Source organism: Parasteatoda tepidariorum, chromosome 9 (genome assembly GCF_982258835.1).
Source record: "Parasteatoda tepidariorum strain Cologne lab strain chromosome 9, Ptep-v5.0, whole genome shotgun sequence".
Taxonomy (NCBI): domain Eukaryota; kingdom Metazoa; phylum Arthropoda; class Arachnida; order Araneae; family Theridiidae; genus Parasteatoda; species Parasteatoda tepidariorum.
The window spans coordinates 26,102,030-26,174,118 of NC_141763.1; the positions used below are offsets into that span (position 1 = coordinate 26,102,030).

General features: G+C 30.8%; 1 protein-coding gene and 2 non-coding genes across 3 annotated transcripts; 1 reads left to right on the forward strand and 2 right to left on the reverse strand.

Annotated features, from left to right (window-relative positions):
- Nucleotides 1–15,688: 15,688 nt before the first annotated feature.
- LOC147803425 (uncharacterized) lies at nt 15,689–19,663 on the forward strand. The gene has a single exon (XM_087151305.1). It carries the CDS (start codon nt 15,689–15,691, stop codon nt 19,661–19,663), a length of 3,975 nt encoding a protein of 1,324 aa, XP_087007431.1.
- Nucleotides 19,664–37,066: 17,403 nt separating this feature from the next.
- TRNAQ-UUG (transfer RNA glutamine (anticodon UUG)) lies at nt 37,067–37,138 on the reverse strand. Its single transcript has one exon. It is a non-coding gene; the product is annotated as a tRNA-Gln (tRNA).
- A 1,527-nt stretch (nt 37,139–38,665) lies between these two features.
- On the reverse strand, nt 38,666–38,737 carry TRNAQ-UUG (transfer RNA glutamine (anticodon UUG)). Its single transcript has one exon. It is a non-coding gene; the product is annotated as a tRNA-Gln (tRNA).
- Nucleotides 38,738–72,089: the final 33,352 nt, after the last annotated feature.

Below are 72,089 nucleotides of genomic sequence, written 5' to 3' on the forward strand. Positions count from 1 at the left end.
TACTGTAATTTACAAACTATAAAAACATAAAACACTATTTACTATACTGTACTAATTGCTCAAAAGTATAACGATTCTGCAAAAATATAATATTTCTTTTACTACGTATTGCAAATACGAAAGCATAACAATTGAATGCAAAAATAAAACAATCGTACAAAAATAAAAAATAATTTTTACTACGCTATACAAACATTGAACTATAGAAAACATAGAACATTTACTCATTTATTTACTTATTTTAATTTATTTCGGTGTAGTATGTTGAGAATGTATTGTTTGTATGCTATTTGTGTGTTTTAAAGTTTGATAAAAAGTACAAGGTAAGTCCAGGTTTATTCACTAGAGCTGGGAGCCAAATAGATATTAAAAAAAAGGTTGATTATCACAGATGATGAGATTTATAGTTTTTTCCCTAATATATAATACAAGGCTGCCCACTTTTTTCACGTTTTGGTAATTTTTTTTCTAAGTTTATGTTTTAGTGTATGATTCCTTAAATTAGATATAAAGTTATTTACCCCATCATTACATGTAAATGATTCAATTGTTCACTGGAAACGCCATTTTGTTCCATCGCTGCCTGGGTGAGGCTTGTAAAATGTTGGCAAAATTATCAAGAATTCTAAGAGTTATAGTTTTCAGTTGTCTATCATTCTATAAAATATTTTGCAAAAAGCGTAGTAGTTGGCAACCCTACTATACGTTACGTGGGAAGGGTTGCATGTTGCAGTAGATTATGCTCGATTTTTTGCACGAATTGAAATATCGACATTGTTAACAATGAAAAATACATTTAAGAAAGTTATAATTTGATTAAAATTATCTAATTAAAAATTAATTATAATTTGATAGTTCTTGCCCAAGCATTGTGCGATCGATTATATATTGATGTAGGGGGAGAGAAGAACTGAGGTAAATAAAATCATACCTGCCAACTCTTCCGGATTTTCCGGAAGATTTTATTTTCATATTTAAAGTGGTAGCAATACTCAGGTTACTCCAATTACCTTTTTGAATTATAATGATAATTATAAATGAATTTGACCACCACTACATATATATAATTACAATAAATATATCAAAGAATAACGCATGTAAGTCGGACTGTTTTACGTTTATTGCTTTACAACCACTCTGAAAATCGATTATCGGAAAGAGTGAAAGTTGGCAGGTATGTAAAATGAATATTTTTGTTATTTATCAATCAAAATGTGGAAGATTGACAAAACTGTGCACCACTTTTATATGCGGTTGCATAACTGTCAACTTGTACAACCGTTGAGAAATAATTTTTACAGTGAATATTTTTATTTCAACGTTAGCGTTTTCGCATATTAAGTCTTGAACTTTGAAGTTCCGAAATAATTTTTAAATTATCGCGACGAAACAATAATTTAAAGAAAAAAATATGTAAATATGAGATCTATTTATTTATTAAATGCTTAGAAAGCATTGATTTAATTTAAAACTATGATACATTGCGGCGATAAGAAATTCAATGACATTTTATTACGACTTTATTAATAAAAGCATTTTATGTATCACCGCAACGGATGAAGTCGAGAGTAAAACAAAAGAACTTTTGCAACTAAGCCGTCGAAATTATTTCGCCATTTTCTGATTGCTTTTTAAAATTTCATTTTGTTTATATTTAACGTGTGCGAAAGATGTGTATAACAGCAAAATACGATTAATATCATCTTTCATGTAGAAAGACTGAAACATTCCTGTTCTTGATAATATTCTATAAAGCTAATTTAAAGAATATTAGAGAACAGTTTTTTTTTTCAATTGTTACATCAAATTTTTGAACTAATCTTACATACTTTCGTGTCACTGATGCAATCGATTTATCTCTACAAGTTACAGCTATTACGGAATTTAATAATACATTCCAATCAGGATTTTTTAAAACCCTCTCGAGTGGATACTAATGTGTCCCCATTTCTCTGCTACGTAGGGAGTTGTAGAATAAAATCAATGACGCATTTCAGTTTATGATGCGATTCGTTGAGATCATGTTTCTTGTCTTAACAGTTATTGTCAAAGAAACAGACAAGTGTACATGTATATATATTAATCTATACGCTCCTTACTAACATGTGTACGTTATACACCTGCACAGGTGCAGGTATACGTTATATACCTGCACATTCAACTAAACTAAACTAAACTAAAAATATAATTTTGGGAAGAAAAAAAAATCTGTTGCTTTCCGAACGAATTCCCAGGACCATATTATGTAAGATCAAATATTTGTATAAATGAAATAAAAAATTTGTTTCTCAGTGTAATTTGTCCTGAGTTTTATTTCTTAATTAATTCTTTCTAATGTAAAAGTTCTAATATAAATTTTAATTTGTATTTGGTGATTATAAAGATTATTTTTTATAAACTTTCTGCTCCCCATGCATCAACAATGAAATATACCAATTTCAAGCTAACGATATTAAGGAATAAATCATTCTAAAAGGAATGTCGAAATTTAGATTTTTTTTTCTGTAAGTTATCGCTATTTTTTATTACTTACTATCAATCTTTAGTCTCATTAGAATTTGCATCTTAACTCCTTTTTCATGCTAATTATCAACTCTTCGAGCATTTTTTTCTTTTATTTTTTTATGAACTGTTCCAAGAATTAACTCGAAACCGAAAACAAAAGCCAGCAGACGATTCATCATCAGTAGCTACGGTCGCAGTGGCACGCGCTTTGGTTATCGTCTGCACGCGAATAGGAAAACGACCCATCATCACAGACGGAATCTAAGTTCGCGTGCGATTCGCGCGCTTTTCTTTCCAAGTCACGTGCCAAAAGTGAAAGGTGGAGAGGGGGAATTCCGATAAGATGCTGAACTGGAGGCCCAACAAGTGATGGCATCAAAATGATCAAGGAATTATTTAACATTTTTTCTTTATACAAGTATTATTTTTTCTTTTTTTTTATTATAAGGATATTGACCCAAATGCTGTTAATAAGAATTCAGAGATATACATTTTTTGGTGACTATTTGTCATATTGTGGGCCGCAGGGGGACGCATATTCATAGACGAGGGACGTGTACGGAATCGAACGGTAATGGTTAGAACAACTTTGGTAAAGTTCAATATAAGAGTCGTTTCGAATTTTGATGAAGTAATTTGGTTTAAGAAAAGCAGCTATTATTGTCAAACTAATGACGCTAAAACGTTTATAGACAGAAAGTAAAAAGGACAGCGTCATTCTCTCAGTAAAAATTAAAGATTTTTAGATAGGGCGGTTGGCAACATTTAATTAGAGCTTATGGACACAAGTCAGTTAATCACAAATTTTAATTTGAAATGTTAAAAAATTTTTAATTTGATGTTCCAAGAAATATTCAATTTATAGATAATGATGCATATGCATATTTCTTTAATAAGATAAGTTTTTAAGCAACTGCTTTAATTGAAATTATTGATTTTAAGAGCCATTCATAGATTACGTAAGCTATTTTGGGGTGTTTCTCCCCTTCCCCCTAGTCAGTAAAAGTAAGCAAATTACAAGCCTCATCCCATATTCCTGATTTTTGCTTTAACTTTTAATGTATAATATAATTCTAGGATTAAATTTAAATGAAAAACGTAACTTTGCATACAGCTAAATTCCCATTTTAGTTCATTTTATACTTTTTTGAGACTAAACTTTTTAGGAGTCTTTTGTATTTTTTTTTCTGTGAGTTCCAACTGTAAAATCCTTGAAAACAATTTAAAATTATTTTCCAATCCTTAATTAAATTTTCTTCTTTCATGCCGAATTTGAAAATTTTCCGAAAACAGTTCATTCATTACGTTTTTTTTTCTTTCATTTTTTCTTAATAATCAGGAAACTCTTGAAAATTTCCAAATTTAACGTCTTGCACAAGCATTGCTAAAGCTTTCTAGATCTTTTTTATCCTTCCTTACATTCATCCTTTCTTCCAAATGCGAAAATTTTCCGAAAATAGTTCTTTTATTAAGATTTTTTTTCCCTTGATCATTGAGAAAATCTTGAAAATTTTCGAATTTAACGTTTTACGTAAGCATTGCTCAAAATTCCACTTCTTTGTCAGCAAAAAAACAATTAAAAAAATCGTCTTTCTGTTAGGTGCTTACGTATTATTTGAACACTCCCTTGGACATATTTATTTATTGTTACAGATACATATAGATACAGATACAGGCTCTTGTGCTAATTACAAAGAACGACTAACACACCCTAATCAAATTGAAGAACAGATTAGCACGAGTTAGAGGAAGAGAGCTTATATAGACCGTGGATAAATTTTTGGGCCTTTTATATTTATGTTTATTTAGTTTATATGTGGAGAAGGCTAAAATATTTTAAAAGCAAATTTATAAATACTGGAGTTACCAAAAAAGAAAAAAAAACCTAAATTATTCCACCTTTTTATAGATAAAAAAAAATTCTTACTGAAAACCTTTTTACACTTACCTTCGTAATTGTAATATCACTTTACGAAACATTTGTGATAAAATGAGAGTCGTAAGTATGTAAATTTTTTAATTTAACATAAATAAAGATCGAAACGTTATTTATTTACCACTTTAAATAATAAAATTAACATTATATTAAATCGAGTCAATTACAATAAAATCAATTTATTAATAAACTCCGAAATTTTTTTTTTTGAAATAGAGGCATCTTCCAGTGTTTAACTACACTGGTGAATGCTGAGAACAGGAAAATAAAATATGCATTTTTTTTATTAATTTTCTTAGGCTGAAAGTGCAGGATAGTACACTGGGAAATTCTTTTTTCCTGTTGCGTATGATTTTTCGGATCTTAGATATTTTCACGCTCATGTCTGCGATCGGTTTCTTATGGCTAAAATATTTTTGAAATAAATTCATAAATCCTGGAGTTAACAAAAAAAATTTATTCCACCTCTTTATAGATAAAAATAAATTCTTACGGAAAACCTTTTAACACTTACCTTCGTAATTGTAACCTCGCTTTACAGAACATTTGTGATAAAATGAGAGTCGTAAGTATGTAAATTTTTTAATTTAACATAAATAAAGATTGAAACATTATTTATCTACCATTTTAAATAATAAAATTAATATCAATTTAAATCGATTCAATTAGGTGTAAATTAAACGTGATTTGTATTTCGGCTAATTTTCTTAAAATAGAGGCATCTTCCAGTGTTTAACTACACTGGTGAATGCTGAGAACAGGAAAAAAAGTATGCATTTTTTATTATTTTTCTTAGGCTAAAAGTGTAGGTTAGTACGCTGGGAAATTCTTTTTTCCTGTTGCGTATGTTTTTTGCGGATCTTAGGTATTTTCACGCTCATCGATCGGTTTCTTTCTTCTGACTTTCAACTTTCTTCAAACCACTCCAGTGATTGCTATACTTTTGGGGTCCTTCTCCCACTCCCCCTTATCAGTTAGAATAAGCAAATTACAAGCCTCCTCCCATATACCTGATTTTTGCTTTAACTTTTAATGTACTCAAGAAATGTAATTTAAGGATTAAATTCAAACGAAAAACGTAACTTACAGATAGCTAAATTGCCATTTTAGTTCATTTTATACTATTTTGAGTAAAAAACGTTTTAGGAATCTTTTGTATTTTTTTTTCTGTGAGTTCAAACTGTAAAAGTCTTGAAAAAAATTTTAAAATTTTCTTCCAATCCTTAATTAAATTTTCATCTTTCATATCAAATTTGAAAATTTTCCGATAGCAGTTCTTTCATCACGTTTTTTTTTCATTTCTTCTTAATAATCAGGAAAATCTTGAAAATTTCCAAATTTAACGTCTTGCATAAGCATTGCTAAAGCTTTCTAAATCTTCCTTATCCTTCTTCATATTCATCTTTTCTTCCAAATTTGAAAATTTTCCGATAGCAGTTCTTTCATTACGTTTTTTTTTTTTTTCATTTCTTCTTAATAATCAGGAAAATCTTGAAAATTTCCAAATTTAACGTCTTGCATAAGCATTGCTAAAGCTTTCTAAATCTTCTTTATCCTTCTTTATCATATTCATCTTTTCTTCCAAATTTGAAAATTTTCCGATACCAGTTCTTTCATTACGTTTTTTTTTTTTTTCATTTCTTCTTAATAATCAGGAAAATCTTGAAAATTTCCAAATTTAACGTCTTGCATAAGCATTGCTAAAGCTTTCGAATTCTTCTTTATCCTTCTTTATCATATTCATCTTTTCTTCCAAATTTGAAAATTTTCCGATAGCAGTTCTTTCATTACGTTTTTTTTTTTTTTTCATTTCTTCTTAATAATCAGGAAAATCTTGAAAATTTCCAAATTTAACGTCTTGCATAAGCATTGCTAAAGCTTTCTAAATCTTCTTTATCCTTCTTCATATTCATCTTTTCTTCCAAATTTGAAAATTTTCCGATAGCAGTTCTTTCATTACGTTTTCTTTTTCATTTCTTCATAATAATCAGGAAAATCTTGAAAATTTCCAAATTTAACGTCTTGCATAAGCATTGCTAAACCTTTCTAAATCTTCTTTATCCTTCTTCATATTCATCTTTTCTTCCAAATTTGAAAATTTTCCGATAGCAGTTCTTTCATTACGTTTTTTTTTTCATTTTTTCTTAATAATCAGAAAATCTTGAAAATTTCCAAATTTAACGTCTTGCATAAGCATTGCTAAAGCTTTCTTAATCTTTTTTATCCTTCTTCATATTCATATTTTCTTCCAAATTCGAAAATTTTCCGAAAGCAGTTCTTTCATAACGTTTTTCTTTTCCTTTTTTTTTTTTTTTTTTTTTTTTTTTTTCTTTTTTCATTTTTTCTTAATAATTAGAAAATCTTGAAAATTTCCAAACTTAACGTCTTGCATAAGCATTGCTAAAGCTTTCTAAATCTTCTTTATCCTTCTTCATATTCTTCTTTTCTTCCAAATTCCAAAGTTTTCCGAAAGCAGTTCTTTCATAACGTTTTTCTTTCCCTTTTTTTTTTTCTTTTTTCATTTTTTCTTAATATAATCAGAAAATCTTGAAATTTTCTAAATTTAACGTCTTGCATAAGCATTGCTAAAGCTTTCTTAATCTTTTTTATCCTTCCTCATATTCATATTTTCTTCCAAATTTGAAAATTTTCCGAAAGCAGTTCTTTCATAACGTTTTTCTTTTCCTTTTCCTTTTTTTTTTTTTTTTCTTTTTTCATTTTTTCTTAATAATCAGAAAATCTTGAAAATTTCCAAATTTAACGTCTTGCATAAGCATTGCTAAAGCTTTCTAAATCTTCTTTATCCTTCTTCATATTCATCTTTTCTTCCAAATATGAAAATTTTCCGATAGCAGTTCTTTCATTACGTTTTTTTTTTCATTTTTCTTAATAATCAGGAAAATATTGAAAATTTCCAAATTTAACGTCTTGCATAAACATTGCTAAAGCTTTCTTAATCTTTTTTATCCTTCCTCATATTCATATTTTCTTCCAAATTTGAAACTTTTCCGATAGCAGTTCTTTCATTACGTTTTTTTTTTCATTTCTTCTTAATAATCAGGAAAATCTTGAAAATTTCCAAATTTAACGTCTTGCATAAGCATTGCTAAAGCTTTCTAAATCTTCTTTATCCTTCTTCATATTCATCTTTTCTTCCAAATTCGAAAATTTTCCGAAAGTAGTTCTTTTATTAAGATTTTTTTTCTTGATCATTAAGGAAATCTTGAAAATTTTCAAATTTAACGTTTTATGTAAACATTGCTCAAAATTCTACTTCTTTGTCAGCAAAAAAGCAATTAAATAACCCCTCTTTCTGTTAGGTGCTCACGTATTATTTGAACAATCTCTTGGACATATTTATTTATTGTTACAGAGATGCATATACAGTACGTATAGCATACATGCCAACTTTTACACATTTGGCGTAAAAGTTTATTTTTATATTTAAAGTGGTAGTAAATATAAACTATTTTTTCTTTCAATCACTTATTTTTTAAATGATTTGGATCACCACTATTCTTAAAAATATTAAATATATAAATTACAATGCGTTACTATCAAGGTTAAGTCAAACCAAGATAAACCACATTGAGAACCTGAAACAGCATACCTGCCAACTTTTAAGCCCTTCCATTATTATTTTCTCCAGTGGTATTAAAATGGAATTAAAACTTCAATTTTAAGCAAGCAAATACGTTGTAATTGAGAAAACTTAAGTTGACGACGACGATCTGGATTTGGTGAGGTGCCTGCCCGCGTCAGCGGGCTCTTGACCTCTTCATCTGGTATAATTGGCATTGGAAAGGATAAAGGGAGGAGTACAAGGCAGTGAGCGGCTCGTAGTGCCTGCATGAGCAGCTCAAGTCATGAATAAGACAACCAGGACTTAGACTTAGACTGAGTTCTTCTTCGGAGTCCCTGTCCGCGAAGCGGACACTTCACTCCTTCATCATAAAGTAGTGCCCGTAGGCGCGTGTGGTACTGTCTTTAGCAAGAGATACAAGAGAAGTAGCAGAAGCTTTGGTTGGCGTTGGTTTATACCCTGAGCCTAGCTATAAAACTGTAAGATATTTGATCAAAAAATTGATAACTGATAGTGAGGGGGAGAAGTTAGGTTGAATGCTAGGGGTCGATACCCCCGAGTCGGCGATCACATGAAGATCCTTTCTCCTCTCTAGGGGTATCCATGAGAATAATAATGGGGGGGGGGATTTATTATCTGTAATGCTTTGAGAGGATGCAATCTGATAGTAATTGGGTTGTGTTGGGTCATATTTGGCAGTAGTTCCTTATATAAGAGTTCGTTGAAACCAACTGGATCTGGTTCCTTGGCAGTACTGAAGAATGAGATTTTCAGTTTGCTAATGTATTCACTAATAGTAGACAACCAGGATAGTAACGCATACTAATATATGTGCTTAATTTTTGTAAGAATAGTGGTGATCAATATCATTTAAACATTAAGATTATAAAAGAAAAAAATAGTATATAAATACTACCACTTTAAATATGAAAATAAAATCTTCCGGAAAATCCGGATGAGTTGGCAGGTATGAAACAGATAATGATCGCCGTGGAGATGTACAGAGGAGGAAGAAGACCCATTCAGTGCTTTAGATGCCAGGCTTTGGGCATTCACAACGAAACTGCACCAAGGAAGTCAGATGCATGAAATGTGCTGAAAGGCATTTTTCGTACCAGTGCCAAAAGCCCAGAGACACCCCGGCCCAAGTGCTGCAACTGCCAGAAAAACCATACTTCAAACTTTACTGGGTGCGAGGCATGCCTCAATAAAAGGAGATCAAATAATAGAGATTCTACTCCAACCTCCAGTGCCCATAGACTAGTTAGTCTTATTAGTGAACTCAAAGATTTGTTGAAACACCAAGAAGTACTTCAGCTGCTCACGACATTAATCCAGGGGAATACCCCATCAAACTGATGTCTTACTGCTATCAACTCATGCCTCACCACATCATGGACTTAACCTGAACTTTTAGTTCAGCACTTTTATTTACATATGACTTTTAGTTTTATGTCTACTCAGATTTGACGAATCGGTTAGTGGCCCTTCGGGCCAAATGCCGAGTTACTATGCATATCCAGCATCAAGGTTATCAACTAAAGATTTTTCAAATACAACCTATATTTTTGCTTACAAATGAAATTTTAATTCCATTTTACTACCACTGAGAAGAATCATAATGGAAGGGATCAAAAGTTGGCAGGTATGGTATAGATACAGATGCAGATACAGGCTCTTGTGCTAACTACAAAGAACGGCTAACATACCCTAATCAAATTGAAGAACAGATTAGCACGAGTTAGAGGAAAACAGTTTATATAGACCGTGGATAAATTTTTGTGCTTTTTATACTTACGCAAATTTAGTTTATATGTGGAGAAGGCTAAAATATTTTAAAAACAAATTTATAAATACTGAAGTTAACAAAAAAAGAAACCTAAATTATTCCACCTCTTTATAGATAAAAAAAAAATTCTTACGGAAAGCCTTTTTACACTTACCTTCGTAATTGTAATATCACTTTACAAAATATTGGTGATAAAATGAGAATCGTAGTTCAACATAAATAAAGATTGGAACAATATTTATCTACCACTTTAAATAATAAAATTAATATTATATTAGATCGAGTCAATTACAAAATATTATGATAAATATCTAAAAAATTTCTCTTAAAACAGAGGCGTCTTCCAGTGTTTAACTACACTGGTGAATGCTGAGAACAGGAAAAAAAAGTATGCTTTTTTAATTATTTTTCTTAGGCTAAAAGTGTAGTTGGTACACTAGGAAATTCTTTTTTCCTGTTGCGTATGATTTTTGCGGATCTTCGATATTTTCACGCTCATGTCTGCAATCGATTCCTTTCTTCAGACTTTCAACTTTCTTCAAACCACTCTAGTGATTACTATACTTTTGGGGTCCTTCTCCCACTCCCCCTTTAATTGAAATTATTTATTTTAAGGACCAATCATAGATGACATAAGCTATTTTGGGATCTTTCTCCCCTTACCCTAGGCAGTAAAAATAAGCAAATTACAAGCCTCATCCCATATTCCTGATTTTTTGCTTTAACTTTTAATGTATAATATAATTTAAGGATTAAATTCAAATGAAAAACGTAACTTTGCATACAGCTAAATTCCCATTTTAGTTCATTTTATACCATTTTGAGTCGAAAAACTTTTAGGAATCTTTTGTATTTTTTTGTAAATTCAAATTATAAAAGCCTTAAAAAAATTTCAAATTTTCTTCCCAATCTCTCCTTAAATTTTCATCTTTTATTCAAAATTTGAAAATTTTCCGAAAGCAGTTCTTTAATTACTTTTTTTTCCTTCCATCATTAAGAAATTCTTAGAAATTTGCGAATTTAACGTCTTGCGTAAGCATTGCAAAAGCCTTGTAAAAGTTTTTATTATTTTTTTTTTAATTTTTCAATATCAGTTCTCTTACTAAGTTTTTTTTGTCTTGGCCATTAAGAAAATCTTGAAAATTTAAGAATCTAACGTCTTACGTAAGCATTGCTTAAAAGTCTCATTCTTCTTTGTCCACAAAAAAGACCCTGTTTTTGCCTACGTAATATTTGAACAATTTCTTGAACATATTTATTTATTGTCACAGAGATGCATATACAGTACGTATAGATACAGATGCAGATACAGGCTCTTGTGCTAACTACAAAGAACGACTAACAAACCCTAATCAAATTGAAGAACAGATTAGCACGAGTTAGGGAAGGACATCACCCAGATGCATCTAAATTTGTGGTGGGATTTGAACCCACTACCTTTGCATTACATAATGTTGACGGAAGTGATACCAGAAAGACCCTTTGGTTAATTGGTCATCATAGTAATAGCAAAATTATCATATCTTTAAGGTGATTATGATTAGGATTACTTACCCACACGAAATTTTGCAAAACATGGCTAAGAAATAAATTTGTTCTAGTGATGAATTATAACAGTACTCTTAAAAATTATGAATTGTAGTATTTGAAGAAAGTTATTTCGGATTTTTTTCTTCCCATTTGCAAACGCATTTAGGTAGCAGAGTTTCTACGTACTATAAAAAAAGGGATTTGTAACTCAATTATTTAATTCTTAATACTTATACTGGAGAAACTTAGTATTCAACATATTAAAAAGTGTATTTATGTTTAAATGTGTTTTTCTCTGTTTAGTAAAATTTGATTTAAAGTTTTTTTTCCCTCTTCATTACATGTAATTGATTCAAAAAGTTTTTATGAAAAGGCACTTTGGTGCAATTTCCTCTCGTTTTGAAGTTTTTTACCCTCTGCTCACCGGTGCCGGCTCTACACATCAACAGTCATGGCTCTAAAATGAAAAAAATTATACCTTAATAATAAATAAACACATTAATTAAAGAATTTTAACAATTAGATTCTAAAATACTGTATTAATTACAGTGAAAATCACTCGGGAGAGACCATTCCACGTTCCACATTAAAATGGTCGTTGATGAAGGTTGGTCGTTCTTAGAGAGGTTACCTGCATGGACTTCAAAATTGTTATCAAAGGTCATGAGGTTTAGCAAAGTTAGTTTTCAGGCAGTGTCATTTCTTGGTCAGTGTCGGAAATGCCACTTCTTTTTTGCGCCATGAAAAAATAAATCCAGGAATTAAATTTAGCGTCTATAAAAATGATCAATCCTGATTTAATTAAGTGCAAAAACAAATTTACTAATTATGAATGATGAAGCTATTTTAAATAAATAAACTATTTTATATTTTGTTTAAGTTTGCTTTTAAATTTTATATCACAAAAATGAGTTAGCTTTAAAAGATGCGAAGGGGTTCGTTAGAGATGCTTGTTTTGTTCTAAAATAACTTGTTTTCCTAATTTAACTTTCAGTATCATTGATAGAATCGTCTTTAATGCAACTTTGACTGCAACATGAGGTTGCATCGTCAAAATGAACTCTCTGAATAAGAGTCACACACAAATATTTGGAATACATTTTAATATACTCATTTATTTTGATAATTTTTTATATATTTTTTTGTGATTCCTTAATTGACCTCTTACTCATTTGGTGCAGATATTTGCCCTGTCGCTGGGAGAGGCTGTAATGGTCTCTCCTAAAGGTTTTCTTCAATACAAAGTCTATGGAAAAAATTCAGTGTCTCCCAAAAGTGGTAGTAAATAGAGATGGTCTTTTCAGGACGTTTCACTGTATATTAAATAATTTAGTGTTTATATTAGTTCAAATAGCATTTTAAAGTACTCGGGGCGCAAAAGGATTAAATAATGCCAAATTATCAAAACTTCTAAAAGCTTAAGCTTTTAATTGTCTTGCACTTTGTAAAACACTTTGTGAAGAGCGTAGTAGCTGACAGCTGTGTTAATGCTATAATTTTACGAAATGCTATGATTTTACGACTATTCGCAAAGAAAGCATAATTTTAAATTGCGACGGAGCTTTCAAAAAACAGCATTAAATGTATATATCAAGTGTATAAGTGAGATCTCTTGTATACTTTCGTTACAGGTCTGAATATGTATACACATGCTCTTTAGTGCCATGCATGCTGCGCATCTTTAAAATATAGAATATTATTCTTGAGTTAAAGGGCAAATACTGAACCACTTTCTTTTAAATATTATTCCTTAGCATTGCTATAGAATGCGGCGTTTTGCTTTCGCAAGCAAAATTTTCAAGTACACCTAATACAATAGTAGACAAAAATATCGTATTATTCTACTACAGCTTTATACAAACCATCGCTAAATTTTTCTGCACTTTATACTTATGTTAATTTAGTTTATATGTGGTGATGGCTGAAATATTTTTAAAATAAATTTATAAATACTGGAGTTAACAACAACAAAAAAATAAAAACCTAAATCATTTCACCTCTTTATAGATAAAAATAAATGCTTACGAAAAACCTTTTTTTTGCACTTACCTTTGCAATTTTAATATTACTCTACAAAATATTGGTGATAAAATGAGAGTCGTAGTATGTAAATTTTTTAATTGAATATAAATAAAGATCTAGGCATTATTTATCTACCACTTTAAATAATAAAATTAATATTAAATTAATTGATTCACACTTTACACTATACTGTAGCTAGATTAAAGACGATACATTGCATTTTCTTAAATAAAGACATCTTCTAGTGTTTAAATACACTGGTAGATGCTGAAAACATAAAACAATTTATACACTTTAATTTGTTTTGCTTTGGGTAAAAAATATGCTATTACATTGGGGAAATTTTTTTTCCTCTTGCTTACGATTCAAATTCATGTCTGCGATCGGATTCTTTGTTCAAACTAATGATTTTCAACTTTCTTCAAACCACTAGAGTGATTACTATACTATGTTGCAAGTTAAGAAACAAAAAACCATTTTCCCTATGGAAAAAACCTATTTGCAGCTAAGTGCTCGCCAATTGGAAGCCAAGCTCCCAGCGAGGACGTATATCAATATCGCCAATTCTTGACGTTGCGCAGCTACCACTTTGCTTACTTTCTCATTATAAAATAACATCAGTTGTTAACAATATTACAGTTAACAAGTAATAAGTATTTATAGAAATATCTAAAATTCGTTACAAATATAAGTCTTTCTGTCTACGTTTAAAGAAACTGATGAAAGAAATAAATAGTGCGTGGAGTCCCTCCGCGCGGGAGAAGTGAAACTTCGTAATGTGGAAATGAAAATAGGAAGGGGTAGAAATTGATTTTTAGTGAAATCATATTGTTTCTTTAAGACAAACTTTATTAACAATGCTTACAATTTGTTCGGCCTTAAATTCAATTTGCCTCATCACTAGAGGGCGCTATTATTCATGTTTTATTCTTTCTATTAATTTTGTTGTTCAGTGTGTGTGTGTAAACAAAGAGGATTAAAGTTAGATTTAGAAGCGCGTGCTGTTTCTTGTCTCGTCTCATCATCGAAATGGTCCGTCCGAGCCCCAGCATATAATTTTTAAGATGAATGACAGTAACACAGTCAACGAAACTTCTAAATCAACGGAATAACATTCAAAAAACCCAAAAGCAAATCGAAAGCGAAACCATCGCACTCGTTAATTGAGAAGGTCACAAACACAATGGATCAATTACTACAGCAAAAAAGGATCCTAAAAGGTAAGCTAACTAGATTAACTAATCAAATTGACTTACTTAACAATCAAACAATATCTACTTCAATAATTGAAGTCTATGAAAATAATGTAAACACATTAAACATCGAAATCGATAAATTGAATATTGACATACCAAGCACATGTCAAGATACAGATTATAACAATTATGAAGAGGAAATGCATGATATCTTTTCAAAACTAGATAAATTAAAAATAACCTTAAAAGATGAAATGATAAAATTAAACGAAAATAATAGTACAACTATTAACAATACTGCATCTAACAATGACATATCCTTAAATACTTCAAACTGTCAAAACAATGTAAAATTACCGCGAGTTGAATTGCCAATTTTTACATCAAATTTCATTGATTGGATTTCCTTTAGAGATCTATTTTTAGCTTGCGTTGGAGACAACGATAACTTAAGTAAAAGTCAGAAATTACAATATCTTAAACTTTCAGTTAAAGGCGAAGCATTTGGTTTGTTGCAATCTATACAAATTTCTAATGATAATTATGACACAGCGTGGCAAATTCTAAAAGACAGATATGAAAATGAATCAGAAATAACAAATGCAGCTTTAAGCAAATTAGTTTCGCAGCCTAATCTAAAGCATGAATCAGCTACTGGTTTGCGAAAACTTATTGACACCACACAACAATGTATCGACACATTAAAAATTCTCAAACAACCTGTCGAGCATTGGGATACAATAATTATATTTCTATTGCGCAACAAATTAGATCACGAAACACTCAAAAATTGGTCGTTAGAAGAATCAAAACAAATTAAACCTTCTTTTCAATATTTTAAAGAATTTATATTAAAAAGAGCAAATGTGCTCGCATCCTTGGCTAATTGCCAGAAAGAAAAACAAGGTCAAAGTTCGTTTTGCGGTTATAGGCAGAATAAAGTTTCTCATCCGATCGTCTCTAATTTATGCGTGTTTTGCAAAGGAGAGAATCATAAACTATTTAATTGCGATAGCTTTAAAAATTTATCGATTAAAGAGAAATGGACAATAATTAAAAGTAACCGTTTATGTTCTAATTGTTTAAAAGTTAATAGAAGTCATCCACTCTCTAAATGTAGAGCTAGCATGTGTAAAAATTGTTCGAAACCACATAATACAATATTATGTTCAAAAAATACGAGCGAAAACAAATCAGACTCGCAAACTGAGGGCAATGAACTCACCATTACTAGCAATAGTACAATTGTATCTCGTGGCGTATTATTGCCTACTGCGATTGTTTACGTTAAAGACATTAATGGTGTGCTAAATAAATGCAGAGTTTTAATTGATTCAGCTAGTCAAGGCACATTTATTAGAGAAAATTGCGTAAATTTATTACAATTAAAGCGTTCTAAAACAAATGTTAACGTAGATGGTTTGAGTTCCCAAAAAATTGGTAAGGTTGCAAGTTCCGTTCAGTTAGAAATTTCATCACAATTTTATAAAAACGCGTGTATTTCTGTTGAGGCATTAATCATTCCCAAAATTACTTGTGACCTTCCTCAATTTCGAGTGGATGCGACAGCTTTAACTTCTTTTAAACATCTCCCACTAGCAGATAAAAATTGCATTCAACCAGGTCCAATAGACATCCTCTTGGGAGCAGATGTATTTGGAGAAATCATGCTAAATGGACATTTTTCGGTTCCTGAACATTCTTTAACAGCTCTAGAATCTATTTTTGGGTGGATTATCCTAGGCAAAACAAAGACTATAACTAATACAATTGTATCAAACCACGCTAGTTTCAACTCAGTCGAGTATCAGCTAGATAAATTCTGGAAGCTAGAAGAAATTACAGAAGCAAGGTCCTATTCAGAGGAAGAAATTGCATGCGAAAATCATTTTAAAGAAACATTTTCTCGAGACTCTACTGGCAGATTTGCTGTCAATTTTCCTTTTCGTGAGTCATCTGAAAAACTTGGTTCATCTAGAAATTTTGCTATTCATCGTTTGCAACAAATTGAACGTAGGTTTGTCAAAAATCAGTCACTTTCTATGCAGTATCATAAATTCATGCAAGATTATTTAGATCTCGGGCACATGGAATTAATACCAGAAACGGACATTGACGTTCCAGCCACATCTAGTTTTTATCTCCCTCATCATCCAGTTCCAAACAAAATCGGGGATAAATTCCGTGTTGTTTTCGATGGTTCTGCAAAATCTTCAACTGGTGTTTCACTTAATGACAAATTGATGGTAGGACCGCAGTTGCAAGATGACTTAACAACATTGCTCATAAGATTTAGAACACATAAAATTGCTCTAACAGCAGACATTGAGAAAATGTACAGACAGGTTATTTTGAAGGACTCTGACTTTCAAAGAATCGTATGGCGTAACTCACCCTTTGAGCCTATTCAAGATTATCGACTCACTAGAATCGCGTACGGCACAGCTTCCGCACCTTATCTTGCTACAAAATGTCTTCAACAACTAGCAGCAGAAGAAGCAGATAATTTTCCTTTGGCCTCTAATGCAGTCATGAAAGACTTCTACGTTGACGATTTAATGTCTGGAGCTGAGACACTCAGTGAAGCTCATGAATTACAAACACAATTAATGCAAATGTTATCAAGCGCTGGTTTCAGTCTGAGGAAATGGTCATCAAACAGCAATGAATTTTTGAAGACAATTGATGCAGACTTGTGCTTGAAAAATACATCCCTTGATCTAGACAGTGAAAATATCATAAAGACCTTAGGTGTTCTTTGGAACCCAGCAGACGATGTGTTCCTTTTTAAGGTTACTCCAACATCCTTTGAAGGTACCTTGACAAAACGCCTACTTCTTTCCACTATTGCCAGAACATTCGACCCTCTAGGTTGGTTGGCACCTATTACAATTAAATGCAAGCTAATTATGCAAGAACTGTGGAAGCATAAATTGCAGTGGGATGACACGATCTCTCCAAATATCTCACAAGAGTGGACAAAGCTTGCAGAAGATATGAGGCTCGTAAAAGACATCAAAATACCAAGACTCTTGTCACCTAACAAGCAATTTCAATTATTTGGTTTCAGCGACGCTTCAGAAAAGGCTTACGCGGCTGTCATATACTGTCGCTCAGTGCTAGATGATGAACAAATCAGTGTTCAACTTGTTGTATCCAAAACAAGAGTTGCACCACTAAAGAATGAATCTCTTCCAAGACTAGAACTATGCGGAGCTTTGCTTCTAGCAAAGCTGATGAAATTTACGTGCAGTGCATTAAATATTCCAATATCCCAATCTCACTTCTACACAGATTCAACTATCGTTCTTTCTTGGTTGGGATCGCCATCCAGCCGATGGAAAACCTTTGTTGCCAACAGAGTAGCAAAAATTCAAAGCTTATCTTCCCCAAATCAGTGGCATCACATTAGTGGTGATACAAATCCAGCAGATATCGCAACCCGTGGTGTGTCATCATCAACATTATTAACATCTCAGTGGTTTAGTGGTCCAACATTTCTGTATCAACCGATTTCTTTCCAAACAAATATGCTCATATCTCAAATGTGTGAGCCTGTGCCTGAAGAAAGAGTGTGTACTGTGCAGTCAATTGCTACAATCAGAGATTCATCTGAAGCAGATGAATTGATAAACAAATTCTCCTTTTTCTCTAAACTTAAACGTGTAACAGCATATTGCTTAAGATTCATTCACAATTGCAGAAACTCCAAAAGTAAGGTAACTGGTTTTGTAAAAACTGATGAACTTAATAATGCTATGAATGTATTGATTAAATTAGTTCAATCTGTTGAGTTTAATAATGAGATCAATGCTCTTCAAAAAAATCAACCCTTATCTTGCAAAAGCAAAATTTTATCTCTCAATCCCTTTTTGGATCATTCAGGTATACTTAGGGTGGGAGGTCGCTTGCGACATGCAAATATCGGATACGACCAAAAACATCCCATCTTACTGCCAAAAAGGCATGCCTTAACTGATCTCATTATTAGACATTATCATCAAAATTTATTACATGCTAGTGCTCAACTTGTACTATCATCTATTCAGGAAACTTTTTGGATCATGGGTGCTAGAGACATTATCAGAAATTTAATTAGAAAATGTGTTAAATGTTGTAGAATTAGAGCATCTGTCACTAACCAAATGATGAGTGATTTGCCATCCAGTCGAATTTCACCAGCTCCTACATTTATACGATGTGGAGTTGATTATGCAGGCCCGTTCCAAATTAAAGCAGCTAAAGGACGGGGCTCTAAAACATTCAAGGCATATATAGCTCTTTTTATTTGCTTTACAACTAGAGCTATCCATTTAGAGTTGGTCACTGATCTTTCTGCAGATGCCTTCATTGCAGCCCTAAAGCGATTTATTTCACGTAGGGGTAAGTGTAGCGACATATACAGTGACTGCGGGTCCAATTTTATTGGAGCTAAGCGTAAACTAATGGAATATGAAAGACTAGCAAATTCAAAGGGTTATAATCAAAATGTTGACAAATTTTTCTCTGATATGGGTATACGTTGGCATCTAAACGTGCCCGGCGCTCCTCACATGGGGGGCCTATGGGAAGCGGGCATTAAATCCACGAAATATCATTTAAAACGGGTTGTGGGTGATATCAAATTAACACACGAAGAATTTGAGACCCTCTTAGCCCAGATCGAAGCTTGTCTCAATTCTCAACCTTTAACTGCCTTATCTTGTGACCCTAACGACCTATCGGCCTTAACACCAGGTCATTTTATAATCGGAAGACCATTAACAAGCATTCCCGAACCAAATTACACCGAATCTAACATTTCTTATCTAACAAGATGGCAAATAATCCAAAAAATGGTACAGCAGTTTTGGAAACGTTGGCACAAGGAATATTTGTGTAGGCTGCAACAACGACCAAAATGGCTTATGCCAACTAAAAACATCGAAATTAATGATTTGTGTTTGTTAAAAGATGATAATTTGCCACCTACCAAGTGGAAAATGTGCAGAGTAGTTCAATTACACCCCGGTATTGACAACCATGTTAGAGTTGTAACTGTTAGAACATCAGATGGCATATTTAAAAGAAATGTAACAAAATTGTGTCTCTTACCAAAATAAGCAGAAATTTATACTATTTGTAATTTGTACTGTCTTTATGTAAGTGTATTCATGTAAACAATTCATTTAATGTCTTATTGCATTTGTATCACATTTAAGAATTTTGAAATAGTATTTCAAGGTGGGCGGCATGTTCGGCCTTAAATTCAATTTGCCTCATCACTAGAGGGCGCTATTATTCATGTTTTATTCTTTCTATTAATTTTGTTGTTCAGTGTGTGTGTGTGTAAACAAAGAGGATTAAAGTTAGATTTAGAAGCGCGTGCTGTTTCTTGTCTCGTCTCATCACAATTCACAATTGATCGCTTCTTTTATTTATCATTTTCGAGTGGAGAAATATCCAAATCTATAACAAATTACAATGGGATTATGATAACTAAAGTAAGATACGAAATGTTTGAATTCTATTTGTTCAATATTTCTTGCAAAAACTGCATCAATAGTAGTTACCCCTTTGGTTGTTGGATCATTCCTACCATTTATCATTTCCAATCCAAATTTGTCTTTAAGGAAGGTTAATAATGTTTCAGCTTCAGGTAACGAGAAATTCACATTAAAATCTCCTGCAAGGATCACAGGCCGCTCACAGTAATCAATTTCTTCTCCAGCAACGTCTGCCAGAGCTTGTGAATGTCAACCTACAGTGGATAGTGGCAATAAAGATTTTGCAATAAATAATTCCCTCATGGCTGCATTTGGTGAAATATAAATGGCAATTAGAAAAGAGAAAACCTAACAATCAATTGATATTCACAAGAGACGTACCTTGACATAACCTTAGAACCGTCGCATATTGTCCGTGGGATTGTTTTCTCTCATTTTTTACAATTGTTATCCACTAAGTTTTAAAATAAAAAATACTACCCTATTAAATTATATGTGTATCAAATCAAACTAAAGTATTTATAGAAAAACAAAACTTTTATGACTTTTATTATTTTTATGCTAGTGAGAACCAAAACAATATGGAAATGAGTGAGGGAAAACTGGATTCTACCACGTGATTTCCCGGCCAATAAAAATGTAGCGTTAAACGTTTAACGCAGCCTTGTTGGAAGTCGCATAAGAAGTATCACTTCAATAATAAATACTGTTTCTTGCAGACGATTTTCTTCTACAGCGAAATAATGGTAAAAATTCTTTATCTCGCACTTGATTTGTTAAAAGTATATCAGAATAAAACGCGCCATTGTTAGCCGTCGAATCAAATCCAATGCTCTAGCAACGTCATACAGTTGTTTCATTTTCAAGAACAAATGTTCTCCTTATTTATGGAAATATATCGCCAAGTTTAGGATTCCAACAAGACTACGAAATTATAACCTTATTTTTTAATAATTCTATGATATATATCGTGAAAGGTAGCATGAATTAAATTTCTGCCTGACGTGTTTAACTTTTAGAAGCATATTGTTTTTGAAAACTTAGTTGTATAATTTGATTATGAAATAAAACGGTACTGTATACAGTAGCAGATAATTACTTAAATCCTACACCTCACTGGTTTTTTCTTAAATTACAACGGAGTATAAATATCTCCAGATCCCCACTTCTCCAGTACATAGAGTGTAGTAGAAAGAAGATGACAATACATTTAAGTTAGTTTATCATGCAATTATTTAAAATCACATGTTTTTTTTTTAATTTTTTTTAAAGTATTATTTTAAAAGTAGGATAGCATGTGAACCTTCTTACGTTCTATACACACTTGTATACATTCTGACAAAAGATGAACTAAACTAAATATACCATTTTGAAAGAAAAAGTTCTAGCTTTCCATTTGTAATAATTCAGATTTGAAATCCCCGCTCCCGAATTAGATAAGATCAAGTACTTGTATAAATACAACAAATAATTTGTTCTCCACTGTTACCATAGGTTCCAACTTAAACGATTATTGAGAAAAATGATCCTTTGTCATGGTAAAATTAATTTTTCAATGTGTAAACCTCAGTTTTAAAAATCAAACCTAAAACTATTTTACATATCATACCAAATCAATAATCCAAACATATGTATGAGGTAAATTATTTAGACAATTTTGTTTAACCTTTTCGGTACGGGAGAGTCATAAATGTAGTCGTACGGAATCAGAATCAGGATTGTAGGAAATAAAAAGCGGTATCTTAAGTTTGGGCAAAGCTAATTCGACAGATTTATTTTCGCTTTCACTTAAAGTCTTACACATCCAATCCGTATTTGTTAAAAGTGTAACAATACAATTTTTAATTCCAACTAAGAAGTGGTAAATTAAATAAAGTAAACTATCATTACCCTTCCGATAAATATACTGCTATAAAAATAGTTTGGCGGCCAGTTTTATCTTATTTACCCTGATTATCGACACCCTGAGGATGTATACATGACTCGCCGTCTCGAATGGATTAAGTTTTGGTGAAATTGCTTAAAATTTAGAATATTCACAATTTCCTAAATATTGTTGATCTAGGACTTCAAAAATTATTGGTGATAAAATGAGAGTTTTTTTTCTTCTTTTTCTAATGCCCTCCTGGAGAATGACCTACGTCATACAGGCATGTTAAGGGCCGATTCGTTGGCCACTCTTTCAGGGGTACCATATTAGGTGACAAAATGTTGCTCCAACAGTAAAGACAGATAGTACAGAAAAGGAAAGATCATCCATGCCTTGCTCGGGATTCGAACCCAGAACCTTTCTGGCCCTCCCTCCCTAACCCCTACAGAACCCTCCCTAACCCCTACAGAACCCTCCCTAACCCCTACACAAGCTCGTTGGCAAATGAGAGTCGTAGTATGAAAATTTTTTTAATCGAACATAAATAAAGATCTACACATTACTTACCTACCACTTTAAATAATAAAATTAACATATAATTTAATTGAGTCTAATCACAACATATATTTTGAGTATAATCATAACATATAATTTAATTGTGTCTATTCTAAAGTTATTGAAATTAAACTTAAATTTAGGACATTTTCTTAAAATATGTCATGTAGTGTTTAATTACTCCGGTGAATGCTGAGAATAGAAAAATATGTGCGCATTTTTTATTATTTAGCTTAGGCAAAAAGTGTACGCTATTACACTGGGAAATTTCTTTTGCTGTTGCATACGATTTTTGCGGATCTTAGATATTTTCACGTTCATGTCTGCGATCGATTTCTTTCTTCAAACTACAGATTTTCAACTTTCTTCAAACTACAGATTTTCAACTTTCTTCAACCACTCGAGTGATTATTATACTCTGTTGCAAGTTAAGAAACAGAAAACAATTATTTCTATGGAGAAAACCTGTTTGCAGCAAAGTGCGCGCCAAATAGAAGCCAAGCTCCCAGCTAGAACGTATATCAATATCACTTACTCTTGACTTTGCTCAGCTACGTTTTTGCTTGCTTTCCTATTATAAAATAATTACAGTTATTAACAATAATAATCACACAGTTAACAGGTAATAAGTATTTATAGAAATATCTAAAAATCGTTACAAAAATGCGTCTTTCTGTCCGCATTTAAAGAAACTGATGAAAGAATAATAAATATTGTTTCTTGCAGACCATTTTCTTCTACAGCCAGGGGTGAAAGCGAGACAGAAAAGAGGAAAGGCTGGTAGTAAAACCATTTCAGTTATAGCTAGTTTTGGGGAGGAGTTTACTTATTCTCTTTTTAAATTTTTCAACAATATCTACTTTATCTTGGAAAAGAAGCAGTTTTATATATATGCCAGAATTATAAAAGAAATCTTGATAGTTACAGATATTTCATTTTTTTCGAAAAAAATGCTGGAATGAAATGTTTTACGTACCAGGTTTTTCTCTTTTCCGTCTTGCTATATAAGGGCTTTCACCCTTGTCTACAGCCAAACAAAAGTAAAAATTTATTATCTCGCACTTGATTAGTTAAAAGCATGTGAGAATAAGACGCGCCATTGCTAACCGTCGAATCAAATCCAAAGCTCTAGCAACGTCAAGCAGCTCTTTCGTTAAACGTTCTTTCGTTCCAACTAAGAAGTGGTAAATTAAATAAAGTGAACTATCATTACCCTTCCAACAAATACACTATTACAAAAATAGTTTGGCGGCCAGTTTTATTTTTTTTACCCTGATTAACGACACCCTGTGTATGTATATATGACTCGCCGCCTCGAATAGGTTAAATTTGGGTGATATCGCTTAAATATTAGAATATTCACAGTATCTTAAATATTGTTGAACTTGCACTTCAAAAAATTTTGGTGATAAAATGAGAGTTTTTTCTTTCTTTTTCTAATGCCCTCCTGGAGAATGCCCTACGTCATACAGGCATGTTAAGGGCCGATTCGTTGGCCACTCTTTCAGGGGTACCATATTAGGTGAGAAAATGTTGCTCCAACAGTAAAGACATATAGTACAGAAAAGGAAAGATCATCCATGCCTTGCTCGGGATTCGAACCCAGAACCTTTCTGATGCAAGGGCAGTTCCCTAACCCCTACACAGGCCGGTCGACAAATGAGAGTCGTAGTATGTAAATTTTTCAATCGAACATAAATAAAGATTTACACATTAATTATCTACCACTATAAATAATAAAATATACATATAATCAATTGAGTCAATTCCGAACTGATAAAATGTTGTGGGAAATTCTAAAAACTTTTCTTAAAACAGAAGCATCTTCTAGTGTTTAATTACGCTGGTGAATGCTGAGAATAGAAAAATATGTATGCATTTTTTATTATTTTGCTTAGGTTGAGAGTGTACGCTATTACACTGGGAATTTTCTTTTCTTACTGCATACGATTTTTGCGGATTTTAGATATTTTCACGTGCATGTCTGCGATCGGTTTCTTTCTTCAAACTATAGATTTTCAACTTTCTTCAAACCACTCAAGTGATTAGTGTTGCAAGTTAAGAAACAAAAAACCATTATCCGTATGGAGAAAACCAGTTGGCAGCTAAGTGCGCGCCAAATAGAAGCCAAGTTCCCAGCGAGAACGCATATCAATATCGCTTACTCTTGACTTTGCTCAGCTACCTTTTTGCTTGCTTTATTATTATAAAATAATAACAGTTATTAACAATAATAATCACACAGTTAACAAGTAATAAGTATTTATAGAAATATCTAAAAATCGTTACAAATATACGCCTTTCTGTCCGCATTTAAAGAAACTGATGAAAGAATAATAAATAGTGTTTCTTGCAGACCATTTTCTTCTACAGCGAAACAAAAGCAAAAATTCTTTATTTCACATTTGATTTGTTAAAAGCATGTCAGAATAAGACGCGCCATTGCTAGCCGTCGAATCAAATCCAAAGCTCTAGCAACGTCATGCAGTTCTTTCGTTTTCATGAACGAATGTTTTCCTTATTTATGGAAATATGTCGCCAAGTTTCGGATTCCAATAAAACTACGAAGTTATAACCATATTTTTTAATAATTCTATGATATATAACATCGTGAAAGGTAGCACGAATTAAATTTCTCCCTGGCGTGTGTAATTTTTAAAGGCTTATTGCTTTTGAAAGCTTAGTTGTATAATTTGATTATGAAATAGAACGAAACTGTATACAGTAGCGGATGATTACTTAAATCCTACTCCGCACTGGTTTTTTCTTAATTTACAACTGGAGTATAAGTATCTACAGATCCCCACTTCTCCAGTACATAGTGTGTAGTAGGCAAGTAAAACTTGCTTACATATCAAAACAAGTCAATAATCCAATGTATATGTGATAAATTACTTTGGCAATTTTGTTATTAAGTTTCGGCGAAACTGCTTAAATTTTAGAATATTCTCAATATCTTAAATATTGTTGAACTAGCACTTTTATTTTAGAAAATCTTTCCCATCAACGGTACAGGCTGACAGGATTTCGTTACAGTTAAAATGTTGTGTAACAAGGAAAGAAGTTTAATAAAGATGTTGCAAAATAAAGTAGGAAGAATATTCCAGAAACTAAGCTAATGCATGTAAACCAATTAAGCTTAATGTCTTTTCAAAAGCACGGCTGAAGAAAAAAAAAAGGGTATTAGAAATATTTCATTACGGGAACTTAATTTTATCGAAACAACATACTTACGTAAACCGCTTAATATATTAAAGGGGAAAATATATATGGATTTGAAATCGAGTATTATTTTAAGCCTTAGGTGTTGAGTAATGAAAAAGAAAAAAACATAAGTTTGACTTAAACAAGTATAACTACCACTGTCTTCCTAGAGTTGGTTTTCATTGTATATATTACTTTTAATGAATAAATAACATGATGTCAACTTGCTCCAGACACCAAATATATACTTTAAAGTGGTAGTTGATCAATTGTAATTCTTTGTTTAATAAATTCAATTTGGTAGATGTTTGTCCACCACTATTTCTAAATAATTCGTAGTCTTATATAATTCACCACGTTACAGTACTAATGTCATGCTATACCTTTTAAAAAGCAAGCAAAAGTAGTCAAATATTTACAAATTTTACTTTGTAGTTAGTTACCGTTTTTTAATTATATTGGCTTGTCCGGAGCAGTTGGCATCTCTGCTGCTACCTGCAAAAGTCTTAATGAATTAGTGAATTATAAGAGTAAATCTTGTAGAATAAGGACAATTGCGCTTTTTCCTTAAATGAGTCACCGCTTGATGTTAGCAATAAAGTCCATATCATGCTTCGAATTTTCGATACATAGTAGTTTTAAAAGTTGCTTCTAGAGTTAAAGAGAAATAACTTATTTTTCTTTAACACTAGAACATATTTTTTTTACTAAATGGGGCAAGTTGGCATCGCTGCACTTAGAAACAGCTAAGCCGTGTTGAGTCTTTCCAAAATTTTGCGAAATTAACCGAAAATCGACAAATTTGGTTCGTAGTTCTCTGCCATTTTTCAAAACATTCGGTAAAAATGTAAGAAACAGTAGAAACTCTTAGTTTATTTATTTAATCTATTTATCCTAAACTCGTAACTACCACCATCATTTACATTGCAAATTGTTCATATTAAAAAATATATATATAAATTGTGTCGAACTGAATACTTTAGCTAAAAAAAACATGCTAGAAAAAGCTACTAATTTAAAACTCTTTTAATAATTCACGTTTAACATTTTTAGTCGCCAGTAGCATCCCTGAATTATTATGTAGAATACAGAACAGAGAAGCTAAATTGTTCTGCTTTGTGCAAAAGCATTTCCGTGCGGTTAAAAATTTTACGTTTTTGTACACGAATCTTGGCTTAGTTATTTTGATTTAAAACTATTCGCTCTAGCACTAAACATAAATTACTCTGCACAACGAATTTTTTGTTCCACTTTATTCATGTGCGAGAATTTCAAATCTGAAATAAATAGTAGTTCTTCTTACATTTATTTTTAAGTTAAAAATTACTAAAATAATGTAAAAACAAAGTACTCCTTAACGGCAAATAACTTTAAAAAAATATTTTACTATTTGTAATTGTTTTACAATACAGCAAATCAATTTTTTGTAAATTGGCTGCCACATATTTATTTTTATAGCTCGCTACGACCACTAATTTTAACGTAAAGTAAATATATAAAAATATTTCAAGAGTAACAAGCCAATATTTTTTTAATGCTCAATTCCAAATTTCTACTGCAATTAATGTAAATTTCACAGATTAAGCTCGTATTTCATGTATATCCATCTAATCATGGCTGTATTCATTTTTCAATGGCAATTAATGTAAATCTCCGATCAAGTTTGCACATATTTCTAATCATGGTTACTTTATTATAATGTTACCACATTGTTACATAATTCAAAATGTTTTATTCACTGTATATAATTTTCATGATGAATGGGGTAGGGGACGCTGCGCGGCCTAGGCACCCAGTTTTGTTTAAATAAAGAAGAAGAAGAAGCCAATATTTTCTTATTCTCCCCAAAATCCAAGGCAAAAAAAAGAAAAAAAGAAAAAAAAAAAAAACTGGAAGGGGAAGAAAAACGACACTTTCTTGCAATTTCTTCTCGCTTTGAAGTTTTTTACCCTCTGCTCACCGGCTCTACACATCTACAGTCACAACTCTAAAATTTAAAAAAAAAACTTAATGATTAGTAAACACATTATTTAAAGAATTAAAAAAAAATTGTATTATAAAATACTGTATAATTATGTACAGGATAATTATGTACAAAATAATTAAGTACTGGAAAAACCGCTCGGGAGCGACCACTCTTCGTTCCACAGTAAAATGGTCGTCAAAGAAGGTTGGTCGTTCTTAGAGGTTACCTGAACTGACTTCAAAATTGTTATCGAAAGTATATGATTTTTCGCTAACAATTTTATTTCGAGTCAGTGTCGTTTTCTTGGTGCGGAAATGCCACTTCTGTTGGCGTCATGAAAAGATAAATCTGTTAATTAAATTTAGCGTCTATAAAAATGATCAGTCCTGATATAATTATGTGCAAAAACAAATTTACCAATTATAAATGATAAAGCTATTTTAAATAAATAAACAATTATGTTTCTTGTTTAAGTTTGCTTTTAAATTTTATATCACAAAAATTAGTTAGCTTTAAAAGATGAGAAGAGGTTTGTTTGAGATGCTTTTTTTTCTTCTTCTAAATTAACTTTTTTTTCCTCATTTCACATTCAATATCATTGATAGCATCGTCTTTAATGCAACATGAGGTTGCATTATAGACGATGCTATCAATATCGATCGTCTTTCATGCAACTCTGATTGCAACATGAGGTTGCATCGTCATAAAGAACTCTCTAAATAAGAGTCACACACAAATATTTAGAATACATTTTAATCTACTTATTTATTTTGTTTAATTTCTTTTTGGTTATATTTTTTCGTGATTCCTTAATTAACCTCTTAATCATTTGGTGCAGATGTTTGCCCGGTCTCTGGGAGAGGCTGTAATGGTCTCTCCTAAAGGTTTACTTCTATACAATGTCTACGGAAAAAATTCAGAGTCTCCCGAAAGTAGTAGTAAATAGTGATGGTCTTTCCAGGAGGTTTCATTGTATATTAGATAATTCAGTGTTTATATTATTTCAAATAGCATTTTAGAGTACTCGGGACGCAGAAGAACTAAATAATGCCAAATTACTATAACTTCTAAAAGTTTTAACTTTTAATTGTCTTGCACTTCGTAAAACATTTTGAGAAGAGCGTAGTAGCTGACAGCTGTGTTAATGCTATAGTTTTACGAAATGCTATGATTTTACGAATATTCGCAAAAAAAGCATTATTTTATATGGCGATGGAGCTTTCGAAAAACAGCTTTAAATGTATATATCAAGTGTATAAGTAAGATCTCTCGTATACTTTCGTTACAGGTCTGAACATGGGTGAAAGCCCTTATATAGCAAGACGGAAAAGACAAAAACCTGGTACGTAAAACATTTCATTCCAGCATTTTTTTCGAAAGAAATGAAATATCTGTAACTATCAAGATTTCTTTTATAATTCTGGCATATATATAAAACTGCTTCTTTTCCAAGATAAAGTCTCACTCCTAGATATTGAATTAATTGACGACAACACTAAATTTAGCCCAATCACTGCCTTTTTCCTTAGGGATATGACGTAGCCCTAACACACGAAATACACTCTCGATTTTTGGTGCTAAGCACCACCTCTTCCCCCCATCTCCATTCCACCTCACTACACCTCATCATCGAATTACTATTACAGATGAATCGGTTAATGCCGCTTCGCGGCAGCGCACCGAGATTTATATGATTTCTACCATTCTACCATTCCAAGATAAAGTAGATATTGTTGAAAAATTAAAAAAAAGAATAAGTAAACTCCTCGCCAAAACTAGCTATAACTGAAATGGTTTTACTACCAGCCTTTCCTCTTTTCCGTCTCGCTTTCACCCCTGGGTCTGAATTCAACTCATGATCTTTAGTGCCATGCCTGCTGCGCATCTTTAAGATATAGAATATTATCATTGCGTTAAACGGTAATTACTGAACCACTTTCTTTTATAAATTATTCTTTAGCATTGCTCTAAAATGCGGAGTTTGTTTCGCAAGCAAAATTTTCAGGTGCATCTAATACAATGGTAGATAAAAAATATTATTTTATTCTACTACAGCTTATCTAAATCAACGATAAATTTTTGTGCACTTTATACTTATGTTAATTTAGCTTATATGTGGTGATGGCTAAAATATTTTTAAAATAAATTTATAAATACTGGAGTTAACAACAAAAAAAACCTTAATTATTCCACCTCTTTATAGATAAAAATAAATTCTTACGGAAAACCTTTTTGCACTTACCTTTGCAATTGTAATATTACTCTACAAAAAATTGGTGATAAAATGAGAGTCGTAGTACGTAAATTTTTTAATTGAATATAAATAGAGATCTAGGCATTACTTATCTACCACTTTAAATAATAAAATTAACATTTAATTATATTGATTTAATAGTTAGAGAGATAGTATGTTCATATTTTCATATTATTAAAATTGAAGCATCTTCTAGTGTTTAATTGCACTGGTAAATGCTGATAACAGGTAAAAATATATGCCATTTTTTTTTCGAGGAACCAAGAGCATTTTGGAAAATTCTTTTTTAACCCTTTCGCGCCGACTGTCACAAATACGTGACAGCATAAAACCGAATCAATCAGGGTAAGAAGATAAAACTGGTAATCAAAGTATTTCTTTAGCAGTTTATTTGTGGGCGGAGTTATAATTGTTTGATTTATTTAATTCACCATTACTTTGTTCAAAATAAAACTATTTAGTTATACTTTGAATTAACATTGATTATATATGTGATTAAACTAACAATAATTAAAGTAAAAGCAAAGTAAGTCTGTCAAATTAGAAACGACTACATTTAAGTTACCGTTTTTTATTTAATTACAACTTGATTCTGATTTTGTACGAATGCTTTTCTGAATCACCCGGTCCCAAGTGGTTAAATAACTTCCAAATGGCGAAGTGAATTTTCTATTTAACGAACTTTTCTTTGAGATCCACTTTCCCTATTTCCCAAAAATATTTTAGAACATTTCTAACTTGTTCACGCATTTAAAGAGGGAAATGACCTTAAAGTGATTTTTGGAAACCAGTTAACTTTTAGAGAAAGCAGTAAAACCTCTTTTTGTTTGCATTTCAAACAAAAAACTCAGACAAAATTAACGAATTTTATCATTAGCAATTAAACTTAAGAACGCATGTGGTAATGTATGTTTAAAAGTACTTTTATAATAAATGCAGCTATAATTTTATACATAAATTTAGTTTTTTTTTTAGGTTAAGATTTATAAAATAAATAATACTTTACAAGATAAAGGTGAATCAAGTGTTTATGAATTTTAAGCCTGTTTTGTGTTATTCAAGTATTTCAAAAGGTGATTTTCTATTTAACGAATTTTCCATATAACGTACTTATTATCGGGATTTAGAGACTTCGTTAAAAAGAGGTCCGACTGTATTTTATTATCATTAATTTATATACTTAAAATTTTTTTTTTAATTTGTTGCAAATTGGCTAAAACATATTTATTTTTATAGCTCGCTACGACCACTAATTTTAACATAAAGTAAATATATAAATATATTTCAAGAGTAACTGGCCAATATTTTCCTATTCACCTCCCCCCCCCCAAAAAAAAAAAAAAAAAAAACACGGGAAGGGAGGAAAAACCGTTATTCTAATAGAAACAGCGATAGAATACAAATTCCTTTTCAAGCTTTACTTAGAAGAGGAAAATACCTGTCTTTCCCCTAATCTAGGTTTTTGTTTTAATCCTTAATTACTCGGCGTAAGGGGCCAACAAAAAATGAAACCCTATAATAACGGATCATTTAGAAAACCAGGCGCCTTCATCTTACTCAAATAGAAGTCTAGATTTAGTTGGTCGAAATAAATTTTTTTTTTTCCCCTTCACATACACTCTGATCTAGGCGAAAAGATAAACTAACAAGAAAAATTTTCAAATTTAACTCAAAAATCAAGAATATATATATATATATTCCGGATTTTCCGTAGTTTAATAAGAATTCCCGCAATTTAAATAAGTATTATACAAGACTTTTATCTACCACTACATATAAATAATAATTTAAAAGTGTATAAAGTTAAAAAAACAAATTATTGGTAGAATCATTTTAAAAAAAATTAATTATGTTCGTTAACCCCTTGGGGACGGGTGATTCATAAATGCATGCGTACAAAATCAGGATGAAAATAAATAAAAAAAACTGTAGCTTAAATGTAGGCGTTGCTAATTTGACAGACTTACTCTTTTACTTTAATTATTGCTGGTTTAATCATATATATGTATAATAAATGTTAGTTCAAAGTATAATTAAATAATTTTATTTTGAACGAAGTAATGGTGAATTAAATAAATCAAACAATTATAACTACTTCGGTTACCAGTTTTATCTTTTGATACGGTTTTATGCTGACACATATTTCTTTTTTTAAATATTAATACTGCAGAGATTAAATCGTATTTGAAGTTATTAAAATATTTCAAATTCACTACATATTTTTTAAAAAAAAACATCTTATTTGACGATTTTAGAAATAATTATTAATCATTTGAAGGGTTTATTAGTAACTGACTCATAAACCCTTAATAGTAGCATTTCAAACTTTTCAACTACTACGCTTTTTGTAGAATAATTTATTGAGTAGTACACATTTGAAAACCTAAGTCTTCAGAATTTTTAGTAGTTTTGCCAACATTTTAATAGCAAACATTTTTAAATAAATAGCTAATACATTAAAACATATGCTTAGCTACCACTATGTATATACCCGCCTCGTCATCCTCATAGTTGCGCTCCGCAAATTTTATTACGTCACTCAATCAGATGGTTGAGTTAAAGCTCTTAAATGGGCTATATAATCTGATAACAAACTCATCTGGCATATATAAATATATATATATATATATATATATGTAATTGTTCAGTGGTACAGGTTTTAAATGTTGACGAAATTAAATAATCTTATTCTAACTGTCATTGTGCTACATCTCTTAATATTGTGGGGAACTCTAACCTCCAGGTTAGGCAACTGTAAAAGTCGCAACTAAAAAGAAAAATTTATATCTAATAATGGTTTCTGCAAACTACAGATAAGATTACAAACTAATTTTTTGAATTCTTCGTCTAATAAAAATTAGCAGAATATTGACATATAAGCAGATTTCGTTGAAAATTACATTTTTGTGAATATATATATATATATATATATATATATATATATATATATATATATATATATAGCTAGCACCGACCGGCCTGTGTAGGGAACTGCCCTTGCATCAGAAAGGTTCTGGGTTCGAATCCAGGGCAAGGCATGGATGTTCTTCTTTCCTTCTCTGTACTATATGTCCTTACTGTGCTAGCAAAGTTGGCCCACTGCCCCACCTAATATGGTGCCCCTGAAAGAGAGGCATACAAAAATCGTCCTGCAAATGCCTGAATTGACGAAATGTTAACACAAGTGGGCATTGGAGGGAAATATATATATATATATATATATATATATATATATATATATATATATATACTAACCTACTATAAAAGAGTTCATTTAAGATTGATTACAAAATTGTCAATTTAAAATTTAGGAACATTAGTAGTCGTAAACCCAAACAATTGGGTGGGATGTTCGACGACGGTAATGAAATAGAGATTAATAGGGCTGGTCTGGAATAGCCTTGCTGGTAGGGATCTAGCCAGCCAAAGAATCTCCATGCATTAAATGGTGATGGGTGCACGTTAAATCTGTCGGGGTCACAAAATCTTCTAGTACCCATAACAAATCTATACCTCTGGGGGTACTGACCCCAGAGTACTCTTGTCTTCTTGGATTGGGCAAAAAATTACAAAGACTACGGAGTTGAAAATCAGTAGTCGTAAATCCAAAATCGGGTCAACTGTTCAACGACGGTTATAAAATAATATATCTAATTGAATAAGCAGTAAAAGAATAAAACGAGTTAACCTGATGCAATGAGTTTTTTTAGTTGATAAAACTGAGCAACGAGCAATCCATCTTATTTTAATCTCATCTGAAACATTGCGCTCAAGTTATTATTTTATTTTGTTTCAAACTTATGTTAAATATATGTATAGTGTTTCAGATTATGAAAGAAGATTTCTCCTAACTATAAAACAAATTATATTCGAGACCCGGGGAATTCTTCAGTGGTGATAAATAGCGATATAATTGGTGAATTAATTATTGCTCAGTTGGCAGGCGATTTTTAATAAAATGATGGAACGTGCAAGATGGTATCAGTAGTTGATGAAACTAGTTTGGCGAGAAATTATGTTTTCTTTTTTTTTTTAAATTAGAAAATTTCGAAGAACTAAACTTGTTTTTTGTTTTGAGGACAATTTTTTTCTAGAGATTAAAAAATCTGTGTTCTTATGTTTTCATTAAATTATAAATGGTTAAAAGTTATTCTTTTCATGTAAGCTAGTTTTTAAAAATTCAGATAAAATAACGTTTATAATTTGCTTACCGGTCTGTTGTCAAAGATAAATTTAGTAAGTTCAGAGATGCCAACTTGCTCCGGACAGCAAATATATATTTTAAAGTGGTAGTTTATCAATTGCAATTCTTGATTTAATAAATTCAATTTAGTATATTTTTATCCACCACTATTTTTAAATAATTCATAAGCATATATAATTCACTGCCCTATATTTACCGCGTGCATATCTCACACGGATAAATAAGCTAAAGCTGCATTCTGCGGCTGGTACTCAGGTTCAAATTTGACTGTACTTTAACAGAGGCTTCGGCTTCCTTGCCAAAGCCATTTAGTCTCAATTTATATCATATCATCAGATGAAGTAGTAAGATGCCCGCTTCGCGGGCAGGTACTCTGCTACAATTTATATCAAGTCAAGTACTGATGTAATGCTGTACTTTTTGAAAAGCAAGCAAAAATAGTCAAATATTTGCAAAATTTAGTTTATAGTTATTTACCGTTTTTTAAATTATTTTGGCGTGTCCGGAGCAGTTGGCATCTCTGTTGTAGTTAACTCGTGCTATACCGTTTAAAAAGTAAAAAAAAAAATTAGTCAGACATTTATAATTGCTAGATTGTAGTTTTGCGTGTTTTAAGTAAATTATAACTCGTCCGGAGCAGTTGGCATATTCTGTGTTAAGCTATAAAATGATTCCTACTTTTCGAACTCGTTTGAAGAATTTGGTGAGGCGAGTGAACTACATAATAATAATTTATCATGAATAAATTCAAAAGGAATTTTTTTTAAAATTAATAACGGTACGATAAGATTTCCGTTAAAAAAAAAAAAAGTGATTTAATCTTGTTTTTTTCTTTAGAGTTGTTGATGTGACCATCGTCTAAAGTCTGAAATTTCCTGAGTTATAGTAAGTTAAGCTCAATATTTAATTTGCTTACAGGTGAAGGTATTCAAACAAAACTTTTTTTTAACAAAATATTTTCATAAACGAGATAAAATTAAGTACAAACACGAGATAGTGTAAATCATATTGACGATTTCTAATAAACTCGATGTTTCTGGGGTTAGAAAATAATTGCAATCTATTCTAATCCGAGTTAACTCAGTTAACCGAGGAAACTTAAATTGCAGTTATGATTGTATTCTGTACTTTAAATATTAGAACATTTACATTTTAACTACAAACATTAGTTTGACTGCCGACCAGGAGGCCGAGTGGTTGATGTCCCTGACTGAGGAGCCGATGGTTGCGGGTTCGAATCCTACTCAGGGCATGGATGTTTATTTCTCTCTGTGTGTTCTATGTCCCTTCTTCTGTGTGAATGTAACCCTCGCTATAAACGAATTCGACCTCGCTATATATATTTGTGGTTGTATGATGTGGGCGACGCTACTCCACATGCAACATCATGTAATTTTTCAATTTCTTAATTTTTAAAATTTTCCTTGAAACATTGCTGAATGAATATCAAATCCTTAAACACGTAACCAAATAATATTTATATACAGTATTTGATATCTTTATCAGATTACATTAATGAAATTAAAAAATAAACTTTAAATCTTTTATTTTACAACCACTAGAAAAAAAAAACTACTTTAAAACTGCAACAATAAATAAAATGTTTAAATATTTTTTTAAAGAGTGAAAATAAATTTTTTACTTTCGCTTCCATAGATAAATTTGAGAATGATTACTAAATATTATTAATCAGTTCCTATACATCCGAAATACCAGCAAAAATATTTGTTTATTCGTTAATAAATAAATGAACACAAATATTTTGTGAATATTGTTCATTATTTCGAAGTTAATAAAATATGAATTTGGAGAAAATAAAATATGCATTTTGAAGTTAATAAAATATGCATTTTGAAGTTAATAAAATATGTATTTTGAAGTTAATAAAATATGCATTTTGAAGTGAATAAAATATGTATTCTGAAGTTAAAAAAATATAAACATTTGATTCACATTTTCAAAAGAGAAAAATTAACGGTTTGTTGAAAATAAACAAATGTTTCTATGAATATCTTTAATAATATCTTCACTACGCTTGAAAAACAATTCTTTTCAGTGTTAGCAGAACGTTAAGACGTTAAAAAGCCTGTTATAAAATATTGAAGTTTAAAAAGACAAAAATCAAAATGAGTTAAAAATTTAATAAAATTCCTTTCAACAACCAAGAGTTCAACCAAGATTTGAATTCGGATCGCTGGATTCTAAAACCAGAGTGCTAACCATCACAACATGGAACCACACCGAAACGGCATGCATACAACTGAATTTCAAATGGTATAATGTCTAATAAAAACATAAATTGGCTTGGATAGCCTGACTGGTAAGGCGTTGGACTCACTTTCGCGAGAACGGAGAGTCGAATCCCGCCGGCCTATGACTCCCCGTGTAGGAAATGGCGACTGGTGCACGTTAAATCTGTTGATTCACAAAGTCCTCCATATTTCCATAACAAATTATATTTCCGGGGGTTCCGGATCGGAGATTGATCGTTCTCTGGTGCAGGTCAAAATTATGATCTGTGTATGAATGTATAGATATACGAATGGGTTCGCCCTATAAACGGGTGTGACTTATGGGAGACACAGAAGTCGAACATTTGGCCATAGATGGCGCCATTGGAAAACAAGAACAATCCCACCCCCAGTGCCTTAATATCCTACGACAACAACTACAACAACAGCTGGTCATAAATTGAATTTAATTATAAAATAGTGGAATTGCTTCCTTGTAAAAAAGATTATTTAGTCGAAATATATTTATCCTAATTATTTAGATAACTTTAAAGAGTAAATCGTGCATGTTCTACGTTATTAATAGATAAATAAACACCACAATATTAAAGACTATTTAAATTGAATAGAAATATATTAGAATAATAAAATAAATATAAAAAATTTTATGGGGATATTTTTTTTAATAAAATAATTGATTCGAAAAATTAATTTTGTAAAAAGATTAATTTACTCAGGTTCCACCGAGATTTGAACTCGGATCGCTGGATTCAAAGTCCAGAGTGCTAACCATTACACCATGGAACCCACGTCCAGTAACTTTCTTTCTTTGATATTATCTTTTTAAATAACAAGCAGAAGTCTGTGTGCTTACGTAATATCCCAGAATGCTGAGCAAACAGAGGAGAATATCAGTTACATCTTTCTTACGAGTATAGTTTTCAAAGAGGATACAAAGCTATTTTTTATGTTTACACTGATAACCACGAAAAAGAATCAAATAACTAAACCTTTAAAGCACTTAAATTTTATTTGCCAACATTTATGAGTTCTCAGTTTGTTAATGAAATGCAGTGCGTTGGCAAGGCTTTTTATGCAATAAGCAGCAATGACAATTAACAAGCCTCTACAGAGGCTTGTTAATTGTCATTGCTTTCGATTTTCCTTTTCCATTTAACATAATTCTACTGAAGGAACATTTTTAAACAACAATCAAAATATGCCACGTTCTAGATTAAATTTAATTATTCAAACTGTTTCTTTTATAAAAATTTATTTTCAATAATTCCTTATAATCATTTTCTATTTATAACCTAACCTCTTTAATTTTCAATAACTGAAGTGAATATATAAAAGAGCTGAATTATAATATCTCAATAATAGGTAAATATTAAATAGTTTCCATTTCTTAAAACCGGATGTATTTTTCTTTGCAAAGGCAGATCAAAAAGCTCTTTACAAATATATTCAATGAAATCAGGCGAAATTAATTAATTAAATAAATAATTGATTAATTAAATAAATCATGTTTTAAACGGAAAATAATATACTTTTACTTATCAGAACATAACTTAGCACTTATGTTCCGATAAGTATAAGTATATAATTTTCCGTTTAAAATATGAAAGCTGTTTTTTTTTTCTTTTTAAATAAATAAGTTTTAAAACGCCGGCATTCTAATAGAATGCCTAGTAATTTCTAATAGTGCCAGACGTTTTTAGACGAATTATGAAATATGAGAATTATTACATACTTTCCTTAGGAATGGTACATAAGACCTAGGCATTCATTAGAATGATAGAAGCTACTTAACACGTTGAATGCCATGGGGGTCACCGTTGACCGGCTCTAAGTTAGTTCGTAGCACCACGGGGGTCAACAAGAACAATCCCACCCCCAGTTCCTTAATAGCCTAGGACAACAACTACAAGAACAACAGGACATAAATTGAATTTAATTATAAAATAGTAGAATTGCTTCGTTGTAAAATAGATTATTTAGTCGAAATATATTTATCGTAATTATTCAGATAACTTAAAATAGTAAACCAAGCATGTTCTACGTTATTAATAGATAAATAAACACCTTAATATTATTTAAATTTAATAAAATTATATTATGATAAAATAAATATAAAAAATTTCATGGGGATATTTTTTTATAAAAAAAAATCGATAATATAGTAAAAATACATATAATAATAATAAATATTATTTAAATTAAATGAAAATATATCACGGTAAAGTAATTGTAAAAAAAAAAAGTTATGAGGACATAATTTTTAAAAACAATTGATTGGAAAAATTTATTTTATAAAAAAAAAAATATCAATTCAGGTTCCACCGAGATTTGAACTCGGATCGCTGGATTCAAAGTCCAGAGTGCTAACCATTACACCATGGAACCCACATTCAACAAAACTCTTTCTCTGATTTTATCTTTTTGATTAACAAGTAGCAGCCAGATGCTTACATAAGGTTGCAGAAAGCTGATTAAACAGAAGAACATATCAGTTACATCTTGTACAAGGGCTGTTTTCAAGATTAATTCTTTGATGTTATAAATAATATAGGTTTAAAATGATATTTTATAATACAATGCATTTTAAATGATAGATTAAAATACCATACGTTATTTATTGCTCTTCTTAATATTCTAATTGCATATGCATACCTGCCAAATTTTACGCATTTGGCGTAAAATTTTATTTTTATATTTAAAGTGGTAGTAAATATATACTATTTTTTCTTTTATAAACTAATTTTTAAATGATTTTGATCACCACTATTCTTAAAAAAATTAAGCATATACATAATTAAGCGTTACTTTCTTGCTTGTCAGCTATACCACATTGTTACATAATTCAAAATGTTTTATTCACTGTATATAATTTTCATGATGAATGGGGTAGGGGCTGCTGCGCGGCCTAGGCACCCAGTTTTGTTTAAAGAAAGAAAGAAAAGATGTTTGTCAGCTAACGTTCTTTCAAATACAATACATTTTTTTGTTTTCAATTGAAATTTTAATTCCATTTCACTACCACTGGGAAAAATCATAATGGAAGGGATCAAAAGTTGGCAGGTATGCATATGCCATAAAAATATTTGAATACAATTGAAAAATATTAGTTTCATAGAGCAAAACAAAGAAAATGTTTGATAAATAAGTTGATTTTTGAAAGATTTCTGTGACATAGTATTTACCTCGGCTCAAAATAATTTGCCAAAATTGAGAATATGCGTTGATTTTGATATTTTTAATCTAGGAGGAAAAATTACGCCAAATTGGAGATTTAAAAAAAATGTATAACTTTTTAAACATTTAAGTTATTTTTCCATTACAAAGCTCATATAATTCTTTATGGCAAATTGGTTTATATAGTTTAAAACTGTAGCTTTTATTTCCAGTATAGCACATTTAATCTGTGACTTTTTTTTAAACTTGGCTTAAATAACTTCAAAAAAAAATCATCATCATCACTTCCCAAGGAGTAATTAACAAAAGTCCGAAATTTGATTTTTTTTTTTTTTTTTTTTTTTTTTTTTTTTGCATTTAAGATATTTTTGCACTTTTATTTTGCATTTTCAGAGGTTTCTGGGTATGTTTTTTAAACTTTACTTATGGGAACTCTTAATTTTTTATAGAGCTTTATATAATTTATCTATAGGATCAAGGGTGTCACAGTTTCATAAGCAATTACGTGAAGTTTGCAAATATTTCTCAACTGCAAATGTTTCGTGTTTGCAAATAAAATTAAATAATTCCAATTTATGCCAGTTTTCAGAAAGAAATTTTTTTTTTCTATAGTCTTTTGAAAATTAATGAAAAATGAAAATTACATCTCAATTTTTCTTAATATCCATGTTTCAATACAAGCATATTAAGAGTGTAACAAATACATTTTTAATATATTGTATGATTGGGAAAGATTGGAAACTATATTGTATTTTTGGAAAAGAAATACTAATGCTTCAGTTTAAAATTCATGTTTAATTACTAGGTAGTTTTTTAAATTTCACGGTTTTTTTTTCTTCTTCATGTTTTTAATGGAATGTTTGTACATTTACGGGTACTTATAGAAATATTTTAGGTCATCAAAATTGAGCTTTAATTGCAACATATGACAGATGTAACCCACGACCCGTTAACTGTACGTCAAGCTAAATTGTAAATATTTGCATTAAGAAACCATCTCACTTACGAAAAATATGTATAAAATCGATTTAGAGCATTAATTTCTTTAAGATTAACAATATATCTCTCGAAAAAAATTTCGGCATCTCTTTCAGAGACATAATAAATCTTATTTCTTTCCTTAAAAATGAATTCCATGAATACAAAATATCACTAAAAAACTCACGAAAACCAACACTTCATCAATCATATAATAATCAGATAATGCTTCCAAGCCCACCAAATCATCAAAAATCATCTTTATCGCAAATAAATAAACAAATTATAGGAATTACAGCGTTCTACAAATCATCGACATGTCATTTTTATGTCACTGAAAACGATAAAAATGCTATTGCCAGATGAAGTAAGCCGGAAAAAAAATCCAATAAAAATATCGCATTTGTTTGTTTAACTAAGTGACAAAATAACTAGCTCCCCTAATTGGTTGCATTAATAACAGATGGATACGATTCACCGTCAATTGACTACTGAATTCCGCCAATTATGTGATTATGGCGGAGAAACTGTTTCGTTATCGAACAAACCATCGCATATTTGGAGAGGAGTTGTAAACAATGAGATTGAGCAATTTTCAAACATCCCGTTAAGTCTTTAAAAGTCAACGGAAATCGATGCGGAGATTTGCCTCTCTGTCAATGATAACAGCTGATAGAAACAAGTCTTCCTTCGATTTATATATTCCCACTCCAAAAATTTGTGGGTATTTATTTGTTTATAATTTATGCCGTGTAAACAAGCTCGGGAGATGCGGTTGGAAGATAACGCTCTTGGAGATGAATTCGAGAGATTGAGGCGATTGAACGAAAACTGAGAAGTTGTAAAGTATCTGTTTCTGATAAACACATAAGTTTCTATTTTTTCTCTTTTTTTGTTGAAAATCTAGATTAGTTAAAATAAGGAAAAGATTACAGCCTCATGCGATGCTATTCGAAATGTGTTTGTAAAATTAATTTGTTTATGATGTACACAAATGTTTTGTTTGTTGAAAGCAGCGATTAAATCGGCTTTAGCCTTCTAAAAAATATTATTATTTTAAGAAACTTTGCTTAATCAGTGTTTTTCGAAACTCTTTTGCCAAAGAAAATAAGAAAGCAACAGCTAAAATGTCTTACACTCGAGGCAAAGCTATTTTATTATTATTACCACGTTTATATAAACTTGCCTTAGTGTATGTCTGTCCGGGTGGAATTTTGTAATCGATTTTAAACTAACTTCCCGACTAGCTACAAACTTCAAATTTGGCACATAGTTCAGAATCGGATGACAATGCATGAAAATGAAGAGAAAAAAGACATACAAAGTAAAATAAAATAAAAATTAAAAAAAAAAAAAATATTTTCGAGATTGTCTTTTGTTGTCGATTCCATTATTTCAAATTAGTATTACACGTCAGGTGAAAAGATTTTTACTGTCGGAGTATTTTTATTGGCTGAAAAATAACGTGGTAGGATCTAGTTTTTCCTTATTCATTTCCAGATTGTTTTGGTTGTCATCAGCATAAAACTAATGAAAGTCGTAAAGGTATTGTTTATCTATAAAGATTTTTGTATCCCTAATTTAAAATGAAAGTTGTATTATTTTAGTAGTGGTCTTGTAGTAGTCTTGACTACTCTTGACTAAGAAAAATAATCTAAATAAAAATATATATTTTTAAAAACCACGTTTTTTTTACTGAAGAATAATAATTAAAAAGTAATAACTTTTAAAAAATATAAAATAAAAATTAAAAAAATTATTATTTAAAATAAAAAAATTCAAAGTAAAAAATAATATTTTTAAAAACCACGTTTTTGTAGTGAATAATAAATATTAAAAAAAAATTGAAAAACGAAAAACGTGGGGCGCATGAAATACATAACAGTATATATACATTATATATACATTATATAACAGTATATATACTTGGATATTTTTTTACTCATACACATGCACAGCCTCATATACATCCACATACATATGCATATACACAAACTATTCCACATCCACATTCAGATACAATTACAATTACAGATATACCATACACATATTTTCAAGAGCACACATACACACACTAATATAACATTACTGTTATGTATTTCATGCTCCCCACGTTTTTCGTTTTTCAATTTTTTTTTAATTATTATTCTGCACTACAAAAACGGGGTTTTTAAAAATATTATTTTTTACTTTGAATTTTTATCTATATAAGTATACCAATCTTGCTGCAGACAATTACCTGCGCTTTAGAGCAAACAATTAACTTCATTTTAAAAGTCATTATTTTTTTTTTAAAAGAATAAACTCGCCAATCTGGCGAGATTTTTCCACCTGGAAAACTATAATTAACAATGAATAATTCTCAATTTTTGCAAGTGTAAATGATCCCAGATAATGCAGTGTTGGAGAAACTTTTTAAATATCAAAAAATTAGATCACAAATCAGTGTCATTTTCACTACACCGGTTTTTCTTCATACAGACGTTTTGCACCATTATCAGAATTAACATAAGGCTCTAACTAAAGATTTGCAAATTTTGACCTATAATGTATGATTGATTGCAAACTCACAGCAGTTATTAAAATTACATATTATTCACAAAAAAGTATTATTTCAAATGACAACATAGCCTTCGACAGTCTTAAGGTACCTGAATTCCTTTAGAGACCAAATTTTGAAATCTTTAGATGTATCTCATATGGCCCTATGATGCACTAAAACAAGATAATAGTACACTGAAACTTAAATTTTTTCTCGAAATTTAGGGTGGAGTGGTAAAAAATCATTCGAGACAACAACTTTTTTTTAAAGTACATTGTTGCAAGTTATTATTTTTTAGGTAGTTTTGCTCTGCACTGTAAGAAATACCGGATCAAATTACGGCAAAAAGTACTGTCACCCTGGGTGCATTACATTTCTTACATAACATTTGTTATTAAAAAATTTAAAGCTAATATCAAATCCTATTTTAAAAAAACGTTAAAAAAAATATAACCGCTTGACTACTTTTTAATCTGGCTACAAAATTAAAAATAATAACTTCATCAGTTAATGCGTAGTATATTCCCTAGTCATATATATGTCAAAAAAAACTTGGTGGAAAATTGTAACCACTGACTTAGCCCATAGGGCCATCGGCTCTGTCATTAAAATTAATTTAGATGAGGTATAGAGATATAAGATAAGAATTAGTTACAAAATATAATATTTACGTAATACACTGGGTATTGGTAGGTAAACTCAATGATATCATTATAAATTAGTGTTAAAATTACTTTGAACTTTAAATTAGTAGTTTTAGCACGTTCACATCGGGGTGACCCACCGGTGGGTCACGCTAGATTGTCTCGTCTTGGCACCTCACAGGAAACAATAAATTTCATTTTTTACTTTTTTTTCGGGAATAATAAAAATCCATAACTACCAATTGTTTTTAACGGATGCAATTTTTATATTGAATTTCTTCTTCGCTGTGATGAATTACATACTACAACTTCAAAGATATGTAGGACCTCCCAGAATACAACAAAACAGAATCGATGAATCGGTTAGTGGCGCTTCGCGCCAAACGCCGAGATAACCCCAATATCCAGCATCCAGCTGTGATGAATTTTCTTACAGTGAATTGTTATTGTTGAGAATAGATTAACTCCTCCCGAATATTATATAATATTGAAATAGTTCTTCTACCATTATTTTCACTTTTCCCGGCGAGAACGTGTTAAACAATCATAACGTAATTTACAACAACTATTAAATTTTAAGTCCTACGAATACCATGTGTAAAACAAAAGTATATAAGGATACCATATCACCTCCCAACAGTTCGAATTCTTTTCAACTCCCGACTATTAAATATAAAAACTAAAATACAACAGTTAAACCATTATACTTCGTTCAATTCGTTTTTTAAAGAGTGTGGACACTTTTTGAAAGTTTCATGTTTTTCAACTTTGTGTGCTTGTGGAATATATTAATTTTCACTTAAATATAAACGTTTACATATCAAATTGAAGGTAATTTAATGTAGAATTTAATAATAAATACAGTATTACAATATCTGAATTACAAAAGAAGTTATGCAACTATAAGTAAGATCTATCTTAGATTTGCATTTTTTTAAAGTGATACTTACAAATCAATACTTAGTAGGATAACCCTTATTTTTTAAGACAGCTTCACAGTGTCTTTTCATCGAGTGAATGAGTGTTTGGAGTTCATCTTTCGTGATCACATGGTGCCAAGAATCAATTCTAGCTTCACTTAGTTGTCTTTTATTGGATGGACGTTTTTTTCGTACAAGAATTTTCAAACGTCGCCACAAATTTTCAATTGGATTGAGATCAGGGCTGTTTCCTGGCCATGGTAATATATCTATGCCTTTATTTTGAAAGCATGCTTTGCATACTTTTGCTGTGTGGCATGGAGCTGAATCCTGCTGAAAAATAAATGGTGCGTTGTTCGGGAAGAGATCTCTGATGGAAGGTATCAATTTTGGTTTCAGGACAGTTTCGATGTATTTTTTGGCACTCAGGATGCCAAATCAGGCCGAAAAAAATGCACAAGTGCTACTACCGATAGAAAAATTAAATGGCTATGCCTTCAAGATAGAAAAATGTCAGCAGATGCCATTAGATGTGAAATGAATGCAGCTGGTATTGTAGTAAGTTCAAGAACAATAAGAAGAAGGTTATCAGGATTTGGACTACAAGCTAGAATTCCAAGGAAAAAAACCATATTTAAATCAAAAGCAACGCGAAAAACGAGTTAAGTTGGCAAAAGAACACATTAAATGGTCAGAAAATCAATGGAAGCAAGTAATTTGGAGTGATGAGAGTAAAATATCGCTCTTTGGAAGAAATGGTAGAAAATACGTGAGACGTAGAGTAGGTGAAGCGCTTCATCCTGATTGCATTGAAGCAACTACAAAAAATCCAACAAATGTCATGATTTGGGCATGTATGTCTGCAGATGGTGTGGGCCGAATTCAAGTGATTGATGGCATCCTGAATGCCAAAAAATACATCGAAACTGCCCTGAAACCAAAATTGATACCTTCAATCAGGGATCTCTTCTCCAACAACGCACCATTTATTTTTCAGCAGGATTCAGCTCCATGCCACACAGCAAAAGTATGCAAAGCATGGTTTCAAAATAAAGGCATAGATATATTACCATGGCCAGGAAACAGCCCTGATCTCAATCCAATTGAAAATTTGTGGCGACGTTTGAAAATTCTTGTACGAAAAAAAAGTCCATCCAATAAAAGACAACTTATTGAAGCTATAATTGATTCTTGGCACCATGTGATTACGAAAGATGAACTCCAAACACTCGTTCACTTGATGAAAAGACGCTGTGAAGCTGTCTTAAAAAATAAAGGTTATCCTACTAAGTATTGATTGTGTAAGTATCAGTTTAAAAAAATGCAAATCTAAGATAGATCTGACTATTTGTTGCATTACCTTTTTTGTGATACAGATATTGTAATACTGTATTTATTATTAAATTTTACATTAAATTACCTTCAATTTGATATATAAACGTTTGTATTTAAGTGAAAATTAATATATTCTACAAGCACACAAAGCTGAAAAACAAGAAACTTTCAAAAAGTGTCCACACTTTTGTCCACCACTGTGTATATATATATATATCTTATTACTAAACTGTCCTCAACTATACCTCAACATCTACTGAAGAAATTAAACCAATGCCAAAACAAGATCCTTTGAAAAATAACCTGTGCAAGATGGTTCATCCGGAATACCAATATACATGCAGACCTCAAAATACCAACTCTATCACAGCATATATACAAGCTAAACGCAGATTTTTTCGATAAAGCCATAGAATGTAAAACAGCAAATTTTAATTAAATCTTTAAATTTGAAAATTATATCAAAGATAAAAACTACAGACCAATAGCTGCACATTTCACCTCCGACGCTTCATATCATAACTATCAAAACAAATAATTTCATCAACCTTTCTGAAAATAACGTTTACTCATGCTGATACAATTCTGAACAACTCCAAAATCAAACAAACACAGTTTAGAGCAAGCTGCTCAATTTATTTTTGATTCCTTTTTAGTTATTCAAGCAAAGAGCTTGAAACATTCATAAAAGCAACTCCATTGCCTGCTTACCTCATTGCTCAACCAAAACTGTTCTAAAATTCCAGATGAATGCATACCTGGTAACTACTCCGGATTTTCCGGAGGATTTTATTTTCATATTTAAAGTGGTAGTAATTATATACTATTTTTTTTTTATAATCTTAATTTTTAAATGATATTGATCACCACTATTCTTACAAAAATTAAGCACATATATTAATATGCGTTACTATCATGGTTGTCAACTTAAGTTTTCTCAAATACAACGTATTTGTTTGATTAAAATTGAAGTTTTAATTCCATTTTAATACCACTGGGAAAAATGATAATGGAAGGGATTAAAAGTTACCAGGTATGTGAATGGGATAGGGGCCGCTTCGCGGCCCAGGTGCCCAATAAAATCAAAACACTAGGAATGGACTAAACTGTCCTAAGTGATTCAAATATACTACCACCATTTCCTTCTTTTTTTTTATTAAAAATTCCAGTGAATATGACCCTGAGAACTAAAGGGTTAAACATAATAAATTCAAAAGGCGGTCCATTTTAACTAGAGGTAATCATTTTACATCCGCGTTTAATAAATCGATTTATCGAAGTTATAATCTTGTAACAAAATCGCTCTCCGCGCTATTTAAATGCAATATTAAATGCTCAAATAGATCCTAATTGCTGTTGTCAATCATAACATATTCACATATCGGATCCTGTGTAAGGTAAGATTCCGATTCACAAGATAAAATTAAACTTGAGGTCGTCTGTCATTGCCCACATGGGTAGGGTGACCGATGAAAGATGTATTCGAAATCGGCACAATTCATCATCTTGCCCACGATTTACTGTAAGATAATCTTTTCATCTATGTATATGATGAATTGAATCAAAAACATCGCCAAATTTGTTTTCGTTGCCAGATATGAAATTACTTGGAGTAATACTTTCGATCAGAATGGCAGATTTCAATTGATCGTATAAGATAATCGATATATGACTTGAGATATATGATAATCGATATATGACCATATATGGCAACGTTACTTTTAAAAAGTAACTAGTAAAAGTACAAGTATTTTTAAAAAAAGTAACGAGTAAAAAGTAAAAAGTTCTTATTTTAAAAAGTAACGAGTAAAAAGTACAAGTAAAAGTACAAGTACTCAACAAAAAAAGTAACGATTTTAAAGTACATTTCTAGGAAATCGAAAATTCAAAGTAACCTAAAATTTTATTGAATAATATTCTTATGTTCTTTAATGTTTTTGCAAAATTGTTGTTATTTATTTAATTATTTTTAATTTTGAAAGTTATGGACATTAATTTATTTTTAAATTCGGAAGAATATTATAATATAATTTTATGATATAATCGTATAATATAATTTTAAAATCAAATATAATTTTAATATCAAACTTTTAATATGGTTCGAACGAAAAAGAAATTTCATCTATTGATTTTAATTTTTAGTCTTATTATTTTTATTTATTTCAATTACCATTGATTTAAAATTGTTTTACTCTATAGAAACGCGTTTTAAAAGCACAAACATAAACAAAACAAACACGGGGTTTCAGATAGCTTTGATCTTTGAGCTAGTAAAAAATAAGTGAATGTGCAGTATAAGTTGAAACAGAACAGTCTACAGTTTTATTTGTAACAATGGCTAATGCTGAAGTCATGCGAGAAAATCATTTTCCTAACATTTCTACCTAACGGAATAATTAAAATTTGTAAACGAATTTTAGTATCAGCGCCTAAATTAATACCTTCGAGTTTTCAAGAGTTAAAATAGTAATTTAATTATAATAGTTTTCAAAAGCACAAATAGCTCTGAAGTTCTTAGATATTTGACTGGACGTTGTTTGACAAGGTCGGGCATAAACATAATTTTAGTAAAAAATGTACTAGGTAAAAATGTATTTAGTAAAAAATGTATTAAGACAAAAATGTATTATTAGTGAGTTCGAAATGAAAATTGAAAAACGTAGTAAAAAAATCCAACTTTTTTCATTTAAAATGTATTAAATAAATGAATAAAACTCGAAAATGAATGAAAATAACTTGCTAATTAATATTTTTATTAATTTTGCAAAATAATTGCATTTCGAAAGTGGTGTCACTGAGTCTGCTGCGAGAATTTCTCAGAACGTGCTTAGCTCCGCTGAATAAGCGCTCAACGGGAGCACTAGAAGGAACTGCAGTATTATATTTCACATATAATTTTTTTACGATTGGATATCGGTTGGATTTTTTTTTAGAAAGCTTACCGAGTTTTAGAAAAAAGTAACGATTTCATTCGATATTTCCGTTACAAATACTTGTACTTTTTCCCCAAAAAAGTAACGAAAGTACAAGTAAAAGTACTAGATTTAAAAAGTAACGAAGTACAAGTAAAAGTACGTACTTTTACTTGTACCGGCGGTACAAGTAACGAAAGTAAAAGTACTGCCATATATGTATATGACCCTATACTTCAATTGAAATATTTCTTACCTCATTCTGTTTCCTCTTTATTAGTATTTTAAAAATAACTGAAAAGATAATTCAGATAAAACTAGGGTAAACCATTAAGTTTTATATACTGAAATACTTTCAAAATATCAAAATAAAGATAAACTATGGCATGATTACTCCCCGTTGAGTAATCTTCTTTTACTTTGTTTCATTTTAATACTTTAAAAGCATTTCTTCGTGGTTTAAATTTAACTTTAAGTGCAGTCTCTTTTTCCTAAACTTTAAACTTGCATAATTACTTCCTATTGCGAAATCTTGCCATACTTTTTTATTTCGATATTTTGAAAATATTTCTTCGGTGTTTGAAATTTCATGGTTTGGAACTAGGTTTAAATCCACTCACTTTTTTTTTAAAATAAATTTTAAACTTGCGTGATTACTTCCCATTGCGTAATCCTGTCCAATTTTATTCGCATTTTGATATTTTTAAAACATTTTTTGGGTATTTGAAACTTTATGGTTTGAAACTAGGTCTAACTGCCAGCTTTTTTCCTAAAATTTAAACTTGCATGATTACTTCTCATTGCGTAATCCTGGCCAGTTTTATTCGCATTTTCATATTTTGAAATCATTTTTTTGGGTTTTTTTTCGAACTTTATGGTTTGAAACGAAGTTTAACTGCACTCACTTTTTCCTAAAATTTAAACTTGCATGATTACTTCACATTGCGTAAAACTGCCATACTTTGTTCGCATTTTGATATTTTGGATAACATTTTTCCAGTATTTGAAACTTCATGATTTGAAACTAGGTTCTTATTTCATTTTATAACCGTCATTGAACAGCTGACCTAATTTTGAGTTTACGACTACCTATGCCCAACCAACGAGAGAAAGGCCTCTGCACGGGTTACCATAAACAAGAAAATTTGGTCCATTAGTAGTCCAAACGTAATGACATCTTTAGTATTTTCCGTCACTGCGCAGCTTAGTAGTCAGAGCGTAGTGACATTTTCCTTATTTTCTTTCATTGCGCAATTTATGTTCGTTACATCGGACTACTAAATTCATTCGTGCTGAGGCCTTTTCTCATCTAGAAGGTGTTAGTTTAACGCTGGAGTTCTGTAATTTTGAATCTAATCCAGAAGACAAGGAACTCGTGGATCAAGCATTGGAAAAAATTTGCCTTCTTTGAAGACTTTTTAAACTCGCATTTGCGTTACATGGAGACAAAAACTAAGAAAACCTCCCACGGTTGGCAGCAAGGGAACACGATCCGTTTTCCATTGAGGACATTTTATGTCAAAACTAAGCTTTAAATTACTTATATAGGTAAAAAGAAATTTGCCATAAAGGTTTTCTGTCACATTATACAGGGTGGCCACCTACCTGGAAAACCTGGAATTATCAGGGAATTTTTTTATACTGGAAAAAACCTGGAAAAATCAGGGAAATTTGGACAGAAACCTGGAAAAATCAGGGATTTTTTAAGGAAAAGCTGGAATTTTTTCTTTGATTTTTCTTAATTTTACTAATTTAAATTATTTACTAATTTTCTTATTTAAAATTATTTTACCAACTGCTATACCCACTTCCCATCTCCTGACTCATAAAATAACATTAAAAAATATTATTTTAAATAAAATACTTTATAATATTGACACTTTTCTTGTCCTAAACTTAATGAGGGGAAAAAAAGCACATTGACCTGGAAATTTTAGGATTTTTACCTGGAAAACCAGGGAAGTTTGAAACCTGATTTGAGTGGCCATCCTGTTATAGCACCCTATTAACCTCTACTAAATCAGTGAACCTTAATATAGAGCTACCAACTTCTCTAGTTTTTAAAATTTTTCCACAAATATCAAACAAACAAAAAAATTAGGTTTTAGCGCTTGATTTTAATTTAAAAAATAATTTTAATTATCGCAACATAAATAAATCGAAGATTAAATTGGATAATCATATTGTGGCTTTTAATAAAGTGCTGGCGAAATTGATGAAAAATGTACTCATCTAAATTTATTTAATTGTGGCTTCGAATTGGTGGGTGGCTAAAATGTCAAGATTGCTGTCATGATTGTCAAGATTTGCTAAGAATAGAACTCCTGAAATTAAACTATGCTCGCAAAGTTAACCTTTTAAACATTACAAAGGCTGTGGCAGTCTATTTACATAATTTTCAAATGAATTTGTCAAATTTTTATTGAAAAAAAGATAATGATGATCTCTAGAATCGGTTACTTTTGAAGACTAAATATGATTTATGTTGAATATAATTAATTAGACTACAAAACTAAAACTTCTAAGAAAAGCTCTCTGCTAAATAATTGTCAAACCTAAATTAAAATTCACTGCTTACATTTATTCCGGTTCATTTTTTATAAATAGTCGAAATAAATGAAGAATTTATAAGTAGTTTGTGAATAAATGCAATGGGTTTACCAAATAATGATTTTCATCGCTAAAATTGGCGAATTTGTAAATCTAAAATAATTTAATTAGAGTTATAATAAATTAAAATGTAAAACTAAAACTTCTACTAAAATCCTTTTACTAACTATTTGCCAAACATAAATTAATATTCACAACTTACAATTAATCCAATTCTAAGAAAGCTGTACCTTTTATTAGTTCTCAAAATAAAAGAAGAGAATATGTATAAAAGTAATTTGAGAACAATTACAATATGTATCTTAACAATTTATTATGAAATTAATATAACGAAGCAATGTGATTAATAAATTCAGAATAATCTTTTATATGATGCCAACTGATGTGGGCACTCTTTAAACGCTTATATAACATAATTTACTTATGCACAAAGATTAGATTCAAAATTTTATTACTATATAAATAATTGTTTAAAATATGTCGTGGTAGTAAAATGAGTTCTTGATTTAGTATTTTATCCATTCTATTTTTGGCACTTCACAACTGTTACAACTCCCTCTTTTGCATTTCAATAACTCCTCAATTATTGAGATATATTACCTACACTGTGTAATATTATTATTAATACGACTCTAATTATTCTACTAAAAATTATATTTTTAATATAATATTTAGAGTTTGTTCAATAATTGAAATTATTTGAACAAAGTATTAAAATCGTTTACAACGTAATTATACAATTGCTGAATGGGAAAAGACAGAAAACATTTAAAGAGTGGTAACCACAATGTTGTTAGAAATGTAATAAGTTTTATATTTTTCGGTAAAATTATAATTTTAGGAATTCGATTTGTCAGTTTTAACATTTTGATAGATTTCTTTTAATTAATAAATATTTTTCGGTAAGCAGAAATCAGTGAAATCATTTCGCTAAAAGTTTTCAAGATTTTGGTCACACTGAGCCAGATAAAATCAAACATTAAATATCAGATATTAACACGTTTACGCCGGGGTAACCCACCGGTGGGTCAAGCTAGATTGTCTCATCTTGGCAGCGCACCGGAGTAAAAACTGGTAGCAATAAATTTCATTTTTTAGTTTCTTTCCGGGAATAATAAAAATCCATAACTACCAATTTTTATGATGAATTGCTTCTTCGCCGTGATAAATTTCCGTACAGTGAATTGTTATTGTCGAGAATAGATTAACTCCTCCCGAATATTATCTAATATTGAAATAGTTCTTCTACCAGTATTTTCTCTTTGCCCGTACCAGTATTTTCACTTTTCCCGGCGTGAACGTGTTAAACAAGGCATTAAATTTCCCCGTAATGGAAATAAAACAGGAGGTGAAACGTTTTCATTCTTTGCCTATTTTCGGGGAATAAAATTACCGATATTTCTATAACTTATTAACGGTTGTAATATGTATACATGAATGTTTAATTCTTCCGTCGAAAATAGCTAAAAATTTACTAGTTTAAATAATTTTTTTTTTCTGTTTTCAAAAAAATCTACCCATTTAACAGCCCTTAACTGTTAGTATTTCTCACAGTTAAGGGGTGCAACTCTAATTTAGAGTCTAGCAGAAAAGAAAGGGAAAAGAAAGAATGGGAAAAGTGAAAAAAAGTGGTAGCAGGTTTGCATGCAAGTAAAATGTAACCTAGAGTTAGAGTATTTAAACTCAAAGTGAAGCTAATATTTTAAACTATGAATACTACCACTATGAAGTAAAGAATTATTTGGAATTTTTAAACGGAAAAATAGTTGCAATGCGTAAAAAAATATAAAACTTTTTAAAATTCGCCAATTTGGCGAAATTTTTCTCCATGCATGATAATCAATGAATAATTCTCAATTTTTGCAGATTTCTATGAGTCTAAATAATGTAGTATGCGTCATTGAGACGAAAACACATTTTATTTACATGAAACTGTGGCTGTCTTCATAGTGACATTTGACGTCATTTTTATTACAAAAAGCGTTGACCTGTGATGTAACTACCACTATAAATAGTAAATACCAATTCACTAGTATATAAAGCTTGTTAACTTGATGAAATTGATGGATACCTTTTGATAGGTAAAGGTTGACATTGTCGATTACGGCTTCAATATCAATGATAGCATTGGCAGGCAATATAACTTGTTTTACATGAGCTCACAGCGTGCTATTTGCTCAAATGCGTAGATTAATATCAAGACTGAAACCTTTGAAAGAAGAATCTTATTATTTTTTTGATTAAAGAATTTAAACTGTAAAATTCATAAACGAAAGTAACGCGCAATCTCATGTAAGAGCATAAATACATAGATTTATTCGCTTAAGCGAACTAGAACAACTAATTTGAAAGATTTAGCGCTTCATTACCGATTTCTTAATGTTTTGAGCCATTTCATCTTATTCATATGTAACCCCATCCATTTAAACTCAAAAATGAGAAACTTTTCATTCCCATAATAGAATCCTTTTAATACCAAACAATTTCTGATTGTACTTTACAAAATTGCAAAATCTAGTCATGTAGACCAAGCCAGACGCCTTCAAATTGTATGATGGATCGCCAACAAAAAGGGACAAATGAATTTTCTCACGTTCTTTTTTTTTTTCTTTTCATTATTGGCGATGCAATTGGAATTGTTTGCTTCATTAAAACTCGCCAGTTGAATGGCATCGCCAAATAGGCACACGCGAAGATTGTAAGTGCGAAATGTCATTGAATGATGAGGTATGGAAAATAAGTAAATTCCATATGATAGTTTTTAAATGAGCTTTTACTTAAAAAGTTATTAGAACTTGTTGTTAGAAATGACGGCTGGGTCTCATTCTCGTTTTGCGAAAGTGACGTTTAATACGCGTTTACGTATCGTTACAGTAATTGGTTTAGAATTGTGTCTAATTGTGGTAATAAGAATCTGTCATGTCTGTTTCTATGTCATTCTGAATGTGAAGTTTTCTAAAACACTGAACTATCTGTAAAAGAACCATTTGAAGCGTGAGCCGACTGTTAATTGCTATAATATAAAACTAATATTTTATAAATGGCATTAAATTATATAATGAACTAATATTTTATTTCTCGCAGTGAGAGGTATTTACATGAGTATGGGTAAAAAAGAGCACCCCAAAAAAGGTAGTGGAAAAAATAGGCCAAAAAAAGCACCGAAAAAGAGCACAGGTAAAAAAAAAACTCTTCATTAGTAATTATAATTATTTATTAACTGAATCTATTCGGGTAGTTGAATCAGAATGTAAAGTAATTAAATATTTTTAAATGTTTTAAGAGATAAATAAGGATGGATTTTATGTAAGGATACATTTTTAATTTATAGGCATGAACTTTCTCAACTTCATATCATTTAACAAAAAGACTCTGACTCTTAAGCTATTCTAAATTTCAAGAATTACGCTTATTGTATTGTGTTATAATAATGTACAAATAACAGATTTTCAACTAGTTGTTATTTAAAGATTGTATCAAATTAAAATACTTCATCATTTGTGTTTATATTTTTAACTTTTCAAAAGTTTAATCCCCTGATAAATTATTGTTATTTGATTTAAACAATATATTTTTTATAGTAATAATTTAATATATTATATAGTTGTATTAAAAATAAATTATTAAAAGTTTCTTAAAGTAAACTTAAAAATAAAAATTGAATACTGATTAATTATTTGAAAAATATCTTGTTACCTACGAATTTTTTTTTTTAATTGTATCAAATTCGAGTTCAATGTCCTGAATAGAACATTTAAACAATAGTTAATGAGATGCTTTTATATCGAATTATTTTTTCCAGGGCTTTTTTCCAGACTTTTTCTCTCGGTGCCTTTTATCCGGTGCTTTTTCCTCATGATTTATAAGCATGCATGAAGGTACAAATTATGATAATCTATTATATATAATTCTCTTACGTGGCTCCCAAATTTTGGCTGTATTTCTTTTCCGCCGGTGGCCACGTTTGCTTTGTTTTGTTTGCGTTTTGAAAACATCAAAGCATTCTGCCTTTTAATGATGTGTTTCTGATCTAATATATATAATTCTCTTACGTGGCTCCCAAATTTTGGCTGAAGTACTTTGTACAACTGAATAAAATTCTTTTCACAACACTTAAATATTTACTTTATTTTCTTCATATATCTGTCGGCAAAAAATTCTGTTAGGTTAAAAAACATTTCGCTAAAAAAATAACGAATTCTAACAGAAATAAAAATAAACAACTTAAATAAAAATGCTGTTGCCAGCCATAGAATTTTTTGAAAGTTAACTTAATAAATTAAAATGACATAGAAGCGCAACTAGATCAAAATTATGATACCTGAGCAATTCTAAAAGTGTTGTATCGCCAAATGCCCAAATTAACAATTGTGTTTTTAAAGAAATTCTATAAAAAGTTTTAAATAAACAACCTACTTCTACAACTGCTTCTTGAAGAACTTGGCTCATTGATTAAAAATATTGTTTTAATTTTACAGTACTAACTTTACTTCTACTTTCTTTATTGCTATGACCCTCTTTCATTACCTTTTACAACTTCATGCTAAATTTGAGAACATGAGTTGTTTTGTGGTTGAATACTGGCATTTAGAAATGTGTCCATAAAAAAGTAATATTTAGAGGTTAAGAGTTTGCCACAGAAAAATTTGAATTGTTGACATTGAATTTAACAATGGAAACAATCGTTTTTGCGAAAAATTGAATTGTATTGTTGACTTCAAAGCTAAAAATATTGTGTTTCAACTTAACAATACTACCTTAATTTATACTTTAGAATTGCCTCGGAGAAATTTTAATTGTTAGAAATGACTTAAACAAAAAGTTTTATTTTAACTGACAAATACTATATTATAATTTAAACTTTTTCTATGACTATACTCATTTTCTTACTCTTTTCTTTGTTTTTTATACATTTTATATTTCTGTGATAAAATAAAAAACTTATAGTTGATCTGCTTCTGAACACTGATGAAAACACAAAATGATGGGCTTCATCAACAATCAAAAATATATACATTTATTTTACAAATTCAATATTATTAGGGTGGCGCCCTTCAGAGAATTAAAAATGCAAAATTATCATCATCGAAGTTGATGCTTTACATCCGGCGTTCAGTGGCAGACTACTATTTCATACTGTTTTACAACACATGGCTTTAGCCCTCTGGTGGGAAAGGCTTTGAAACAAAACTTACAACAGTTACTTTTCTCAACAACTGAAATTTAGAATAGTGTGATTAAGAAAAATATGTGAACTGTTTTCAATTTCAAATTAATATTGAAATGTACAGTTTTAGAATTTTCTACAGTGAAAAGTTTTCGGAACTTCAGTATTCAAAAAGGTATACAAAAGCTAGACGTTCAGAGCGTATCCAATGAGCGAGCAAAGCGAGCATTGGATTGCGAAGCAATCCGAAATGAACTGCGAAAGCAGTTCCGGGGGTTGGTGAGCGTTAGCGAGTAGGGGGCGAAGCCTCCTAGTAATAATAAAATTCCTGAAGATTAAACAATATTGCATCACAATTAGCGTGAAGGTAAAAACATTTTTCTAGTCGTCGCCACCATTTTCTCTTTAAATCTCTTCAAAACCTAAGTATGTATATAAATACATCAAGGTATGTTAATTTTTAGCTACCACTTTAAAGCAATTTTCAAGACGTGCTTTGGCGTGACATATCAGGTTTGAGGAGGATAAATTTTGCACATAAATAGTCAATATTTTAAAATTAAAAATTCTTCTAAAGCGCTAACTTAAATGAAAAAAAAAGACCATAATGGGTTCATTAAGCCTAATTAGGTTTCAGGTGCAGAATACTCTTTCAAGGTTCTGTCACTTAGTGTACTTTTTAAAATCCATTTAAAATATTTTTTTTTCCCTAAAATAACACAATTAATTGCGTCAGTGTGCTACCAAAGTATATTTCATGATAGTCTACACTAGATAGAATTATTTTATAAAGAAATTTATTTTTGAGAAAATCTCTTTATAAATTAAGTTTGTAAGTGGTACTATCACACTTTCTAAAAAACTCATACTCACAATTTTAACCTATTAATATCACGTCGTAAAAAAGAGGTTGATTCTTCAAAAAATATTTAAGTGAAAAAAGTGGTTGCATATGATCACACCGAGTGGATATTTCTTAACCTCTTCCAGACGGGCGAGTTATAAATGCATTCTCAGGGTGTCAATAATCAGGGTAAAAAAGGATAAAACTGGTAGCCAAACTATTTTTATAGCAGTTTATTTGTGGGCGGTATAATAATAGTTTGCTTTATTTAATTCACCACTACTTAGTTCGCATTAAAAATTACATAGTTATACTATTAACACATACGGATTGGATGTGTTAGTTTTAAAGTGAAAGCAAAAATAAGCTACAGCTTGTTATTTTTTACTATCCTGATTCTGATTCCGTACGAATACATTTATGACATGCCCGTCCCGAAAAGTTTAAAAACTGTAACTGTCACCTTAGATACATTTTTAGTTTTAATTGGCACATGTTTTGACTTCAGAGCGGTAAATTGTACGATTTTGTTTCTGTAAAATCAAATTCGAATAATAAAAACTTTACGCCACCACTTTTATCATCTTTTAGAAAAAATAAATTAAATTGAATTTTAAATTAATCAGTAAAACCTTTCCCTGTGACACATTAATATGGTGACTATAAAATTTACAGTTGCCTTCCGATACGCCCCATTTTATAACGTGGTAAAAAAGCAAGTTTCACAAAGAACAAACATTTTTTCTCTCCCAAGTAATTAAAAGCATAATTGCCTATTTAATTTATGGCACATTCATTAGTTGAGATTATTGATATGTCATGGTATTTAAGAGTTACAGATTTGATTTTTAAAATTAAGATTTAAACCTTAAATTAAATTATCACTGAAAAAAAAATTCTCAACAACAGTTGGCAACAATAGTAATCGAATAAAGTAACTTTAGAAACTAAAGACCAACTATAATACTTCCGTGTAACAGAATAATCAACGAAAACGACCGAAAATTCAAAACTGTGACTTTTTTTTATATGAGCCCTTTTGTATGATAAGCAGCATATTGAAAAAAAAATTAAATGAATTTTGTTACAACAGCTCTCTGAAATTTTCGAAAAGTAATCATAGCATTACCTATAGAGACAAGAAAACAGTTGAGCAATCAGTTCTCGCTAAATCGATCGTGAGGTACTAATGTTTTAAATCAGCATTTACCAGCCTATTTAAAGACTAGAAAACGCTTCGATTAAGATGGCAAATTGCAAGTTGGTAGCTGATGATAAAATCCATCCGATTTAACATGTATTGAAATATTTTTTTCGCTATATAAAGTGGTGGATAACAAATATTAATTTTATTATATTTACGTTCGTTTTGAAAATATCCTACAATTATCATTTTTAGAACCAATATTTAACACGGTGAACGCCACGCTAATTTTACGTGGCTTGCCCGTCTGGCCAAATTGCAATTAACTACAAACTAAAAGTGCAAATATTTCAGAGATTTTGCTAGTTTTAAAAGGTTTAGCATGACACATATAAAAAAAGTTGTGAATTATTTAAAAATACGAATTGTTTAAAAATAGGGGTGGATAAAAATCTACTAAATTGAATTTATTAAACTAAAAATCACAATAATTAAGTAAATTTTGAATAAATTTTCTGCAATTCCGTAAAAGAGGGTAAATTTTATAGTTCTATATCATGTTACACGCTGTCAGCCAGCTGTTTTACGCGGCCTATGTGAAAGGTCAGTGTCGGTCACCGGTGGTTGACGCTGTCTAAATGTAATTTCAGTATAAGCCACCGGTGATTGAGGCGGCCTAAATGTAATTTCAGTGTCAGTCACCGGTGGTTGACGAGGCCTAAATGGAATGTCGAGTGTCAGCCACCGATGACTGACTTAATAGAGCAATATTTGTAAATTGCAACAAAGATTTTTTTTTATCAAAATGGATACTATTAAAATAAGGTGAAATTGGTTCACTCATATCACTTCCTAAAACTCAAACCCTCCACATGGCTTCTTAACCCTTTGCACTCTGATGTCGTCAAATTGGATTCTCTGCTCATATATTCTTCTTTGAATATACTTTATACTGGGTAGGGGGGGGGGGGAACTCTTCGGTAATCTTTGCTCAAAGCTTCCTGAAGAACGATACAAAAATATTGAAATAAAACACTTTAGTTTTTCCTTTTATATGATAAGGTCGACGTAGTCAAAATTTGAAAATCATATCTTTGTGGTAGACTTAGAAGAAAACATTCTCAAGTATAGCTCAGAATTCGACGATAATTTTTCAGGTGTTAGAGGAACTTGACAGAGAATCCAAAGTCTGAAAATTAGTTGCTAAATTACAACGGTAATAATTGGTAAAGACAGAAAAAAAATAAATAGAAAATCAGATCTTAGCGCTAAATGCATACGAGAATCCAAAGAAAAGCGGCCAATTTCCGGGATCAAGTACCTAAGATTTCAACGTACGATTTTAAATTTGTTGGAGAGTGAGCATGCATTCGAAGTTACTTGAAATCAGATTTAAATATACATTTTGAGTTAAACCTTTTGTGGAACAGACAATTTCGGTTGCAAATTTTAGTTACGCGACTTCAGACGGTCTTTTCTTGATGATGCGGCGTATTTAATCTCTTTGTTACTTAAATTATAATGGTTGCTTGGAATTGATCTAGTTACTCGGTACCAGCTTTGGTGGGCTTTCACTGATTCATCGAATCTGATTTGACTCAAAGGGATAAGATAATGACATGGCTTGGCATATACATAGCTGCCAACTCTTCCGGTTTTCCCGGAAGATTTTAATTTCGTATTAAAAGTTTTACCGAAACTCATGTCATGCCATTAGACTTCTTGAATTATAATAATAATTATATATGAGTTTGACCCCCACTACATATAAATAATTACAACGAATATATAAAAGCATAATAATCTTTATGAAAACAGATTTTAACCGAGTCAAAATATAAATATATTTTTGAGTAAGATTGCTTTTCGGTGATTGTTTTACTACCACTTGAAAAATCCACTCTCAGAAAGAGTAAAAGTTGGCAGGTATGCATATAGTTCAGTATATGGATGGCACAAAGATTAATATAGAAAAAAAAAAGGCAATATAGGTGCACGGTCAGTGGACCCACCTCTCCCACGGCTGTCTGCAGCCTCTGATGGTTCGCTCCTTGGTTACACCAGTCTGATATATATGGATGGTTATAAAATGAAAAAATGGGCTATACTTACACTATTTACAATATTTCATGGATATTGTACCAGCCGAAAAAGGCCAATGGGCTATGTGTAATGCTTTCATTTAAAAATTTAATGTGCATGGTCGATGGACCCATCCTCCCCACGGCTGTCCGCTCGCCCCTTGGTTACATCAGTCATATATTCATGAACGTTAATAACATTTAAAAAATAGGCTATGTGCAATATTTACACTGTTCACAATATTTATTGAATTGTGTACCAGCCGATTAAAAAGCGCCAATGGTCTATGTGCAATATTTTCTGACAAAGATCTTAATAAATATTGCATCGTCACATTTTTCTGCATTACTAAAGAAATCGGCATTTAATGAGACAACACAGTAAGAGTTTTCAAAGATATAAGAAAGGTTGCTTACTGAGGGTGAATAATTAGAAGTATAATAGTTTTTATATTTCTAGTGGTTAATAACTTATTCGGATTAAGTGTCGTCAGACTGGCAACCCTGCTCTGAAAAAGGTTAATAGGGCATTTTCTATTATCCCTTTACAGGAAGTTAAACTTATAGCTAGAGGCTATAATTTTCTGTTATTTTGCTTGACACCTAAAAATCGTTTTTAGGCTTTTTTGGGGGTTTAACTGTGCATTCTACCATATTTTTGGAGACATCCCTGAAGAAGATCCGACAACATGCTATTACAATTTTGTGATGCCTGCTTTCTCAATTTAGACATAGATCTGAAGGGGAAGGAAATTTTATCCAGATCCCTGTACCCATGGTTCTGCTCAGCAACCGACCTTAAACTTTCTATTCCACAGATTTTACGAGCACAAATATCGTATGTAGTCGATGGATCTTAGCGGTGTCGGGGATTGAACCCCGGACCCTCCGGAAGAGAGTCCGATTCTCTAACCACTTAGCTACCACTGCCCAGTGATTAGAGAATTGGACTCTGTTGTAGCGGACGGTTAGAGTAAGTCCCTATCAGAATAAAAGATAAAACTGAGAGCCATACTATTTATTCAGCAATTTATTTGTAGGCAGAAAAATGATATTTTAATTTATTTAATACACCATACCTTAGATTCGAATAAAAACTACGTACTTTGAACAAACATTAATTAAACATCTTAGAATTAAAGTGGAAGTAATAATAAGTCAGTAAAATTAGTAATGCACACATTTAATCTATCATTTTTTATTTTTTTCCATGATTATCACCATCCTGTATTAACCCTTTCTAAGGTAGTGATAAGTACACTTACCACCAATTTTTAAAGTCCATGTTGAACTTTTTTACCACTTTTAATATAGGTTTCCATTTGTAAATAACTTCATCTTTCTTGAAGTGCGTTTGAATAAAATTGGTAGCCATTTGTTAGTTTAACCAGTTAACGCCCAGCGTCATATATTTAAGGACAGTTCCTTTTTTCAAAGACATTCATTGTGGTGGGAAACTTTTTTCAGTATTTTTATTTATCTGGGCGAATTAAAGGATTCTCAGATACCACAATGATTTAGTTATTTCTGATTAGATCTAGAATTCTAAGGAACAAGTACTTTTTGATCTATCAAAGACTTTTTGAATGCCATAACAGTAGAAAAACCAATTACTTTCGCTAATATATTATACCACTTTTTCCATAAAACCACTTTTTGTATCATTTCAATTTATAAATTCGGGACAAAACGGGTTAAGAAAACGTATAAAAGTTAGAAAATACATAATTTCTTTTGAAGTTTGTAGCATTTTTTAAAATATATTTTATAAATAACAAAAAATAAAAGTCAATTAGTTCCTAATACGTAGTGGTAAATATACTTTAAAATTTAGATTAATTTTTTATAAGCTAAATGAGTTCTTTTTTCCTATATGTATTACTATTCTTATATCAATTTCAATTCCAAAATATTTTAATTTACCTTTACTAGAAATAAATGGCCCATTAAAGGGTTCTTGTGTTACTTTTTTCACACCATCAGTTGTCTTTACCTCTTCAATATATCTTGGATGTTACCTATAAACTAATTTTGATCTAATATGACTGACTTTATAGTAACACCACTGAATTGGTTGGAAACATAGTCATAGTTCTTTATTTTTTGGACAGGGGGGGGACTGCATTGATGGATTAAAAGTAGGGAAGGACAAGTTATACCAATGCAAACAGCACCTCAAGGCGAAATCAAAATTGCAAATCAAAAAACAAAATTGCATATTCATATATTCAAAGATCCTGTGAGTTATTAACCGGTATTATTCAGAAAAAAACTAAAACGCTCTCAAAATAACATTTAATTCGGATGGCTGAATTTTCTGCAGGCAGCGCCCATGTAGAATTAATTTTACTTAGATCACGTCGGCATGCCAACAAAGGATAAATATAGGACTTATCGTAGTAATGCCACCAATTTGTAGCCAGAATTCCATCCCTCTTTTAATCCTTTTATCTCGTAGAAGGTGCAGAAATAATCCCGTCAGCAATACAAAATTCTTGAAGGGATAATGGAAATAAAACAATTACGTAATGATATAGTCGTTATTCACCGCTTCTCTAATAGATAACTTAATGAATTGGTAATCGAACACATTAATAGATCTTTTATTACCTGCACTCATAATTCGAAAACAAAAGCATCGACAAGAACAGCGGCACAAGATACACTTTCCGCCATTTTTGACCACTCTGCCGATATAAAGTCGTGATAACGAGTTGATGCAAGAATTAAAGGAAAAAATAGCAACCGTAACTTTGTCTCTGCTGAACATAACTGCCAACTTATACGGTTATTATTAATTAAGATTGAGTCCTAGTCCTAGTGTTTTAATTTTATTGGGCACCTGGGTCGCGAAGCGACCCCTATCCCATTCATCTAGAATTTTTACACTGTTTTGGTTGACCATTGAGGTAAGCAGGAAGTGGAGTTGCTTTTGTGAATGTTTCAAGCACTTTGCTTGAATAAGTAAAAAGCAATCAAAATATTAAATGAGCAGCTTGCTCTATAGTTGTTAATTAAGATTGATGTGATATTGATTGATAAGATATTGATGATTAAGATTTAAAAAGTGGTGCTAAAACTATAACTAAAATAGGAAGAGTTTTAAAGCTTCTAAGCTAATTCGTTATCACTTAAAAGTGCAACCGATTAACAAATAAATATTACATACCGATGTTTAAATTATCTGTTTCATTTTATAACCGTCGTTGAACAGCAGTCCCAAGTCTTGGGTTTGTGTTTACCAATGTTCAACACCGTAGCCTAGTCATTTTGAACCAAATCCAGAAAACAAGGGGGGAACTCCTGGATCAATTACTGGGAGAAATTTTGCCTTCGTGGAGAACTTTTTGATAGAACTAACCTGCATTTGCGTTACGTGAAGAGGAAAACCGCACATGGTTAGATCGACAGCAAGTGGATTTATGATCCGTCTAGCACTGAGGTTATTTTACGTAAGTACTGTGGTTAATGCGAGCCAAGTGCGGAATTCGTATCGCTCAGCCATCGCTGGGATTCGAACACGGTGCGCCTTATTGGAAGACTCTATCCCCTGACTCACTACGGCTCTCAAATTATCTATTTGTTTGCAAGTTTTTTTTTCATAAACTTAAATAACTAAGATTTGTACTCTAAAATAAATTATGCCCAGCTACTGTACATGCCGGTAATTATAGCTGTATTTCTTCACTTATTGACTTTAAACTATGACAGTTATCCTTTGTGAATAAAATAAATCCCAAATAGTTAAAAAAAAATCTCAAATACTAAAATCTTTTGTTAAAGCATACATACGTTTGTTTCGCTATCGCATTTGTACATCTTCATCATGAAAACATAGTTACATATTGTTAACGGGCGACAATGTATAACTATAAAAGTTTTCTCATAATGTTTTCTTTTATTCAACAGTAAAAGTTAAAAACTAAAATTAGAAAATAATAATGAAACGATGACTTATTAGACCACCATTGACTTATTTTTCTAACTTTAAAATATTACTTTTTATTATAATGAGGAACAGCAAGAAAAAGTAAGAGTACTATATTTTTGAACATAAATAATTAGTTAGCAGTGTAAAGTTTGACAGCTATTGTCAAAAAAGTGCTGAACGTTCGACTCATTTCTTACAGAAAGTATAATATGAATAGTTAACTCTTCATATCCTTTAGTTCTGATTTTTGAGATGCGGCATGACGTCATGAGGTTGTGAATCGTAACTTCAGCTTTGAGTAAGAAATGAACCAACCCTTCTCTATATTCTCATTAGCCATGCTTAAAAGCAGCATGCTGTGTGTTGCAGTAAATTACAATTATTGTTACATAGATCGAAACTAAGACTTCTAATACATTAAAAAAAACCTTATTAGAGCTCCGAAAAACTTGTGTCTGAACTTCAGCTTATTAAATTAATTGGTTCCTTATTTGATTTAACAATTTGGGTATACATTTGACGAGTGAGACTCGTCATGCATTTATTGCCAATAAATAGCTGTCAGTTTATTTTAGAAAGAAATAATACATTGATAGCTACCACATCTTATAAATGACCAAGTATTCGGTGAAAGTGTCCGGTTATAATGGTAACTATTTAACAAAAAATGATTTTTTTTATTTAATCAAAAACTTACTACCAGGTTTTTAATTTGTCTGTTTTCTCTTAGTTCAGAATTTAAATAAACCGGAACCAAAGGATTAATATCTATATATATATTTCTCTTACAGGGCGACAAAAAAAGCGTCATTACAATTCCCCGAATTTCAACGCTGGGAAATCGACCAATGATTGCCGCTAAAAATGTCACTTGCCAAATCTAGCTGAGATGGCTCAACATATAGCGCTTTTAAAAACGGAAACTGAAATAACCAGAGAGAGCATCAGCTAGGCAGAAGTGAGTAGTCTTCGTCGATAGATCTTTATTTTAGTATTTTGTCGAAAGCGCTTTTTTTCACGAATTTATATATTAAGAATTTATTTGAAGATTTTTGATTTATATCACGAATTTATTTGTTTTACTTGAATTTATTTGTTTATGCAGGTTTTTCCATTGCAATTCACTTATTTCAATTTTTAATAGACTTAATTATAGCCAAAATTTTAACCTTTTTAAAGAGATATCAGTTTTAGAAATTTTATCTTAAGATTTTATACTATAGCACATTTCTAATAGGTTTAATGAATTACATGTCATTTATTTGAATTCAAATTTATTTTAATGACTGCGTATTTACTAAAAAGATGTAATTTTTTTTCTTAAAAATAAGTTGTTAATGGATTTGAATGATTGTTTTGAATTCTTAGAATTTTGTGCATTTGCAATGTACCTAAGTTAGTAGCGAGCGAAGAGAGCTTGGTTTGCGAAGCAAGCCATATGAGATTGCGTAGCAATTTTTGAGGAATGGTGAGCGTTAGCGAGTAGGGGGCGCAGCCCACTAGTTTAAATTATTTATTAAGAAATGTGCAATCACTTTTTTTCATTTTATAAAAATGCTTTTCTCATTTTAAAAACTTGCGAAGAATACACGGTCAAATTAAAACTCTTTTTGATAGATATAAGTCAAAACATCAATGAGCTTCTCAATTTTGATGAGACATAGAAATATTCAATGCATTAAATTATTAAATTATTAAGCATAAAGTAACAATGCACAATATTTTATGTCCCAAAAAAGTTAAATGCCTAATCATAAGCAAATAATCTTCATTATTTGACCAAACATGGCGCTTATTCAATTGACAGTATTCCGCTATTTTCCCACAAAAACAAAATGAAAGATTTGGTGTCAACATGATATGAAAATTCATTAAATAATGGGTTAACGTAAGCGTAGGTTAGGCTGATCATTTTGTGTCACTAAACCCTCTAGAGGTAGATGAAAAAATGGCTTTTTTCAATTACTATATTTTTCTTATTGTTGTATTGATTATCGTAATTAGTGCTTACGCAGAGATGACAACGGGCTTCAGTTGCTCATCGTAAGCTTTACAATAAAATAATACGGATATTTTTTTTATGTTCTTTATAAGATTGCAGGGTTCATGGGCAAGCTGCTTGAATGGCAACACGTCCGATTAAGGTGGGTATTTTATTTTATCACTTTGATTCTGGAGTGTTATTATTGTCTCGCATAACACTGGTTATAACAGAACATGCTATGAAGAAAAAAAATTCTTTGGTTATATTGCTTTTACTGAAGGGTTGTCGAGTAAAGACGAGGCAGGCTCGTGTTAAAATTTTCACAAACTTTTTTACTACTTTTAAATAAACGTTAAGTTCAGTTATATAGCATAAAGTTTTTTTTTATAAATATATTAGGTATAAATAACTGCTATTTCTGTTCTGTGCTTTTGCCTTATTATGTAAACACTAATTGTCAAATGACTTTAATGTTTTTTTTCTTCAGGCGAACTCAGGTGTGGAAAGGGGACGCCAAATTATAACATGTTTTTAATCCTTTTTTATTTAATTTTCACAAATAAACTGACGATGGTTATTCACTCTATTTGTCAGTATCCTTCGATGCGTGTACAGAGATGCCAACTTGTTCCGGACTGCAAATATGTATTTTAAAGTGGTAGTTTATCAATTGTAATTCTTGGTTTAATAAATTCAATTTAGTAGATTTTTATCCACCACTATTTCTAAATAATTCGTAGGTTTATATAATTCACCACTTTACGGTACTTATGGCATGTTATACTTTTTAATAAGCAAGCCAAAATAGTCAAATATTTGCAGAATTTATTTTGTAGTTATTTACCGTTTTTTTTAATTATTTTGGCGTGTCCGGAGCAGTTGGCATCTCTGGTTACCTCGTACTAAACCGTTTAAAAAGTAAACAAAATTAGTCAAATATTTACAAATGCTTACAAAGTTGTTTATAGTTTTTTTTTTTTTTTCTTTCTTTTTTTAAATTATTTTGGCGTGCCCGGAGCAGTTGGCGTCTCTGCATATAAAATGCAAGGTAGCCACCCAGTAACAATTCGAGATAAAAATCTTGCGGTGTTTTAGATTTTCTATTAATTTTTTCTCTCAAAATTATCCCTATATAATTCTGGAATCAACAGTGGGGCGAGGGTAGGAGCCTCTTAAGACAGTGATTTTTCTTTTTTTAATTTTTTTGTTTCAGTCATCTTGGAATTTCAGTCGGTATTCCAGGCGTTAGACGTCGTTCCCTGACGGATCGAGGTGTGCAAAATAAACTAGTGGTGTTAAAATTATAGAGAAAGAAAATCTATTAACCCCTTAGGGACGGGTAATTCAGAAACGCAATCGTACAAAATCAGAATCAAGATGTAATTAAATAAAAAACGGTAACTTAAATGTAGTCGTTTCTAATTTTACAGACTTACTTTGCTTTTACTTTAACCCTTTCGCGCCGACTGTCACAAATACGTGACAGCATGAAACCGTATCAACCAGGGTAAAAAGATAAAGCTGGTAATCAAAGTAATTCTTTAGCACTGTTTATTTGTGGGCTGAGTTATAATTGTTTGATTTATTTTATTCACCGTTACTTTGTTCAAAATAAAACTATTTAGTTATACTTTGAATTAACATTGATTATATGTATGATTAAACTAACAATAATTAAGATAAAAGCAAAGTAAATCTGTCGAATTAGAAACGATTACATTTAAGTTACCGTTTTTTATTTAATTACATCCTGATTCTGATTTTGTACGAATGCTTTTCTGAATCACCCGTCCCCAAGGGGTTAATTATTGTTAGTTTGATCATATATATAATCTATGTTAATTCAAAGTATATCTAAATAGTTTTATTTTGAACAAAGTAATGGTGAATTAAATAAATCAAACAATTATAACTCCGCCCACAAATAAACTGCTGAAGAATTACTTTGATTACCAGTTTTATCTTTTTACCGTGGTTGATACGGTTTTTTGCTGGGACGTATTTGTGACAGTCGGCGCGAAAGGGTTAAGTATGATTATAAAGAGAATTATTCAATATATCGTGAATGCTTGCGAAGCGAGCACCGCACTATTATAGCTGTTCCCATTTTTTTCGGCTACGGAACCTTACAGGATTATCCTTTTTTTCGGCGGAAACGCGACTTTATAAATACGGTTTATTAGGGTAATTGTGAACATTAACCTATATAAAAACCTTGAAAAAAATTTTTTATGAGAGGATTGAAAAATTTTCAACATTTTATTATTGTCTTAAATTAGGTTTTATAAGCAACATTTGAATTTGCAATCCTTGTGCTATATATAGTCCAGCTATGAATTAGTTTTTGGCGTAAGCGTGGTTTTTATCGAAATGAAAACTTGAACTGCTATAAACGTTGAAAGTTATTATTTGGAAACTATTATAGCAAACTAAAAATAACTTAAATTCTGACACCACTACAAAATATTTTTTACGAAATTGAGTAAGTTGGTATTTGTATAAGCAATTGAATTTTATTAAACATTTTATTGGATATTTAATCATTGAAAATATTTATTATTATAGTTCTGGTATTCACTGTAGAAACTCTCATTATACTGAAAAGAAACAATTTAAGCTTTAGACTCATTTGTAATTTGAGATTTTTAATTTAGGCCTCTCAGGGAGGATAAAAGGGAAAAATAAATCAGCTTTCAACTTTAAATTCGATGCAATTAATTTCTAATTTTGCTTTTAATTAAATTAAACTGGAAAATTAATCTGCAAATAGTAAAATTTTAATAATTATTAACATAGGGACATGGTGCACTCAAACAAATAATTGGTATCTAAAAATTAAGAACATGACTACTAATGATAAAACAACATCTGTAAAAAAAAAGTGTAATAAAAATTTTATGCCTCACGTATGTTTTTTGCCACACGCAATGATTTCATCGATCTTGATTTATAACTCAACCTTCTATCTAAGCCACCCAAAGTCTCAATCGCTGAATAAATTATTCTTTCACTTATTTATTAATAAAATAACAAGCTAAAATATTTAAAAATACATCCAGAGACAGTGAAAGACTATTTATTTGCTTACATCCAATGACTCTGATTCTTTTTTTGATGTCTTTATTTCACTTCAATTCAAAACCATTTCTATTATCTTCTTAAACAAAAGTATCGTCTGCAGCGACCACCTGCGCACTAAAGAAGTTGTTACGTTAAAATAATCTCGTGAGCAATACGTAATAATAAACCAGACATAAATGACCAGTAAATCCGAAGTTCTTTTCGTCTCGTGATTAGTTTTATGTCTGTTTTGGGTAAACAACATCTTTATTTAGGGAGAATATTTCCTAAAAAGAAATGGAACACTCATAAACTCGATCCGATGAGAACGTAAAGCATTGTTTTTTTTCTTCTTCTTCGTCATTGTTAAAACAAACATAATAAAATTATGGAACACGCGTTGATAATTCAAATTGACAGTATTGCTGTATGTATTTCAAAAATGCTTTTTTTTTTCTCTTTTTTTATTACTTGCTTTCTTATTATTAGGAATAAAAAACTGCTTTGTGAGCTCGTAATAACTTCCAACGGTTTCTTGGAAAAGCCAACTAAGATTAAGACGTGAAAAATAATAATGAATCCAACATTCATGAAAATCTTAATTGCTCCATATTTACGAATAATCTGTAAAGATATTTTTTAATTATCAGTTTAAGTAAAACAATAATATTTATTTGCTCGTAACAAATTACCACTTTTATTCTTAAATTTAAATATATAAATATTTGAATCTGACAGAGCTTTGCAAAATTTTTGGGCAAAGTGGGCATTATTTCAAAACGTTGGTCGTATGATCAACTTTCAGTGATAGAATTAGGAGCAAGCAATTGTTATTACTGTATCCCGGTATATGACATAAACCTTCTAGATTTTAAATAAAACATAATGAGTGGAAATACTTCGATTCACTTAGGCAAAGACAATACTGAAACAATTATTCTATTACAATAAATGCTTTTTAACACGTTTACGCCGGGGTGGGTCACGCTAGATCAGAGGTCGCCAAAGTGGTCTATATAGACCCCCAGGGGTCTATTTAACATAAGCAGGGGTCGATCTGAGCCAGGGGGTCGATCCGAACCGGAAGGGTCGATTGGTCGAAGGATTATCAGTATTTTTCAGATATGTGACAATTAAAAATAAAAGAAGAAGACTTGGAAATATATACAGGTAATCTTCAAAAATTGAGCGACGATTTCAAACTGCGTTTTGTTGATTTGGAAAACATTGACATCCCTGATTGGATTATTGTGCCATTTTCTGCTCAAATTGAAAACGTGGACATCAACCTGCAAGATGAGCTTGCTGAATTATTATGGGGATTCGAAGCAAAGACGCTTTTTAAAAATTTAACAATAAGCAAATTTTGGACAAATATAAATATAATGCAAAAATATGTAAGACTTTACGAAATAGCTCAGCCATTTATGATAGTATTTCCAAGTTCCTATATGGTTGAAGCCGGTTCCAGTCACGTAAATTCAATCTTAACTAAGAACAGAAATAAATTAAATGTGGAATTTCGAGGGGATTTAAGATTAAAATTGACCAATTTTGAACCCAGTATAACGAACCTTGCAGAAAAAAAAAACACCAGGCACACCCATGTCGTTGATTAAGAAGCAATAAATCCGTAGTTACTTTACTTATTATTTCTACTTACTTATAATTACTTATTATTTCATAAATATTAAGGTATTTATATTTCAACATTAACATATTTTTCATAAAACTATTGTTACACTATGTACTATCACTTTAATAAATGTTCAAAATCATAAAATAAATGTACAAACACAGTATCTAATAGAGTTTTATTTTAATTAACAGAAAATTACTTTTATGGGGGTCGATGGAGATTTCGAAAAATTATGTAGGGGTCGATGATCAAAAAAGTTTGGCAACCCCTGCGCTAGATTGTCTCATCTTGGCAGCACATCGGACTACCAATTGTTTTTAACGGATTCAATTTTTATATTGAATTGCTTCTTCGCCGTGATAAATTTCCTTACAGTGAATTGTTATTGTTGAGAATAGATTAACTCCTCCCGAATATTATCTAATATTGAAATAGTTCTTCTACCAGTATTTTCTCTTTTCCCGTACCAGTATTTTCACTTTTCCCGGCGTGAACGTGTTAAAAAAGAATCCGTCTAATAAATATGCCGATGGGTGCTAGCCAATTAAAATTAAATTAATGATTATATGTTGATATAGAAATAGAGTATAGATTGATAATTAGCAGAAGTGAAACTATTTACTGAATTTTTTTCATTCTAGATTCTCTTGAATTGGACTTCAGAGAGAAGATTTGAAACAAAATCTCTTTCTTGTCTTGGACTTGTTTAAGCGCGAACAGAATTATGGAGCTGGTCTAGCCTATTGGCTAGACCAGTTAAGATAAGCAACAA

Coding starts and splice junctions, on each gene's coding strand:
- LOC147803425 (XM_087151305.1), top strand. CDS start 15,689: ATGTGTAAAAATTGTTCGAAACCACATAATACAATATTATGTTCAAAA.